General features: G+C 38.3%; 2 protein-coding genes across 2 annotated transcripts; one reads left to right on the forward strand and one right to left on the reverse strand.

Moving 5' to 3' along the window:
• Positions 1–1,395: 1,395 nt before the first annotated feature.
• LOC139741578 (uncharacterized) lies at positions 1,396–35,359 on the forward strand. Its single transcript, XM_071652161.1, has 21 exons — positions 1,396–1,575; positions 1,993–2,231; positions 2,781–2,889; positions 3,728–3,844; positions 10,090–10,151; positions 12,759–12,929; positions 14,856–14,969; positions 15,463–15,540; positions 17,860–17,959; positions 19,057–19,133; positions 20,105–20,169; positions 21,427–21,622; positions 22,298–22,450; positions 25,016–25,081; positions 25,532–25,682; positions 26,505–26,638; positions 28,405–28,416; positions 28,525–28,619; positions 31,346–31,421; positions 33,595–33,706; positions 34,936–35,359. The coding sequence occupies exons 1-21, from the start codon at positions 1,479–1,481 to the stop codon at positions 35,025–35,027; spliced, it is 2,316 nt and encodes a 771-aa protein (XP_071508262.1). The 5' UTR covers positions 1,396–1,478; the 3' UTR covers positions 35,028–35,359.
• Positions 35,360–47,961: 12,602 nt separating this feature from the next.
• LOC139741579 (peptidyl-prolyl cis-trans isomerase FKBP4-like) lies at positions 47,962–58,973 on the reverse strand. Its single transcript, XM_071652162.1, has 9 exons — positions 58,669–58,973; positions 56,663–56,761; positions 55,473–55,634; positions 54,632–54,700; positions 53,584–53,762; positions 52,245–52,328; positions 51,230–51,415; positions 49,478–49,717; positions 47,962–48,327 (listed from the first exon to the last, which is right to left on the reverse strand). The coding sequence occupies exons 1-9, from the start codon at positions 58,937–58,939 to the stop codon at positions 48,130–48,132; spliced, it is 1,488 nt and encodes a 495-aa protein (XP_071508263.1). The 5' UTR covers positions 58,940–58,973; the 3' UTR covers positions 47,962–48,129.
• Between the last annotated feature and the right edge of the window lie 13,116 nt (positions 58,974–72,089).

Below are 72,089 nucleotides of genomic sequence, written 5' to 3' on the forward strand. Positions count from 1 at the left end.
ATAAGACTCCCGACTCCCGATCGGAGGACCCGAGTTCGAATCCCGCCCAGTGCTTACGTCCTTGGACAAGATGTTTTTACCCACTATGTCCCTCTCGACCCAGGTGTATGAATGGGTACCTGGCCACGCTGGGGTAATAATAATGGCAGTGCCCTCTGGTAGAGCAGTGGCAACACTGAAGAGGATACACTGGGTAAATAAGACCTTATTATTATCATTAAAGATCCTTTGTATGCACTATACGTAATATGTATCAATGCTCAAACCAAAGAATCTGATGAGATATCTATTTTCATGTACAGATTCTATGTCTAAAAAACTTTAATTTCCTTCGAAAAATAAATCAATAACTTATGCGTTTTGGCGTTGTAATGGTAATGGTAATGGTTCATTGAATAAAATTCATTTGCAGCCAATAAGAAGGCTGAATTGCAGAATTTTGTACACTGATTTTGCAAGAACATAATCATACAAATATTCTTCGATCAAAATGTAAAACTACACAATCATTATAGGACTGACACCTGATGAACAAAATTTTAGAATTAATCAAATACTCTTGTACATACACGTTAAATAAAAATTCTATTTACAGAAAATTGAACACAACCATCATTAGATTTTCACTATCATTATGTACACACAAACTTATATAAACAGAAACATATTAAATATACAGAAGTCATTATACTTCCCCAGCAAAACTTTCAAATTGTGTTTAGACTGAAAAAAAAAGGAAAAGGGGCCATCAGGCATTGACCACATGGGAGATATTATACACTTGTGTATAGAGACGGAGAGAAAAAGACAGAAGGGACAGGAAGGAGGTAGTAAGAGAGATTGAAAGAGACAGAAGAGAATATGCAAACAGGTGTAACATATCTATTTCTTTACCATCTTATATTTCTATCCTAATAAATCATGTTTTTGATCCATATAATAATTTCACATTATCATCTTTTTTTTTCCACTATTTACCTATATTTATCATTAATAATCATCATTGTGTAAATACCGAAATACATGATTGTATAGGCCTAGGGGGCCTACCCAAGCACATGCAATAACCATACAAACATAACAATATTCATTATATGTCATAAATCACATATCAATTCGTTCGTCTTATGAAAAGGACCAGTGTGGAGGTTGTCCTTGTCAAAAACACAGACAAACAAATTTGTCGATTGCCAGAACCGTCACCGCACAGGAACTGAAATGTACAATGTAAACAAGTAAGGTCACATGTGCAAACAGGTTCATTGGCTATACCGGAAGCGCGCGTACCGGAAGCCCCATTGTCAGCTGAGCTCTGTGATCACCTGTCAAAATATTGTCACGTGCCTATGCGTAGATTGCTAGAAACAGCTAGGTGAAACTGTGTACTGGCGAGTGTATCGACAGTTTGCAGAGGAACCCGAGCTCGCATCAGCGCAAGATACTCATCGTCTATCTTTGTTGAATTCTTTGTTCTTCACATGGATATCACAGTAAAACCAGAGGTAATAGAGAGGGAAGAGAGTTTTCAGGTACCAGGAGATGACAACAGTAGGGCATTAGATGTCGCGCACGACGGTAAGTTGTGGTGGTGTCTAACGACAGAGACCTATCGTAGTAGTCCCATTAATTGTCATTTGTGTTTGGGATGATTGATATAAATGACACTGGTTGAGATAAGAACCTTTTTAACACTGCACTGTAAACAATGTGAACTCTCGCTCTATTTTAAGACTATTTATAAAGAAGGCGTAACCATTGGTAACGGTGACCCTGCGGCTTCCTTGTAATGTTACTGCATTGTTTTCATTTGTGTGTAGAACCTGACCTGTCTAGACTCTGTTCGTATTTAGACTCTACATTGCATTTAAGTTCTCTACTTCAACAACTTAGATTATAGCATTATTTACTTGTATTAAAGTTACAAAGTTGTAGATTCTAAATTCATACTTGATGAGTGATATCTACTCTGTCTGTTGTTGTCGTTCTTCGTAGATGCCACCTTTGTCTGCTCATCCAGCCCACCGGAAATAACCACAGCCCCTCTGACACACAGCCATGGGTCCATCACCTCTCAGAGCCAGGATGAAACGGGGACCACGGTCCGTCATCGCACGCTCCTCAGGACGAGGTCACGCTCCAGGAATGCCATGATTGTCGAGGATGAGGAGTTTGTGATTCTAGATAATCCAGAGAATGAGATCGAAGCGAACAGGATTGAACAGAATTACATGGTGAGGAGTAATTATATTTCATGCCAGATTTACGTAGGCCTGTCTGCGAATAGTCACTTCTAGGCCAAGTTTTGTAACCAACCATATCCATGATGGACAATCAATTTATGAAAAGTTATGACTTTTCCTGTTTGAAAACTGCTTTGTGCTGGTCTGCAATTGCATCAAATTTGGTTTTTAGGAGAAAAAATATTCTCTCTACTAGAAACACAAGAAAAGGTAAGAAGTCCATTGCCAACAAATTTAGATCAGTGATCATGGGAAGTACATCTTGCCAGATATTGTTAAATCATTCCAGTTTGTGAATAGACTGTAGTAAATTCTTGGTGATGATATTCTTTTGGGGTAGGGAGCACTTGTTTCAACCTACCAAAAGTCTGACTGTTTTTTTTTTACTACAGGAATGGTTTGTTTTTTTAGAAGGGGATTTTTTTTTTGTGTGTGTGTGTGTGTGTGTGTGTTTGTTTGTTTGTGTGCCCTTTTGATTTTTTTTGTGTGTGTTATTTTTTCTGCTAATATTCACTTCTATTGTTGTTGTTTCTTGTTTAGTTTGGATTCAAAAAATGGAAGAGTCATCTGACAAAACGACCACTTCAGGAACGGTCATCTGTCGTCCAGGAACTGTACAAGTATCCAAAGGAGATCAAGCCAGTCTCATGTGAGTTTAGAATTCAGTATGTCAGTGGAAGGAGTTTCTATTCCTCTGCTCCAAAGGGTGGTGGAGGCATTATCATTCTTATTTAAACTACTACCAGTAGTTTGTTTTTTATCTGTTTGTTTGTTGGTGTTTTTTGTTGTTTTTTGATTGTGTGTGTGTGTGAGTGTTTTGCAATGATATGTATTGCTATTATAGGATTTGGGTCTTGCTAGATGTTTCTGCTACTTCCACTACTGTTCTTCCTTCAAACAACTGATTTTTGACAAAAACGACTATGACATACAATACATTGTAGCATTTTGTAATGAATATGAGTATTTATTTGGGTTTATGAAATAAAGAGGTAGGAATGGAATCGGGAGGGGGTTTCTTAGAGTCAAAGAAAAACATCCAGACTTTGGAATTTAATGAAAGAAAGATATACAGAATATCAGATTGCAAAATTCCAGAATTTATGGACAAAATTCTATGGACCAAGCAAGATGTTCAATCAAAGTACACTTGTACATTGATGTAGTATTCTCTATTTTTTGTCCAAATAGATTCATATAAATATGTAACTACGCCACTTTTCTTGGAAGCATAATAACTTACAGGCAGAGTCTGAATTTACATGCAATAATGATGATCCAAGTATTGACGAAGATTCTGATAATGACAATAATCGTAATTATATTTCTTGTTGTTTGAAGGTTTGCATGGTGAAGTAAATGAGGAAGAAAGATTTGCGGTGACACCATGTTGTCACCGCAAATCTTTCTTCCTTAATTATATTTCTTTATTTTCACTTTTATATTGTTTTTGTGTGTTTGTTTTTGTTTCTTTTTTCCCCCTTCAGATCCCACCCTGACCGTGTGTAATGTCCTGTACACTCTGTTTGTGGGTTGGCTGATGGCTTTGGTCTACTGCTTAGTTGGTCTTCTGATGTTTCTCACTGTAGTGGCATGGAAGCAGGGTAAGTCCCTGGGAATGTACATTAACCTGTTGAGAACCAGTCCCAAGTATACTCCGGCAATGGTCTTTTGGAAATGCATGCTGTAGCAAAATTGAACCGTCTTCAAGGGGTTAAAGGATTGATATATTAGATTATTATTATATGGATAGAATTATGTATACTGTATTTAAAGCAAGATATTTTCGCAGCGTTGAATTTTGTCAAAGTGGAGCCGACCGCCTTTTCCCCGGCATGACAATTTCGTGAATTGCCTCCCACATTCAATACATAATATTGTAGACAAGAACTTTTGTGTACATTTTAATTTTGTGAATTTTGGCTCTTGTTAAATTTGAGAAATTAAAATGCATACCAACATTTGTGGTTTTACGGTACTATAAGGTGTAGAGTTTTCAATTCAGACTTGTGTACATAGACCTGAAAAGGTCTATTTCATTAAAATGACAGAAGGGTAGAAGAAGCTTCCCCTCTTTCTTCACAGTCAGTTTAAGGGATAGTATAGTATTGGTTAAGGTAAGGATTCGGCTTTTAACTTTTTGGAAGATAATTAGAAACCTCTCATAAAATGTGGATCAAGAGCATATAATTCTAAGAGGAATCCCAAGTTTATTTGATGGGAATTGGTTTTTAAATGGCTGAGATATCCAAAAACAAGGTAAAACGAGGTGATCCTAATTAGAGGTGGGTCCCACCTTTTACCTTTTATTAAGATCGCTTTGTATAGGATAGAATTCGTAAGAAGTGTCTCTGTGTCTAAAAAAAAAAAATCATCATCAAAAAGCATTGGAAATCCAAAGCCCCATCTCAATGGAAACTGTACCATCCTTTAATAGTTACAACATTTCTCAAGAAAGAATAACCTCAAGTCTGTACTGACTACTTCTTCTTCTACCTCTTCTTATCCCCTATCCCCCTACTCTCCCTTTCCTCTACCAAACATACTTTAGCTTCTTCACATCTTCCTCTGCTCCTTCTTTCCACTCCTCTTCTAACTCTGTTCTTCTCTCTCTCTCTTTCCCTCTCTTCTCTCCATGTTTTTATCTCCTTTTACCTTTCTAATTACGGCGCTTCTCTTCTCTACACTCAAGAGATTTTTCAAGTCTGTTCGCATGGTGGCCCATAGATTCTATATCTCCTCTTGAATTGGTTAAGATGTGATCACTGATGGTAGTATGAGACTTGACCCACATCTCCCAACCCTTACCTTTTAATATTTTTTAGTGGCATGGCTTGCTACGTCATTTCCTACTGGTGAGAAGAAACAAGAGGGACAACCAAAGATCTGTCTGTTTTGGCTTTTGAGGAATATCTAGACAACTACAAAAATGAATGCAGTTTAAATCGTATCCGGGCACTTACCCCCTGGGCAACTACCCTCCGGATAACTACCACCCGGATAATTACCCCCCAGGTCTATTCCCCCTTAGGGCAACTACCCCCCGGACAACTACCCTCCCAGGGCAATCACCCTCCAGGGCCATTACCCCCTAGGAAAACTACCACCCGTTCATCTACCCTCCTAGGGCAACTACCCCCAAGGGCAATTACCTCTAGGACATCTACCCCCCGGATAACTACCCCCTGGGTAACTACCCCCTGGATGACTACCCCCCGGATAACTACCCCCCAGATAACTACCACCCGGATAACTACCCCCTGGATAACTACCCCCCGGATAACTACCCCCTGGATAACTACCCCCCGGAGAACTACCCCCTGGGTAACTACCCCCCGGAGAACTACCCCCCGGATAACTACCCCCCGGATAACTACCCCCCGGATAACTACCCCCCGGATAACTACCCCCAGGATAACTACCACCCGGATAATTGCTCCCCGGATAACTACCCCCAGGATAACTACCACCCGGATTACTACCCCCCCATTAACAATACCCCGAACCCCCCCCCCCGCCCCCTCCTGATACTTACCTACTGGACAACCCTCCCTCCCCGCCCCCCGAAAGTTACCACCCGTGGTATATTTTCCATAAGTTCATAACACCATATGAGAAGATGCACCTTTCTCTTACACTGTCATCACTCTTTTGGCTTGTCATTTATTTTCTACCGTTATAACACATGATAGACGATAAACATAAGAAAAGGAGAGTTGATTTCACTGCAATTCATATTCCCTTAACATTAGCGAGGGACTCTTCGATATAAAGCCATAATTTCTGATAGGATCCGGGCACGGTTTTATGAAAGTTATCAGTCCTGACAAGCTGTCAGTTCCACACAATTACCAATCGTTGTAGGTCGATCAAAGCAGGTCCATGGTAACAAGTCAGTGACTCGAGCTTATCAATCAAGCAGAACCCATGGTTTTATTGAAATTATTAGATACTAACAAGATGTCATAACTGGCAACTTTTATCAAAAGGTGCCCTAATCTGTCATGAGATTAAAATTACAGCTTGTTTTACATACAAGTAGAATTGTGCTAGTTTTCAAATTAAATGTTCTCGACACTTTAAGAGGAAATCCAGTTCAAATATAAGTTAGTCTCATTAGAAAGAGTAAAATATTACGAGTTTAACGGTATTTTTTATTTTTTTTTACAAAACACCCCTAGTTGTTAACGAAGTCTTTTGTCCTGCACCCTCTTTTTGAATAGATCTAGGGAGAGTTGTAGTTGACAGAATCCTTTTTACATTATAGGGCTGCTCTGTTTTATCCCGGCCATTTCAAGAGTATTTTTTTTTCTCAAAAAATTGAATCCTTCTTGGAATAACATGCTCTTTAATATTTCGTAAGGGGTTTCTAATTATCTCACCCAAAAGATGTTTAAAACCTGAAGTTAGGTCTCGACCAAAACCAGACGATATGAAAAAATGTTGGGTTTTTTTCAATTCAAATAGCTAATGTGTTCGAAAATAACAATGAGAGACGTAATTTTCTGGGGGAGAGTTATTGTAAGAGGGGTGATTGTTTGGAGCCTAATTTTAATAAGGAGTAATTGTCAAGGGAGGTAATGTTCTGCAGTGATCATACCAAGGAGGTGACAATCTCTTCCCACATCCTTGATATACTAGTTGTTAATATGCCCAATAATGCAGTTGGGCAATTCTGAAATGAGCGTTAACGGTATAACAGTAAAATAGTTACAAAATTGATGAAACAATGCAAAGATAGCAAATTAAGACAGAGATGAAGTACACAAATAAAGATACAGTGCACTCCCGTTACAACGAACACGGTTATAACGAAATTTCGTTATAACGAAGCAAAACTTCTGGTCCCAAAATTATCGCCATTAAAGTCTATGGTACAAAATTCGCTTATAACGAAGACGGTTATAACAAAATTTTCGTTATCACGAAGTCTTTTCTGAGCGCCACTGACAAAGAAAAACAAAAGAAATGCGCTCCGTTATAACGAAATGCGGATCGCATTCGAAAATGCGTAGCGGAACAAGCATTATTAAAGCGTCTCTGCATGAGCGAACGCATCATTAAATGTTCACTCCGTGTATCACGCACAGTTTCCGAGGGGAACTTGCGTTGTTGTAATAAAATAATTTGAATTCAGATAAGGTTTGTTTCATTGTTCCGAAGTCCTTTAATACAAAACACACAGATTCTGATACAACTAAATGTCCGTTAGTTCGGAAATGAAAGAGGGTTTGTTATTAAGCACATTTTGGCGTTATTCCAAAGGTTCGTTAATTCGATAATAAAATATGGTCCTTATTCTTATTCTTATACGGTTCGTTAGTCCGAAAATGATAGGAATTCAAAACGTTCGTTAATCGGAACATTACAAAAAGTATCGTTAATCCATGGTGGAAAAAGGAGAGTACACTAACAAAACTTAAGAATTGCAATCTTTATAATCGCCTTAAGATAAATAAATCTTCGAAATAACTAACCTTTCTCACCAATTTTTTTTCATTAACAAAATTTCTTCGGAATAACGAACCTTATTTCATTTTCGGATGAAAAAGCCTTCGGAACAACGGACTTTCTGACTAGTGAACCTTTTTCTTTTTTTTTTTGATTTATAAACCTTCAGAATGACGAACCTCATTTCATTTTCAGATCAACCTTCGGAAAATGAACAATATATTATTTTGATCTAGATTATGAACTTTCGGAGTGATGATTCTGCGGAAATGCGAACCTTCACATAAACAAACCATCGGAATCCCGGGAATGGCGAAACTTCGGAATAAGGAGTCTTCGGAGTAACGTACTTTAGTAAGAAAAGAACCTTTGGAATAGCGAACTGTAACCAAATCCTACACCGTCATTTTCTACACATGTGTGACAACACAAACAACTTTATGCTCTTTTTAAAATGTAATATTTAAACGAAATTAAAAAGGTATTCTCCCATTTCACATAGCTTTCCAGCGTATGATGAGGATTCAACAAACAAAATTTTTTTATGCGTGGTTTCCTTCTTTTCGTTATACATTGCATATTATATTTGTTCGGTTACAACGAAATTTCGTTAAAACGAAAAAAAAAAAACTGCCGGTCCTGAGCATTTCGTTTTAACGGGAGTGCACTGCACATGAACACACACGAGATAAATCCCTTGTAATGAGAGAAAGAGGAAAGGTGAGTTATGAATGACAGGAATAGACTACCTTCACAGTGGACAGAGAAAAGCGAGAGGGAAGAGGAAGATGATGGGTCAAAACCAGGGCACGTGAGGCATGAGATATAAGCTCCTCAAAATAAAGAAGTGTTACATGGAGTTGTGGTAAACGATAGACAATTGTGGTTAAAAAATATTGCAAAAAGTTTAACTCATTCTGAAGTGTAACATTTCTTCAAAATGTCTTTAGTTCAATGGTAAAGGCATTCAAACTTAAAACTTCTTTTATACTATACTATCAAGAGAAATCCGAAATTTCGGAACAGTAAAAGAAAATACAGATTTAGCGAAAATAGTTTGGTTAAAGGCATTGACATTTACTGGATTACCGGGTAGGATATGAAAGGACAGCTTCGTTTTTTATGAACATAAAGTCAAAATACAGAGGGAGAAATTAAGCTTTTACATAAATTGTCCTAAGTGCAAACGATACAAATCGTAAATCTTTAAGATGTTGTTTTCATAAAATGATGTATCAGTATGGCATCTCCGTGATTCCTGGCAAATAATACAAAGAACTTCGTTTCCTGTAGTAATGATATTCTTTTTATTAAAGGTAAGATGGGGGGGGGGGCAATGACCCGGGAGGTAGTTACCCAGGGGGTAATTGGCGTGGTGCACTGTCCTGGGGTAATTTTCGTCTTGATAGTTATAGGGAAGGGGGAGTTGTAGGCTTGCTTATCCGGGGTAATCATCCTCGGGAAGTTATCGGAGGGTGTAGTTATCGGGTGGAAGTTATCTGGGGTCTAGTTATCGGAGGAGGGGGTAATTAACCTGGGGATAATTATCCTGGTGGTAATTATCGGGGGGGGGGGGGGTAGTTATCCGGAGGGTAATTATCCGGGGGGGGGGGGGGGGGGTGATTATCCGGGGGGTAATTATCCGAGGGGTAATTATCCGGGGGGTAGTTATCCGGGGGTAGTTATCCGGGGGGTAGTTATCCTGGGGGTAGTTACCCAGGGGGTAGTTCTCCGGGGGGTAGTTACCCAGGGGGTAGTTCTCCGGGGGGTAGTTATCCAGGGGGTAGTTCTCCGGGGGGTAGTTATCCAGGGGGTAGTTATCCGGGTGGTAGTTATCCAGGGGGTAGTTATCCGAGGGGGTAGTTATCCAGGGGTAGTTATCCGAGGGGTAGTTATCCAGGGGGTAGTTTTCCTAAGGGGGAATTGCCCTGGGGGGTGATTGCCCTTGGAGGGTAGTTGTCCGGGGGGTAGTTGTCCTAGGGGGTAATTACCCTGGAGGGTAATTGCCCTTGGAGGGTAGTTGTCCGGGGGGTAGTTGCCCTAGGGGGGAATTGTCCTGGGGGGTAATTATCCGGGTGGTAGTTATCCGGAGGGTGGTTTTCCAGGGGGTACTGTTCCTAGAACCAGTTTAAATTGCTCTCACTTTTCCTTACCAAACTGAGATATTTACTGCAATCCCTTTCGGAGAATAGAGACAGAATTAAGTAAAGTTTTTAATTTATTTTACTTGTCCTTTTCTCATTAAAGCTGGTTTAAGGTAATATGTAGAAGTATGACAACAAAAGCAACAATGGAACAACAAATAGGACTACTGCATCATCTGTCTCCATATTTTCAGGATAAATTCCATTTTGGCAAAACTCCTAGGTACTTATGTTTGTCTGCATGCAATCCACAGGTGTGTTCTGTTTGAAGCTGGCTCGGTATTTCTTCTGGCCCTTCGGATACTTTGTGCAAGAGGTGAGATATCTTTACCATGCCATACCTTTAGTCCTGATGTTTAGTATAATCTTAACCCATTGAGGACGAGTCCCGAGTTTTATGTTTTGTGGGATAGTTAGATGCTTATGGATTCATGAGAATAGTGGAAGCGTGACTGCTTGGCTCTGGAGTCAAAATGCAAGTGTTCTTTATTCATTGTTCTCCAGTATATTATCCAACACATTTACATTTGATACATCACTGTACATCATGTTTACAAAACATGTCCCAGTGACTTTCCTTTCTTTTCTTTTCTTTTTTTGAGTCTAATAATAATATGACAATGCACGAATGCAATTTATGTCATACGAGCGATGTAATATGAGTTTCATTTCAACTTACAAGCGTGTAGACAGAGATCTTTATGAGTTGTCCAAACTTATTCTGTGAATACACATCTTAAAGGGTTAAGGGAAGGGATATTGTGTCTGTACGAGAAGTATTATGTCTATCTATGGTGTAGCAGTGAACAGCATGTCTCATTCATCCCATACTCAAACATCTCACCGCCACCCTTCCACAGTCAAGTTCTTATCATTCTCTGGTTTCTTTCTCTCATCAATATTTTCTGATATGCCGACAGCCACTTTGTATTCCCACTTCCTTTCCGCTCCCCCTGTCATATATCTTCACCTCATCTCACGATATCAGCGATGTAAATGTAAACAACACCGGAAAGTCACCAGGACATGTTTTGTAAACATGATGTACAGTGATGTATCAAATGTAAATGTGTTGGATTAATACACTGGAGAACAGTGAATAAAGAACACTTGCATTCTGACTCCAGAGCCAAGCAGTCATGCCTCCGTTATTCTCCTGAGTCCATAAGCATCCAACTTCCTCCCACAAACATAAAACCGAGTATACTAGGGAAGGGGTCTATGGGAAATGCGTATTGTAGCAAAATCAGTCCATCCTCAACGGGTTAAACTGAATATGGCTGCTATGTGATCAAACCTCGGACTACTATAAACTGGATTTTTTTTTTCAATTATAATACAGACTGAGTGATGAAGAATCTACCCCAAAGTGTAGGATGTTATGTAGATATACAATTCTAACAATCAGGACATATTGAGCAGAAGTATAAAAATGCAAGCAGAGTGGAGTATCATAATACTGGTTGGTTCCATGACATTTGCTCCTGTGACATTTTGCTCCCATGAAAGATCTGTATGTTATTAACAACAAACATAAAACCTACCCACAAACATAACCCTAACTCTAACCCTGATCCGCACATCAAACTCAACCTTAAACCCTGTCACAGCACTTAACGTAACCCTAAGTTTCATTGAGAAGATAAGACTAGAGCAATTTTCTCAGGAGCAAATGCTGTGTCACCATGTACACGTAGGTATTTCTAATTCACTCTCTAGGATTAATACATAACTTCCTTTTCTTTTTATTCCAAAGTAAGAACTTAAGTCCATTAATGTCATATTTTCCACAGGAAATATTTTTGTCAGGTTTCAAGATTTATATTCCGAGGCATCTTCAAGATGCAAGCCATTCAATTAATTAAGACTTTATCTGCAAAACTCTTGTTTTTGTTAAAGTCCTACAGAGGCAAACAAGGTCTATGGTGTAAAATGGGTTTTTGTTTTACAATATGTCTATAAACATATTTTCTAGTGTTGCAGTATGCCTGTGATTGGAGTTGTTCACCCATTCAAATGTTCCTTTCTGTGTAGCCTGACCTTTTTGGCAAAGTATATCCATGATTGATTTCTTATTCATCTGTGATGTTCAACTGAGTAGCAGTGAATCAATGTGATATGCCTGTTTGAGGAAATCTTGTCATACCCAATCAAGTTATCTCATTCATTGTGGCATAATGGACAGGGAGGAAAGAAAATTACCTCATTTATTTCTGCCACAAACGCAAGTATTGTGAGTTTGCATTTGATGATCTTCATCTGAGAATAACTGTAACTAGAGAAGCACTCTGAGAGCGCAGACCTCCGCCAAGCATGCAGCTCATTTCCATCACTGATCTTGTTCTTCCATAGAGATATCAGTGATTTCCACCCATACGTATTTATACTTCATGCTGAAAGTGTTTATAATAGTGTGCTGAAAGTCTCCCGATTTCCCAATATAGAAGCCTTTGTTACGTCATAAACCCTCAACGGCACAGCGCGCCTCACCCTACAGGTAGCAGAAACTTGTAGAGCACGCACTTTAGTGCGCGCATGCAAACCTCAAATACGGGCAGCCTGAACTCCCAAGTTCATTGACCCTACCTGCCAAAATATCAAAAATCCTTCATAAATTCCTCAAAAATTCTCAGATCACTACCAAAAGTTAATCGTTTGTTACTTGTGTCATTCTCAACCTTTCCTGCAAGTTTCATCCCTATCCGTTATCTACTTTTTGAGTTATCTTGCGCACAGACGAACGAACGAACCAACCAACCAACCAACCAACCAACCAACGGTAACGAAAACATAACCTCCTCCCTTGGCGGAGGTAAAAATGTAACCAATGAAGAGGATTTGCACTTTCAAGAGGGAGAGTCAACAGTAAATTCTTGTAATCCACAATGTAGCTCGATGCTTCCAATTTCTTTTTCTCCAACAGACAGAGTACCGAACTGATCTGGTCAAGACCGTTGCGCAGAGTTGTGTGGAGAAGGTGATCAACCCCCGTCCCTGTCCCAACGGCAGTCATGATGACATTACTCTACTGTCTACGGAGGAATCTGGCGAAAACCTCCTAACTTTTCAGGGAGTAAAGACAAGCAGTTACTGGGTGAGCTGAAATGATTGTAGAACGTTTTCAGTTCAGAATTTGTAGTTGTAGTTGTAGTTGTAGTTGTGGTTGTAGTTTTAGTTTTAGTTTTAGTTTTAGTTGTACAAATTGCAGTTGTAGTTGCAGTTGCAGTTGCAGTTGCAGTTGTAGGTGTAGTTGTAGTTGTAATGCCTGAAAGTATCACTGAACCTCGATCCTGACTTGAGTTTATTTTCCTTTTTTCCCCCATGTGAATTAACATCCTCATGAAGTCGTTCTGGAAGTTTCAACGTGGGCAGAGTTGACTGTTGTATTGGAGTGTTTGTAAAGTTACATGAAACAAGGAGGTAGCAAGATGCGGAGAACTCATTTGATTTTTTATCAGAAGTATCTCTGCCTACCTAAAAGAGGAAAAAACAACCACACATACACACACACACACACACACACACATACACTTACAAATGCAACCTTATGAAAATTTTCTCTTGAGGCACAATCACAAACAGAGGAGCCAGGAGATCAAACTATTTTATTTTTTAGCCACAAGTCAAAGGTTAGGAATGTTCACGATAAGGATAAAATGATAGAGTCCTAGTCAGGTAGTCAAAACAGTATCTGTGCTATGCCAAACATTTCCACGTACATACTTGATCAGTGATGCTGCAGTGTAGTAAATAGTTTGACTCTACAGAGTTTTATCACCATCTGCACTCAATCTTATAATGATAACAGGGCCCTCTGATAGAACGGTACAACACTGAAGAGGTTACTCTGTATAATAAGGAAGATTCTTCTTCTTCTTCTTCTTCTTCTTCTTCTTCTTCTTCTTCTTCTTCTCATTGTCATCATTTATTATTATTATCTTTGCCAGGGAAGGAAGAAATTATGTGATCATCAGCATTGGCTTGTCTGTTTGCAAAATAACTCAAAAAGTTGTGAACGGATTTAAATTAAACTTGCCAGAAAAGTTGATATTGACACAGGGAACAGATCATTCTAATATGTTGGTTGTGATTCCAGAATTTTTTGTGGATTTTTGAAAATCATTTGATCTTTTGGCAGATACAATGAAGTTTGGGGTTCAACCTGCACAAATTCGAGGCTTGCATACACAATGTGCACTAAAGGGCATGCTCTGCTTGGGTTAGGAGCCACGAAGCTGGAAGCTGATGATGTAAACAATTTTAGCCTTCTACATTTTGTATGGGGAAATAAGAGCCATCTTCAGTATGCATGCGTAATCGGTGGAAATGAGCTGCTTGTTTGAGATCTGCGCTCTACGAGAACTTTTCTAGTTATTATTGTTATCGATGTTATTATCATTATTGTAGTATTGTTGCTATTATTGTTATTATTGGTGTTATTATTGCTGTTGTGGGTATACGTTATCATTATCTTCATCATCATCATCATTACTAATTGTAATATATACCAAATTTCCCCAGTTACTGTGTGTGATCTTTTTTGGGTGAGTTCATGGACACCTCACTCAGACTCACAACGATCACATCACATTACATTATCACGCTGAGACAGCATCAATAATTCATCAAGATGACAATCGAAGTGCATGAGAAGGAGAAACTTTATTACCACACTTGCCAATCCAGAGAGTTTGTCTGCCACTTGCACGGTGTTTAACTGTTATCATCCCATGAACGGCCAATACACACAGCATAAACAAGACTTTAGCATACAATACACTACAAAACACCGAGGAGACACCACGGACACGTCCGCCCCCGACGAGTGTCAGCTCACCACCCCTCGCTCCTACATCCCGAGCGAGAGTATACCCATGTGTGACCTGTGACCCCCACCGAAACTCATACGGCCATAGGGTCGCTGCACGCCCCCATGCCCTAACCAAACATACCAGAGACACCAACTCCAGTGCTCTAAACCCATTTCATTGCACTATTTTTATCTATTCTCTTGTTGCAGAAGAGGCCTTCTACCTACATCTGGCTGGTGTTGGCTGTTCCCATTCTCTTCCTCCTCCACGCCCTGGTTCTCTTTGTTTCTTGGATGTTGGTAGTCTTCTTGCCAGTCGCCAAGGTATTTTCTTTCTGTCCTCTGCAAACTGATTGTTAAGGGAGCATAAATACACCTCCGTTTGGGATATTCACTAACTCAAGTTTCCCCTCTGTTTGTCATTGGAACACCTAGTGTGGCATTTCAAAGAAACATTAGATTGATCGATGTTATTGTTTATAGTCTGATAAGGAAGATGAAAGCCATTGTTTGTGAGATCAGGTAAAACTTAAAGGCTTATATCCGTGAAAAGGGAATAGGATTCCTTAAAATTACTGTATTCATTATATTATGCAGGGTGTTGTATTCTCTTGAATGTCACTAGTAAGCTGATATTTACACAAATCTGCAGAAATACAATTTTGGGGTCTTGATGGGTTTTCAAGAGGGCTGTGAAATCAATGAGGGTACTTTCAATGCATATTGTGAGGGACAAATTGTAACAAATTTTGTATGTCGAGGAATGGAATTCTGGAAAAATCCCCTAATTGTGATGTCATCCCTGTTGCCATGGCAGCTGAACATGATAGCCATCAGGAGGCTCCTCCTACTCCCGCCAGAGAAACTGAAAGTGAGCCGCACAACGGTTGTCAAGGTAAGTTTACACTAAAATCATGGCCCCATGTCAACTGACTGCTGGAAGAACTTCAGAAAAAGGAACATAGCCCAAACCATAATATTTTTCCTTCGCTTTGGAGGCACAGGGGAAATCTTGTTATAACAAACGATTACTATTATGTTGTTTTATCAGGTTTCTCATCATAACAGGGTACAGAAACAGAGAACTAGAAAGAGTTGGGAGAGGCAAAAATCCCTTAGGGTTTTGTTCTGGTTTACTCTTTATGCCAAAGTTCTTTTGTATTACAAAGGTGTGATCTTAGAGCTGTACCATGTAACATGTTGTCTATTAAGCTCAATGACTTATATCCCATTTATACTGCAGCCAAAATTTGGAGCCACCTCGAGCCATTTCAAGAACCTTTTGAAACCTACCTTTAAGAATTGAACGGTTGATTGGTTTGATATACTGCTTTCGCTGCCCACTCAGGTTATTGTTCATGTTTTGTATGACATGTGTTTAATATTAAAGTCACTGCTAGGTTCATACCATTTCATAAATCTCATATCATTCATATGTTTCAAATATTTTTATGTATTCATACATTGTATGTTCCATGTATATGTTTTTTATATTCATATGTTTTGTGTGCGTTCCCTACATTGGGCTGATACCATTTCATACATTCTTTATCATTTACATGTCTCATATATTTTCATGTTTTCATACTTTTCATGTACAGTCAACCTCGCGTAAGTCGACATTATCGGGACTGAGAAAAACACGTCGACTTACGCGAAAGTCGACTTACGCGTAAGTCGACATTTTGTCGACTTATAAATGAAAACTAATTTCCCCTATACAGAGTAAGATGACGATGCGGATCGCTACCCAAATCTTACTCCTTTTGCCGCCAAAGCATACCTACTGAAATTAGCAACAATTATGTTTCAGTTCATGCATAAATCTCGCGCGGATTAGCAACGGCAACGCGCAATTCCCAAATCTCTAGAGATATTTTGAGAGAGCGGGATCGGAAACCTGGTCCCGTTTTTACACACTGTACGTTTTAAATTTGATTCGAAAAATCAAACGCATATTCCCTAAATTTCATGCAGCTTTGCGATTTAAATTCAAGTGCGTTGCTGCGAAGATATGCGTGTGAATTCGTATAGATAGATGTATAAAAATAGATTTTTATGCGTTTAAACGCAGTTTTTAGTTTTGTACAAAAACCGCAAGTCTTTTCTGCAACGCTCTTGCATTTTAAATACAGCGTTGCTTGTGATTTGATGGACTTGCATTGGATCTTTAGAATTGCGTTCAAACGCAACTGAGTTATAGTTTCTTACAATTTTCTAGTTTCGGATGATTATCAAACGCAAGTCTTTTTAGCGTTCCGTGTGATTTGATGGACTGAGAAACTGAAAGTGAGCCGCACAACGGTTGTCAAGGTAAGTTTACACTAAAATCATGGCCCCATGTCAACTGACTGCTGGAAGAACTTCAGAAAAAGGAACATAGCCCAAACCATAATATTTTTCCTTCGCTTTGGAGGCACAGGGGAAATCTTGTTATAACAAACGATTACTATTATGTTGTTTTATCAGGTTTCTCATCATAACAGGGTACAGAAACAGAGAACTAGAAAGAGTTGGGAGAGGCAAAAATCCCTTAGGGTTTTGTTCTGGTTTACTCTTTATGCCGAAGTTCTTTTGTATTACAAAGGTGTGATCTTAGAGCTGTACCATGTAACATGTTGTCTATTAAACTCAATGACTTATATCCCATTTATACTGCAGCCAAAATTTGGAGCCACCTCGAGCCATTTCAAGAACCTTTTGAAACCTACCTTTAAGAATTGAACGGTTGATTGGTTTGATATACTGCTTTCGCTGCCCACTCAGGTTATTGTTCATGTTTTGTATGACATGTGTTTAATATTAAAGTCACTGCTAGGTTCATACCATTTCATAAATCTCATATCATTCATATGTTTCAAATATTTTTATGTATTCATACATTGTATGTTCCATGTATATGTTTTTTATATTCATATGTTTTGTGTGCGTTCCCTACATTGGGCTGATACCATTTCATACATTCTTTATCATTTACATGTCTCATATATTTTCATGTTTTCATACTTTTCATGTATATTATATTTATATGTTCATATGTTTCATGTATGTTCCCTACCTCCTGGTTTGGCTGATGCCATTTCATATGTTCCATATCATTCATATGTTTCATGTATATGTTTATTATATTCATATGTTTCATGTATATGTTTATACATGTATATTCATATGTTTCATGTTTGTTTCCGTCTTCGCAATCTGCCTGTCTGCCCAGCCTGGTGAGCAGGCTCGTGAGGTCATCATGTGTTCCTACCAAGCCGCAAACTTCTACTCCTACAAGTACACCCTGGATGGCATGAATATCTTTTATGTCAGTATCCTTTTTGTAAACAGACCACTGCATCTGAACTCGTGAATATGTCAGATATTTATTTTATATCACCATGCAATATTATACCTATATTGCCCCTCTAGAGGTATAATTTTCACTTTACATCCCCACAAGAGATTACAGGCAAAATAATGTCTGGAGCAGAAAATATAATTTCCAAAGGACTGTCGAGTGTTACAGTAGGTTACAATAGACAAGGCAATGTTTATTGTTTAATAATAAGTCCTCATAGTACACATCATTTCATTTTAGCCCTGTAGTCTACCAGTCAAATTCTAAAATTATGTTACCTGATGTGATATCACGGTAGGCAATATAAGGATTTGATACTCATTACAATAATCGTGTGATTGTATTATGACCAATCACTGACCAATATCTACAAACTTCAAGACCACTTGATATACATGTATGTTTTTATAAGACATATTCAACAAAGTGGATAAACAATTACTAATAATTAGCATAAATCTAAAGTGTAAGAAAATATACATGTATAGCACAAATGTTATGTATATATATCATAAATCTTGTTTCTGTTTGAAGCTGACAAGAGTTCTTACTTTGTAGTGGATAAGATTCTTGGGCCTGTTTTGTAAAGGCATCATTTTGTGATAGCTGCAGTGACAATATTGGCTGTGTTCAGGCTGCTGACGTGGGATCATTAAATTTTACAATGATTACATGATTGCTTGTGACCTTTGTAGAAATAGATGTTTTGGTGGGAATAAATTACAAAGTCAGGGAATACTGTGAGTTCTAACTTTTTCAGCCAAGTGACCATTATTATGCAGTTATCTCACCCTATTATCTGTAGTGTTTTCAGGGTATCTATGCAAATTTTAAAAGTACATCTGTGTGCTGAATGAGACGTGTTGTGACTGATTATAGGCTGGTTTGTTGATGTGTCCCCAAGTGTTATGAAGTGAAGTGAAATGCATTTTTCTGTTGAAGGAGGAAGAAGCTTTTACAATATCAAATTATCAATAAAAAGTTACTCTTTAGTCGCATTTGACGTGAATTTGGTCTGTCCCATTGCTTGAATCAGCAGTTTTCCTGAGCGATTTCATTTCTGTCCAGACATGCTGTTTTTTGTCATCGTTGCTGTGGTGATAGGATTTGCAGATCAGGGCAACAGATTCACCTCTGCCACTGGGGTGAGTCGAAGTGTATCATGTACATTTTTTTTTTAATCTTTTTTTTTTTTTAAAGCTCACAGTGCGGCTTTGTAGGCACAGAAGCGAATGTCCTCTTAAAGATCAAACAAGTAGTGCGCCTCCTATAAGCATGGTAATCTTGTTTCACGCTTGGATATCTTTTACTTTAAAAAAACACAAAAACACACAAAAAGAAAAGATGCATTGGCTCCACAAACTTTCTCAGTATCACAAGTAATTGGTTGGTAGTGGTCACTGCATGCAAGCATCACCAATATTTTTAAGATTATTTCGCCCAACACTTTCTGATTTTGATATCCAAATGAAATGAAGCATTTTTATGCAATAAGTCACAATGTCCACTCACTCTTCTAGACATTGTAGTGAAAATAATCAAATGTTTTTCCTTTGTCCCTTTCCCCCAGTAACAAATCAAGCAGATCAAATGATGGCCTTATTATATTGCCTTCCACAGAGAATTGAGTGTATACGCCACTAATCTCTTATATTGCACTACGACTAGGGAATGAAATTGTATATGCACAATACCACTGAGCTAGAATGCTCATAGATGTTAAGAGATATTTCCAGAATAGGTTTACAATGGTATTTGTTCAACAAAAAATTTATGTGGTGATGTGGTCTTTATTAGTGGTTTTTGTTTTTGTTTTGTTTTGTTTTTGTACCATGATTATAACATTCCTTTTCCAAATGGACAAATGAAATCTCTGGAGCCTTCTCTTATTTTTTTGTGTTTTATAGTTTTCACATCAATTTTGATGATAATGATAAATGCAGTGTGGAAGAATGATGAATTTTCATTTCTTTCAGGCTGTTAAACATTTCTTCTGCATGCCTTCTAACATTCTTTCCTGCATGCTTGATGATTTATTTTTCACCACTTGTCACTGATAATTTTTTGTGTCTGCCTGCAATGGCATTATGCTGCCACCTACGCTTGTTTGCACCAGAGATTCATCATGGGACTGTTAGCTATTATTCCGCTGGCTCACTACATCGGGATGGCAATATCCAGGTGAGTCAGGTCATCTTAACCCGTTGAGGACGAGCTTATTTTGCATTACTATGCATTTTCCTTAGACACCTTCTCAAGTATATTTGGGACTTGGTTGAAACCTTCAGATTCCTAACATTTTTTGGTGAGATAATGAGAAACCTCTTATGAAATATGAAAGAACATGTAATTCCATGAAGAATTCAATGTTTATTTGATGAAAATTGGTTTTGATATGGCTGAGATATCCAAAGCGGAGTGATTCTAATAAAGTGCGGGACCCACCTTTTATTACGATGGCTTTGTTTTACTCTGTTTCTGGACGTTTCGGTCATTCCAAACCCGATTTTCATCAAATAATAAACTTTGAATTCCTCTTTATGTTCTGTACTATTTCATAAGTGTTTTCTTTTGCAAAAAGTTAAAAGCTTAATTCTCATCTCCACCAATACTGTACCATCCCTTTAATATATGATTGATGAAGAGGAAAGTTTCAGTAATAGTAGTCTCTAGTTAAAAGTTCATGAATTCAGTCATATTTGTGATATTGGTGCGTGAGCATGAGATGAATCCAGCAATCCCTTCTGTACCAAGGACTTCAGACAAGTGTGTACAATGCTATTGTTTGTTTGTTTGTTTGTTTGATATTTTTGTCACAGTTGGCACTCAAATCACGCAAAGGGTTAACTTGGCAATATGTGAAAGCTACACAGACATCGCGCATATGTACCATTTGCGACAAACATGCAGGGAAAGCCTTGTAGTAAGATCGGGATTGATGGGAATGCGTTCCACCTGTTCATTGGTAGTTATTTGTACAACTTTCCTGCTAGTCACCAGAAGGAATACATCAATGGATGATGTCAGTTGACCAAAAAATTTGAGGTGACCTGTGGTGATAGTCTTGGTACTGAAACCTGGTAACCAGCAGTTGATGGACTCTGTAAAAGTGGAACTTTTGGCCCAACTAATTCTTCACACTGGGCCGGGTAAGATGAGTTTTGAGCGCTTTTAATTCCGCGGAATGAAGACATCAAATACCGGAACATAAATACAAGCAAAAATATTTGCATGCTTTTATTTTTGCACTAGTTTCTGGTGGCGCGAAATGTGAGAAAATTTCAACACTGCAAAAATTTCCACTTTTACAGTATGGGGTTCAGAGCTCAGGGGTTTTCTTCTGATGTACATTTTTATAGAGATTGATCAAGGGAATCTTACATGGAGAGTTTGAGCAAAACGTGCAATTTTCAGAGGCTTTCCTTTTTGTTTTTCCAGCATCTCGGCTCAGAGCAATCATGTGGTGGGCGCGGTCCTCAACGCGACCTTTGGCTCCATCGTGGAGATCATCCTCTACATCTCCTCCCTCCTCAAGCAGCAGGGACAGGGCAGGGGTGAGGGTGCTGTTTGCTACTCAGAGATCGTCAAGTCGGCCCTGACTGGCACACTCCTCGTCACCATGCTCTTCATTCCTGTGAGTTACCGGAAGATCTTATTCCATTCCATTTCATTCATTCATTTTCTTCCACTACCTAAGAGTGTGACGTAAGGGGCACTCTCGTTCAAAGTTAGGGTGGAGGTTGCCAAGCATCTTTATCAAATTCCACTGAAAACTTTGCTCTGAAATTTGCAAGTCAGAGCACAAAGTTTCTAACTTTGAACAAGACTCTGCAAGGTGTTTTGTAATGAGAATTCACACACCAAAATATCATGAAGCTTCTTGAGTGATTTCCACATCCACTCCCTCTCTTTTTCTGCGCTGAATGAGTTAACTGAGCGTGCGCAGTTCTTCGAGAAACTTTTTGTCGCAGCTAAATTTGCGAATTTTTGGAGTAATGGAAATGTGCAGTGTAAAAATTCTTCAATTTTCTTTTAGCAGTTTTATAATGAACAGATAACTCCCATTTTAACAAATTCTTTGGGACCAGCAGTTTTCTTTCATCATATCAACATTTTATGACCAAACAAATTCAGTATGTAAAAATGTATAAATAATGATTTCAAGACCTGAATTTTTTACTCAGTTGTAACAGAAACTTTTGTTATAATCATGTTCATTATAGTGGGAGTGCGCTGTAATGTACCAAATGTAAACAGCAGAGAAGAAAACTTGCAAAAAATGTGTCAACCGCCGTTTCTTTTCCGACAGGGGATATGTATGATGGTTGGAGGACTGAAGCACAAGGAGCAGACATTCAACGTCCGGTCCATGTCGGTCACCTCAACCCTCCTCTTCATCTCAGTGGCTGGCACGTTCACACCTACCATCTTCACCATCACCCTGGGCGGGTTTGAGTGCTCTGTGAGTGTGAACATGACCGTTGCCCCTCTTGGGAGACTCTGCTTGCCATAATTGTCAACGTTGACTAAAGAGTGCCCTTACAATCCTTTACATTTCCCTTCGTGCCGTTTGCTGATTGCTTGACTTATATTTTAAATCATTACTATCTTCTTTTTTTTCTCTTTAAAAGGGAAATATTTTTTTGTAAAGTTAAAGCTACATTCAGCCCTTTGTGTGCTGAAGCAATTGGCTGACTACCAGTTGAGGACAGTGTGATTCTCCTACAGCACGCATATGCAGCATTTCCCATAGACACCTGCCAGAGTATGCTTAGGACACATCCTCAGCGGGTTTATATGCCGAGATTTTTCGCAAGCAGTTATTGATCCATCCAAACTTACCCTAGTTGTAAAATTAGCCAGCCCACTCAGTCTAACAGAAGGCCATGGTGACACAATGGATATTAACTCGTTGATGACGGGTCCTGAGTATACTCGGGCAAGTGTCTATGGGAAATGCGTGTTGTAGCAAAATCAAACCATCCTCAACGGGTTAATAAGTTAAGTCAATCTGTTCCAATCTGCAAAGAAATTATAGTAAGGGTTTAGAAAAATCAAACCGTCCTCGACGGGTTAATAAGTTAAGTCAATCTGTTCCAATCTACAAAGAAAATATAGTAAGGGTTTAGAAATAATGAGGTTTGGTAGGAATCATTTTTCAGGGAATTTGAGGCAAACTTATGGCTCAATGGGGACCTGGGGGCATTTCATGAAGCGTTTCGTCCGGCAAACTTGTCGGATAGATTTGCTCTCTGCCAGTCAGATGCAAGGATTTCAGTAGCTTATAACCGTTTGTCAGAAAAATTATTTGACAAAATGCTTCATGAAATGCCCTGGTCATTATAGATGAAACAACTGATAGAAGAGAGTGTTAGTAGTATGAGCATAGCTGTTCTTTTCAAATGCTGAAGCATGGAATATTGTGCATTGTTGGAATTCTATGAACATACAAATGTATATTAAAAAAACACTCACCATCAAAATGATTAAAGGAGAAGTCCGGACGATTTTGATTAAATTTCACCATAACCTACATAAATCAAGGACCAAGATGACTAAGTTTCATTAAAAAATACCCTCCCAACTCGTCACAATCGATTTTTTAGCATCACTAATTTTGAATCGTAACTGTTCACTTTCTGTACGCCGGCTAGAAAGATCACGTGACGGCGTGACGTATTAGCCCCACATTGCTCTGTGTTTGGAGCGTCAGCTGGCTCGGGGAGCCCTGCATGAGCATCGGCGATACGGGTCGAGCAAGCGGTAGCGTACCGCGTTGGTTCCGGCCATGCAGCAGATCCGCGGATGCACGCAGCATGATCTATGTCATTGCTTCACTTCGCACGCGAAAATGCCAATGTGTCGAGCGTTTGGCCAGAAGAAGAGTTTCTTTGCCATTCCGAACCCAGAAAATGAGCGGGAAAGGTGCGCCAGATGGCTCTCCAATATTAGAATTGACTAGTTTGATGTCAAAACTTACAAAAACTACTCGATGCAGCCTCATCATACTCCCCACCGGTGGCGGTACTGTGATGAAGCTGGCGGCCTGGCGCTGACGTTTCTTCCGCTGTTCAAAGTTATACGGTCGTAATTAACCACCGTCAGACATACTCAACAGTCTCGGACAACAAGAGAGGCACTCATTCTAAAATTGACAGCCTGAACTCAGATTGTTCACACTCAGAAGTCGAAACGATTGCGGATTGTGATAGCATTTGGCAGCAGCAGACGTACTTCTGTAAATGTATGCCTGATCACTCTGATGGCATAGCCGATGAATGTACATGTAAATGATGGGATGGACACAAATAAGTACGGCAATATTACAATACATATAACATTTCAATAAAATGAAAATGTCATAAGATTTCGACTATTTTACATTAATCTTTGACGGATTTTAAATATATATATATTTAAGATGATTTGAATAAAGGAATACAGTGTTTGGCAACATTACTCCTAAATGGTGTACGGACTCCTGCGGTAGCGCCAACTAGGCAGCCCTTGGCAGGCATGCAGATACCGCGCCGCACTCAGCAGTGCAATGGGAGATCGATGCGTATCTGGGCTGCGCTCGCGGTGCTCTCAGCTGAGGAAACTGAGCCTGATACTTCACGCGCAATGCATCCTGGGACAGATAGTACGAAGGGCTGCTCGCGACGGACTCGAACACGAAGAATTACCTTATTTAAAAAAAAAAATCATAGTAAATGTATCTGATGGTCTTTTCTCATCGGGAAAAAGGTAATGGGTTCATGAAATATTGTTCTTTACATGGGAAACAGCTGATAATCGTCCGGACTTCTCCTTTAATTATAAGGAAGGTCTACTTGAATCTGCCAAGCAAGAAAGAGAAAAATTGCGTGAAAGAATCTTCTTTTAGTGAATAAATCATGAGATGTTTTGAATAAATCCATCTCATAGGGACTTTGGACATGGTGTAGTCTTTCTAAACACTTGTACAACCTCTAAGATCAGATCCATCCACAAAGTTACATCATTTGTATAATTCTTGTCCTTTCAGCAATGCCTGAACAGCACCAACACAAGCACCTTGGAATGCATTGGATGTGCCTATGTCTACAAACTTGTAAGCATAACTCCTTGATGCATGTTTTGCCTTTTTCTTTGCATGAATATCACAAACATGGGTATTGTCAAAATATAGTTCAAACATGTCAAATTGCATCACTATGTAATTTTGTGATTGATCTGTACATTATGATACACAAAATTATCATGCAGCTACTTGCAGAATATATCTTCCCATCATCCTTTTGATGTACCTGTTGTTATTATAATTCTTATTACCAGCATTACATTTTAATTGTTATTTCTGTCATTGTTTCTACCACTCCATCTGTTACTACGATTACTGTTATCACCATTATTTATTTGATCAAGAAAAAGTCTATTTCTACTCTTGCTACTTCTGCTCCTGCTTTTATTATCATATTGTTTGTAGCATTAGTTCTATTAAAGGCATTATTACAAGTTGTAGAATAATTCACCACTCCATTCTCCATTCTCCCGTTGCCAGGGCGATGACTCCAACTTCCTCTACCACCGACTCCGCCCATTGGTCTATGTCTGTGTGTCCCTCCTCTTCCTGGCCTATGTCATTGGTCTAATCTTCTCCCTCAAGACCCACACTCATCTCATCCAAGAATCTGGTGGTCAGGTGCCCCATGGTAAGGCTACTCTACCACGTCTTCTTCTATCGTATGATGCCAGTGAGGTATCACTATTTCCTCTGGACATTAGGGTTAGCTTCTTTTTTTTGGGGGGGGGGGGGCAATCTACCAATGATGAGAAAACCACAAAATGCAAAAATTAACTCTTTATTTGCCATGGTGGAAACCCCCTGTGTGCCACGTTATTCTGGGACACGAAGGTAGTCATGCTTTGAAAAAGAATTCTGTTTTTCAAATCTATATAACTTCTACAAATTTCTGTTAAGCTAGACATAATAGTGAGCAAATTGGAGAGGAATGCCAAGCTTTACCTTGATATAAAGTGTATGACAAATCTATTTCTATTTATTTTTTTAGTGACCAGTTGCTACATTACTGTAAAGGCATGACTTTTGCACATGAAACCGTGAGAGAAACTTTATAGAATTTACACGCAAATTTAGTAGGGGACACCGCTTGATAGTCAATCACCACATAGAATGCAAGCTGTATGTAAAAGGAACAGAAGGGCGAGAAAAGCTTTCATTGTACCACGGAATTAGGCAATTTATCGATCGGTTTAAGCGGATTAGTGGGTTTGAGCAGAATACTAGTATGCGAAGTTGGCACGCCGTCGACTGAGTAGGACGTGCGAACATGGCACATAAAGAGTTAACAACTCAAAAAAGAAATAATGTCTGATCAACTGCATCTTGCATCTCACTCACAAAATGTGCAAAAATGAAAACCTCACAAAATATTTTGAATATGCAATACTTTACAGAAACTGTCTGTTAGTCACAAATCGATGTTTGTTCCTATGCATTCTCCCCCAAGAAGACACGCATAGCAAGCCAGAGGTCCACTGGGGGCGAATCAAGAGCACCATCATTCTCCTATTGGCCGTCGTGTTGATGTCACTGAGTGCTGAGGTCGTCGTCCGGAATATCGACCAGGTCCTGGCTACCTCAACGGTCATCAAACCGGTGAGACGGTCACACAATTTCTTTGGAGGAGAAAAGAAGTATCACCTTTAATGTGGAAACTGTTCTCACAGGTTCTGATCACATTGATTGATGTTTAGATGTTGGGCAGTAATTTCAGAATTATTTTCTGATATGAGAATAGTTGACCGTGAGCAAAACTACCTGATATGACCATTTGCAAATCCAGAGACTCCAACCCCAAGCACCTTCTGATCTGGAGATCTCCCACCTGAAACCCTTAGCAAACGGGAGACTCCAACTCAATGTGCGTGAAGCGCGAAGTTCCTTGTGGCCGGGGTCCAGCTCTAGGGTTCTAGATGTTATCACGTGCTATCTAAGGCTTATTTTTCAACATATGATGACACTAAGTGAGAAATCATGTCAAGCGGGAGAACAGGAGATTTTGCAAAAATGGGCTTTCGGCGGGAGATCTCCCGTCGAAAGCGGGAGAGTTGGAGTCTCTGCAAATCAACCCATCACGAAAGACGATTTCTCAAGTGCCCTAGTTGTGATCACCTGTGTTTATACGCATTTTTGCAAACCCCAAATTGACTGGTTATTGTTCATAATTTTTGTTAGCCTTTCCTTACTCCTTAACCCGATTCCAACTGGGGGGGGGATGTCAAATTGACCCCCCCCCCTCGACATTTCGCGCCACGATTCCGCAACGCGCAAAGCTTTTGCCGCGTCGTTTCATGACTTTTTTCATTGAAGTCTCCCGCATATTTTGAGACCAAATTTGCGACGTCCGGGTACACTGTTCTGAAGTTACGTAATGTTTTGCATATGCATGTCAACCCAAAAACAGCTCATATTCATGACATCGTGTGCAAATTGTGTTTTTTTGTTAAATTGATATAAATTAGATTATTTCAACTTCGAACCATTGAAATTAATCAATTCTAATGTAGATAAGCTTGAAAAAGTGCCTGCATTGAATTTTGGCAAAAAAACAACAGAAAACAAAAGGTCAAAAAAACAGTAAAATACATAAGAAATTAACAAAACAATAAAAATCAAAAGAAATTGATTTTGATTTTGCTATTTTTTACAAGAAAATTGTTCGATGTGTCTTGAGGAACTCTGACACAAAAATTTAGGGATCCTTCAGTCATTTTAATGGAATTATAGATGAAAATATGATTTCATGCATAAATTTGCATAATTAATTTAACTAAAATAGAAAGCCAATATTTTTTTTTTGTATGACCATGTAATCTTGTAGTTGACATCCGGTTCTATCTACAGGCAAAATTTTGCGGCGATCGCGTGATCGGCAGCCGAGATCTGAAGTGGGGGTCAAATTGACCCCCCCCCCCCCCCCCCCAGTAAAAACTTGGTCTCAAATAGCCCAGTTAGAATAGGGTTAAACCTGTAAATTCCTGGACACCATATTGTTGTAGTTTCATGCTGTATCATTTTCTTGTGAGTTGTTAATGAATCAGTGTCAAGTTTCATAAAGGTATAACAAAGTTTTTATTATTTTATCCTTTTGTCCTTCTTTTCATTTGTTGTTTTTGTTGTAGAATCTGTGAAGTCTCGTGATTTGCTAAATGTATGACTGATTCTGAAATCTGTTATGTATTTGGAAGTTTTTAGTCCATCTTTTTTGCTCAAATCGGCAACTTTTTGCAAAATTTCTTTCTGAATTTGTGCAGATTTAATAAAGTGAAACAGTTCAATTACTATATATCTGCATTGTATTACATGCTGTGAAATTTAGAGTCTTCAATTTAATGTTGGCAGTGTAAAAGTTTCTGCCGCATGTTTTTTTTTTTTTGTCAGAACTGTAGGAGTAATGGTTGATGGCTAATACCAATTGGTGTTCCTTTCTCTGCCCTCCCCACCCCCCCCCCCCCCCACCTCCTCCCCAGGTTTTCATGGGTGTCAGTGTCCTGGCAGTAGTTCCAGATCTACCTGAGATCATCAATGGCATCCAATTCGCCCTCAAGAACAACATCAATCTCAGGTAAGGAATTTAACTCAATTCACTCAAGTATGATGTATTAACGAGCAGAAAATTCATTTTGCTTCAACTTGTACTCATTAAGCATTAAACTTATTTCACTGAAAAGATTCTTCTGATTGGAATGTCAACTTGATAATTGCTCATTTTGCCACAATCAGTTGTAATTTACCTGTTTGATGAGACTTTCACCTACTGGATCTGAAGCTTCTTCAGATTGATCACTGCTCAGTTTGAATCACAAAGCATATAACATGCATCATGAATCCAGTTTTGACATCTTACATCACGGTACAACATATTATACAGTGTGTTTAAAGTTCAAATGTGACCCTGCATCACAAAACAAACAGAAAGTTGCCAGACATGAAATTTCAGTTAAGAGCAGATTCTGAAAGAGCAGACTTGAAAAGAGGCTCTGAAGTACAGGGTCTATTCAAGTGCTTAATCTTTACCAAGCCGTGCTAGCTGTGCGATGAAAGGGACAAAACAAAGGATATCAATCACCGGAGCAACAACAATGAAGGGATCATTGGATTAAACTGAAATTGAGCATGTTCTATTAACAACTTCTATCAATGATTAATGCCAACTTTCAAAGCAGTAGCATCATCCCTGCAAAAGTTATTAGACTTGAAAGTGAAGAGTGTGTAAAGGATTTCAAGAAATGAACAGGGGACTTTAACTCTTAATGTGCCAGGCCCAAAACCCCTAACGTGCCAGAGGTTTTTACCTAACGCCAGAACGTTTCGAAACTGGACTGACAATGAAATTTAAAACCGCCATATCTCTGAAACTATTGACTGTTTTGAATTGAGTTCTACACAACATATATTAAGAAATGTTTGCTCTTTCGTGTCATGCAGTCAGTTTGCCACAATATCTATCTGAATCTGAAATATTGCACAAGTATTTGATACATCAAAAAAATCATTAGACATTTTTGTGTAGTATGGAAAAAAAGAGTCAGTCTTGTTTTTTCTTCAATGGAACGCTCCCTTGACTCTGTGAGAAAGTTTTAGAGCAACATTTCCTCTTTCAAATGATAACAAAATTGCCTTCTAGAATTGTATGATTCCAAAGATACTAGCAGTTTATTTTGTCTTAGCAATTTCTCTTTCTGCCTCAGTAATTCATTCCCAAATCTGAGTCCTTTGGTCCCAGATCCTGTATTTGAAACTAAAGTAATTGTCCCGGGCCCTGGAATAGTGTCTTTTGTCCACCTGCGAAGGAAGAACCTGCTAATCCTCCTTTTGTCTACTCGGACCGCGGGCGGGCGTACTCTATTGAAATCGGCAGGCCTTTGTCCACGCGCAATTCCTATGCTAGCGTAGGGACGATTAGTGATGTTCACCAAAACAAAAGGATGAAAGTCTTGACGGACGAACGAAAGCTGACCCTCTCTGAGGGACAAAATCAAAGCAGCTTCCCGCAGGACAGCGTCCAAGCGGAACAATGCAAGTGGAACCGCATAGACAATACACGCAGAGTCAATAGCATACACACGCGTGGTTTACCTATGAGACCTTTGATCCATACACATCTCGCAGAGGGTGCCCCCGCTGCGGATTTTCCCGATGTGAAAAAAATACATCTAGCTGAAAAATCGTGTATTTACTCAAACTTTTCCAATGTAAGCATGCTCATATTTTTAGTGGAAACGATGGCTATGCTAATCAGCTACTAGTACATATCATTGGCAGTTGCTTGGTGTAACACATTACGGTACCACAAGAACTTAAATGATCAATGCTTTTCTCGCTGTTCTTAGTCGCCGATCGGCGACCATGGCACGTCAGGACTAAGGTCGCCGTTCGGCGACCATGGCACGTTAAGAGTTAAGACATACCTGATCTTTCTATTCTCCTCCTGAAAAAAAGGGCTGTAGAAAAATTGCTGAAAACACATTTTTCCATTCATGTTTAGATCCCAAACTAAAGTATTATGTAGAAGAAGGATAGCTCTTTCAGCAAATATTAAAAACTCAAGATTGACTCAGTTGACCCATTTAACTCTTTTTGAGTCCTCACGTAAAATGAAGGGGTGCGACTTTTTGTTCGTTTTGTGATGCATGGTCACATATTGCACATCTCAAAACCACCATGCAACACACTTAAGGTATATTTGCTGAAATAAGTTATGGCATTGTGTGCAAAAATGGAACACACGAGGGCATGCTACCAGCAAAAATTGCAAACAGCTAAATTTTTTAATGATACACTTCCGTTAACATGTGAATAAAATGGAGTCTGAAGGGGCCTGAGCTTTCGATCCTAGCAGTTGCCTCTGACAAAGATTCTGCTAGGATCGAAAGCTCAGGCCCCTTTTGATTTCATTTTACCCCATTGGCTCGCCCTTATTGGATAAGCAGCTTTTCAGCAGCTTTTTTTTTCTTGCTACATGTGAATAAAATACATAAAGAAACGGGGCCTCTAGGCCACACACAAGACAGAAGATATGATCGTTCCCCTGTAAAAGTCATCTTTCTTTGTGCTGCCTTCCAACATGTTTTTTTTTTCTTTTCCGCCATATTTTGTACGAATCACATCACAATGCTATGTATTTGGACCAGAAAAATTTTATTTCTTATGAATATGTATACATTAGCAATGTGTATTTTGCATTATGGTTACATATTAATTCATATATATTTGACTTTCCATTTTTGTTTCTCTGTGTATCTTTCCCTCCTTGTCTGCCTTTGGCAAACTCCAACGGTCACATCTCAGCCTTGAGATAGGATGTTCTGTTGCCGTCCAGGTTTGCCTCCTGCAAATACCAGTCCTAGTCCTAGTCGACGCTATCGTGGTAAGTTTAAAGGGATGGTATAGTCTTGGTTCAGACCTGGCTTCAGGTTTCTGACTTTTTATGGTGAGATAATAGAAAGCCTCTTATGAAATATGAAAGACATGTAATTCCAAGAGGAATTTAACATTTATTTGATGAAAATTGATTTTGAAATGGCTGAGTTATCCAAAACAAGCGATACTAATAAAATGTGGGTCCCACCTTTTATTGAAATATCTTTGTTTTACTCTGCTTTACTCTGTTTGATATCTCAGACATTTCAAAACCGATTTTCATCAAGTAGACTTTAAATTCCTCTTAGAATGATATGCTCTGTAACATTTTGTAAGTGATTTCTCAATATCTTGCAAAGAGTTAAAAGCTCAATTCTCATCCCAACCGATACATGACCAGCCTTTAAAGTTGTTGCTCAACGACCTCACCTTTAAAGAACTCCTCTTTTTCCATCAGTTTTTAACAAAGTAGTTCAGATTTTACTTATGTTGTGGTGGTGCCACTAGCTTGATTTCATTTTTGTGAATTCACAGCTGACTACCAGCATGTCACAATAGGCTGCGCCAGAAATTTTATGCAGTTGCTTCGTAAGAATACCTCAGTATATCAGATGGTTAATTATAGACAGAGTCATGTATAGGGAAAATTATCATGTTCAAAATTTTACATCTTACAAAAAAGAAAAAGAAAAAAATGATATGGGAAATTGTGTGACCACATAACTGACATGTTTTTAGGATGAGTGGCAAGTGCTTTTCTATAAAGGCATTTATTGTAGTTAGGAGGTTAGTAAAAAACAAAAACAAAACAAAACAAAACAAAAAGATATATGTGACCTGCTACAACAAAATGGTCCTAAAGTCGCGCACGGTCGAAGCCGTAAAAATCGAGTTTGAAGTCAGAGCATCAAAATTGGTCAAAACTTACGATTTTCTGAATTTGACGTATTATTGGAGTCTGACATGTCTTCTATCATCTGTCGAAATTTTGAAGCAAAATGATGAAAGGAAATACCAAAAAATAGCATTTTTCTGGGACATGTTTTTTGGCGTTTCAACGAAGCAGACACTGGTTCAAACATTTGGATTGAGCGCCACAGATAGGCTCCGCCCCTAACAACGACCAGAGCGATCTCATTGGTCAGTTTGCTGCTTGTCGCTAACCGAAGCGTGAAGCTCGCACACTCCCCAGTCGACTGGTGCGTGGTGGCGGGGTGCGCTATGCCCAGCCGCTTCTCCTGCCATCCTGGTCACTGATTGGTCGGTGAGGAGACCGCCGACGCTGTGTTTGAATGAGCATTTCGGGGGTTGCTAGGGCTTACCTTCTATTGTCCGGAGGTGAATACTAACTTGCGTGTCCCTTGATCGTGATTGCATCGCAAGGAGAACTTTTAGGGCGCTTTTCTCGAAACAGTGATTTCCCAGACGTCTCGACATGCTCTCTTTTAAACATCGATATCTCCGCAGCCGAATATTTTTATAAGATGTGTTATATATCAATTTAAAGCAGAAAGATTCGGGAATTGCGTCATGCAATTTTCAAATAATCGAGCTCGCCCGACTTTAGGATCATTTTGTTGTAGCGGGTCACATATATATACCAGTACTTATCACAAGGCTGTGAAGCAATGGTATGTGTTTCATCCAAACTCTGAACTTCAGATGTCAGGATTTGTTTTAGGGGGATAATTTTATTCAATTTTTAGAATTAAACCTGTTGCAGCAGAAATGGCCCTCAGATGCCAAAATAAAAATGTGTCCATTCCAGACAGTTAAACTTTGTTGGAGTCTTTGTATGAGACAAAGGAATATTTCCTTCTCTCAAGTATCACCATTGTACACTGTTGCAGGTTTTGCTCCAGAAATCGAGCTAAATGTGTACCCTCTCCGTCTTGAAAATATTGCTTGATAGCTAAATCTGCATGTAGAGTGTCAAGTGTCCTGCAGTGAAGTTATTACTTAATTATACTCTCTTGATGATTCCAAACTTATTCTCAATAATTGAACTGATTTTCTCTATCAGCCAAATTTTCTGCAAAGTTCCTTTAAGTTCAATCAAATCTGTTTGATAGCTGGAATTTGATGTTTCTAAAGTCAGTACTGTGATTTAGCTGGCTGTTTCTGCTTTTTGTTGTTCTTTGTTAAATTTAGTTGTTGTTGTTGTTGAACTCTCTCAGCCAGAGCTGCACTTCAACTTAGTCTTCAACGACCTCCACCTGTGGTCAGTAATCATCAGCGTCATCATCATCAACTACATCTTCGTTGACGAGAAGTCCGATTACTTTCAAGGTAAATCTACCTCTACTCAGTGTACTAATTAGATACAGGGGCAGATCCAGGGAGGACCGCAACCGGCGCACGCCCCCCCCCCCCTTTATTTTTTGTTGAAACAAAAGAAATAAAAAGAAAAAAATGGGGGATGGGGTGCGTGCGCCCCCCTTTAATTTTGTAAACACGCCCCCTCTTTACGGAATTCCTGGATCCGCCCCTGAGATATAATGTACAATCATCAAGCCTTTTTAATTGAATACTGTAACATAATTATGGTTTTCCTCCACAAATATTTGGAGGGAAAATACAAACGTGTAAACCAGTTGAAGTAGGAGAAGTCCTGCTTCTGTTGTGGTCATTTCCATCATAGTCTGTCAGACTTCACATTGTACGGGGATTACAAGACATTCAAAGTCAAAATGATAGTAGCAGTGAAGATGAAAAGATGATGATCATGATAAATGATGGCAGTGAAGGCCTACTAGTCACCACCTAATACACATGGGTCATGAGGCTAAAAAAAGAGGGGGGGGGGGGAAGTCATCTTGTTAATGGAAATTGAGACTTTGCAAAATTCACAGTCAGGATGACTATTTGAAATACCTCGTTTTGACGCATACTTCTTTTTAAATGTATTAAAAAATATACCACCTACATAAATTAATGGAAAATTGGGACCACCGAATTCATCTCGCTATTCTAAAAGCGGTACCTTGTTGTTAATGAGCTCGTTGTAAGGAGGTTGCCATGTACTGCAGATAGATTGCAAGTGTCTGCCGAAAAGAAATCTTATACCAGAGCTAGCATGAATCATATCGTCGCTGGGGCGACAAGACCTCGTATCTACAAAATGTCAAATGTTGAGGAGAGCCAAAAAACATGGCGGCCAAAGCACTGCGGTGAATGGGATAGCCTTTCCTTTGACATGCCATGATGGCTTCATTTTTGGAGTAAGACAGTTGGGATTTGGATAGAACATCACTTAAATGACTATCTGACCATTAATAAAAAAAAGTCACTTTCACCAAAATTGCAGATACAAGGTCTTGTCACCCCAGCGACGATATATGCTTTCATTCCATAGTGTATGCTACTCATTGATGTTACTGTGCCTTTCAAGACCTTCATGTCACATTTTTCAGCAGCTTTGATGCAGACTAACTCAAAAATATTGAAATTTTTTTGTATATGGTCAGGATAGCTTTTTTATTGAAACTCGTTGTGCATTCTCTTTTCATTCCCTGCAGGCTGTATGCTGCTGATCGTGTATTTCATTCTCCTTGCAATGTTTTTCTTTGCCGGTGATTCAACCAAGACAGACTGCAGTATTCTTCAATAATGACATCACGTGATGCAAATTAAAACTGAAATATGTTGGTTTTTTTTGTCTTGTGAGTATCTTAATTTAGAGCTATATGTTGCGACAAAGTCAGCATGTGTGATTAATTATTATTTATAATGTTAAGCAAGAAGGGGTGTATTTGACTCTCAATAATGATAATAATGATAATAAAAATGGTCTCATATAAAGCGCCCAAGTCTGTCAAAATTGATGCTCATGGCGCTGTTACATAACCAATGAGAACTTTACATTGTACAGCCAATAAGAAGATTAGATTCAATATTGGAACAAATGAAAATACAAAAATACATCAAATACTTATACATTGAAAAAAAGAAATCATTTCAGAACTTCAGAAATTGTATCATTTAGTAATAAAACAATAATGGGTACAAAACAAATTCAATTAAAAATGGTAATCAAATTTTGTTTTACTGTTAGAAATTGAACAGATATGTTTTATAAGGAGTTGCTTAAAGTGTGTGATGTTTGTCAATTCTAGAGAGCTCAGCTCTTAAGAGTGTTGTTATAGTTTTATGTTTTAATACAAAATTTGAAATATATTATAGTTGATTCACGATAGTCAGTTTGTATACATGTATGTCGTGTTCAAATTGACTTCAGTAGAAGAGTAGGTCAAACAAAAAGAGTGTTACAATTTTATTACAATGGCACTGAAAATGAGAGGGATATGGTATCTTTAAATATCATATCATTCTTCTGTAAATATAAATATGAATTTATTTGAGTGACAATTGGCATATGCAAATCAGATGTTGCCATGATGTCATGGCTTCACAAGTGCCATATTTGTTTTATAATAAATGTTACAAGAAATGACAATCTCTTATTTATTATTCAGCAAATACCAAATTTCCTTTCCTGGAAGAGCTTATCATTGCCAAGTGCTGACATCTTGAGATTTATTTGGTGGAGAAGTTTTCATGTTTTGCTGTTCTTGTTTCTTTGTGGTAAACTCCTCTCAAAATGGGGCATTCAACGAAAAATTGGGGAGTAACTCAGTGGTAGAATCATAAAGTCATAAGCGCCTCATCAGATTTGTATGTGTGACTGTGATCAAAACTCAGGATTTTGTGAAGACAGGAATCTCGGAAACACTTCATGGTTATGATTCTTTGTGTGGTGGTTTGGGTTTTGCTTTTGTTATTTTTGAGGGATGGGCTGACTTAAAGGAGAATTCTACCATTTTGTTTCTTTGATTTGACTTTATCATGGCCAACTTCCACTAGGAATCTGGATTAGCTGCTGTTTAAATGTGTGACAAGCCTCGACAATTATATGTAACATCATTATTTCCTGAAAAAAGGACTGCTTGCATTCTTATACTCCTTTTATACTGGGGGTTAGCTCGCTTCAGGTTCGGACCTGAAGCGAGCTAACCCCCAGTATAAAGGGTCAAAAAATAGTTAGTCCAGATAGCTAAAGTGAGTCCACTCTCAGGAGGTAGATCAGGTCCACTTCAGGTCCGAGCTAACGTCAGTATGAATGGTACCTCGATCTTAGCTCAGGCTAAATTCATTGACTCTTGACTGGAAAGCATGCACCAGTATGGTACTTTTGGATTTTTAACACGTACGTGGCACTGTACTGTTGCTACTGGCACGCTGTATTTTCCATACCACATGCACTGTATACTCTCACAATATTTTATGCTGTCATTGTTCACTGATAGTGCATCGTTCACTGCTAGGTAAAACTATCAGTGAACACTTTGAGCATGGCAAACGACATGATTACATTGTGAAAAGTAAAGACTGGCGCTGTATGTACATACTGATGGCTGGTTGAATTTCGCAGGTAACATGCAACAACAGAACTGAATTTGAACTCCTTTTATGATGGATTTAAGTAAAACATGCACAGTGCCACTGAATTTTCCTGTTTATGGGAAATCAAGAGGGGGGGGGGGGGGGTGACAGGTCTCGGGGTGCATTTCATGAAGCATTTTGTCTGGCAAAGTTATCGGACCAATTTGCTATCAGCCAGTGAGATGCAAGGATTTCAGTAGCTTGTAACAATTTGTCAGAAAAAATATCTGACCAAATCGCTTCGTGAAATGCCCCCAGCTGGTCTCGCACGTAACCTTATGTGGTCGAGAATTGCAGTATAAAAACACTTTGCTTCAGAAGCAAACTTAAATCGTGCACAATATAAAAGGGGTATTGTTGATGAAGTTGTATATATATTTCTCTCTCTCCCTCTCTCTCTCTCTCTCTCTCTGTCTTCCTCAGTGCCAATGAATGTAAGAGCTCTTTGTATACTGTGTATACATCTGTATATGAGCATTTCATTAATTTGGCAATATAATTGCACCTGCTATTATTACATGTAATATTATGTAGTGATCTTTTGCTGTTGTTCGTATCGACACATAATAATTCCTCCACCCACAGACAGTGATGTGGAAGGAATACGGAAGAAGATATTTTTGTGGCTATGTTTATATCTGTGACAAGCTTTATTTGCAAGTTTTAATCATTAACATATTTCCAGAAAAGCATGCGGCAGAAGTAGAACTCTAATCAGCATGATGATTTGAAAAAGGTCGATGATTCTTGAAGACGATACAAATTGCTGTATATCATACAGCTGTCAAGAGGAGCAATAGTACTGTATACCAAGAGTACTGTATACGCCATATATTTCATGAGGCTTTTATTTTTGCGAATTTCATGAGTCAGTAGCTATTTGCATATTGAGCATTACACAAAATTATGAACTCTGATTCTACCGTGAGTGCAACATCCATACATACACTTCTGCATACATTACTGTAGGCCTACTACATGATTAAGAATTCACCACTCACAAAATTGCAGGGAAGTTCTGATTAAGAAAAAAAAAGAAGAAAACAATAATAGTAATGAATAATGATGATAAGATTTGCTAAATATATGGCGTACACAGCATGATGAAATTTACAGAACTGTAAATCAGTCACCAAGAAAAATAGTGTGTTGTAACAGTAGCCGTCTCCGACAGTAAATCATTATGTGTGTCAAATGAATTTCACTATCATGCTTTCATAGACATTTTCATTCAATGATTGTATCCTGAGGCCAAAGATGTACATACAGGCACTGCACCAATTCTATATCACATGCAGTAGTGTAAATAATGTGTATTCATCACTGTCACAGTGTCCACAGATTTACACAGGCAGTACTTTTGTCGCTTTTCATACATTTTATTCACGAGAAGCTCTTTCCAATGTACAAGCTTGTACCTCTATACACTGAATGCATACCTGTACCAAGACTCCGTTTACAATAACTGAAAGTATTTTACCCTTTCATACCAGTAAAGGTGACTGTCTGCACAATTTAAAGCCTCCAATCCGAGGGTTTGACAGCTAGAAGAATGTGGCCATTATACTACTAGTATCTGTTGGGTCTCTCTTATAGTCTGTCTGGTATTGAATTTTGCTATACTGGTGGTTGAAAGCCTCCAAGTCGCCATGTCGATATCTTTAAAGGAGAATCCCAAACCGGTTAAATATTCGGAAAAGAAAAGGTACAATTTCATGGCCACAACAGTGAAACTTTGATCGAGATTTGATAGGGGAAGTTATAAAATTGTGACATGTTGTTGATATTTACAAAACTGTTTGCAAACAGTTGATATAAAGAATGAGTTAGCTGATGTCTCAATGTAACCTCACAGTTTTCCACTGATCATGAAAAAAAGAATGACAACAATGCAATTTCTGTGCTATAAAAGGGTAAAACATGATATTATTGCTGGATGAAAGACTTCAAAATTATGATAATGATTATGATTATGTGACAGTGGTATAATCATGTTCAAACGAACTGACAAAAAATGGAAATTTTAAAGTTCTGTGTACAAACTATTTTTCAAAAGTTTTTCTGATTTATTCACATTTGTAGGTCAGACTCTGCATTGTTTGCTCAGACGTCAAGTCTTGAGTAGAAAAATTCAAATGCACACAGGTGTTTGAGACAAGACCTCAGGAGATTTGCCTAAAAGTGAAGCAAATACTTTATGTGCCATATATTCCTGGAGTATATTATTTCCCTGAAATGTCACTTGTCAGACACTTTTGCAAGTGCATTTTAAAGTGATTTATTTTCAATTGAGAGCCACATTAAACATAATTAGATAAAGGAAGAATCACTTTTTCAATTTAAAATATGAGAATTTTCTCACCTTAGAGACAGGTTACTGTAGAACGAGGAATGTTCGTGTGCATTTTAATTTTGCAAATTTTGCGAGAGCCCAAATTCAAATGCATGTTAAAGTTCTTGTCTATTCTATATGCATTGAATGCCGTGAAAAAGGCCGCTGGCTCCAATTCTCGAAATATCTTGCCTCGAAGTTATCTTGCTTTACAGCAAATGGTTGTAATACGGGAGGCAACATTTTCTCAAGTTGTTCACTTCTTGAATACAGAGTTAACTCGCTAGATTCACAAGAATTATTAAAACACTGCCAATTATGTCACTTAATCGGTGACAGATACTTTTTATGCGTTCACAGGATGTGGTGCATTTCTGTCATTTTCTTGTTAAAGGTAGTAGGTGAACGGGGTGACATTCTTTGTAATCAGACAGTTACCAGATAGATAGCTCAACTCAGCTAGGTTACTTCACTTTTGTCCAGCATTCCCATAATGCACTGCATGATTCATCCTTTTTCTTTCTGTTATATCTTTCTACCTCTTGCTTCTATTGCACAGAGTTTTAGTCCATTGAGTTTTTACATTGTGAAAATGATTATATTTTTTTTTTTGTTCTATAATCATCATTAACAACAACTCATACTAGCCTTTGTACAATATGTACAATGTATTTCTTGACTTGTTTTCAAAAATATATGCTGTATATATCCTAGCAAGAGCTGAGAGATATATTTGTCAATGGCTTGATTGAGTAGTATAGATATTGTACACATTTGTTCAGACACTATCATGCTTTATGGAGTACAGCCGTAATGGCGAAAATACAGCTCTATTATGATAAATATCATCATTAATAATAATGGCAATAATCTGATTAATTTGAAGATGATTATGATAACAATGACAATGATACAAATATAGTATAGATATCATCAATAGTATTGTTTTCATTCTTGTTATTGATAAGTATTATTAAAGGACTATGTACACCCTCCATAGCTACTTAAGTAACTGAAATGTTTTCACTATTTCATTCCAAATAGAATATAGCATATCATTGTTCGTGTATTTGTTTGTGGTTGTTTATGATGGAAAAATTGGCAGCCTGTCAACATCAATTGAAAATATTTTCTTATTTTCCTTCGTATGATTGTCTTTGAATTCATGTTATTCAGTTTGTCTCTACTTGCCTGCATCTCAGAATCTTATGTGCAATTATAATTTATTATGTGAGTTCGCATGACTATGTTGAATACCTCATTCAATGTGATACTCAGTTCTGATTTGTTGAAATTGGGGGCATGAATTCAGCAATTGCTTCAGCCCCATACATGTAGTTCCCAAACTACTGTAGCAAATTGCTCCATTGAACAAACCTGCACTTTTTGGGGTGGGGCACCATCCTACAATGTAAATCTGTCAGTACCAGTTGTAACTTGTTTGCTCAGTTAAAGTCGATCTTGAATTTTAAGACTGGATTAGCTTTCTTTTTTTTTCGTGAAACACCCCTCTGATGTAACAAAGTAATTTTTACGGTTTTAGGTCATCATTACAAGGTTTCCAACAATGGCAGTTTAGTTGCTGGTCCTCAATGAATTTTAATAAGAAGTTGGTTGACGTGTATCTCTTTTTCTCCCTCTCTCTCTCTCTCTCTCTCTCACCTCCTGTCTTCCTCTCTCTCTCTCTCTCTTTCTCTCTTCCTCCCCTAGTATGATGGACTCTCATTAATGATTTCATCATGTTCCTAGACACTTTAAAGGGATGAGATAGTTTTGGTTGAGATGCGGCTTCAGGTTTACATCTTGTTTTATGAGATAATGAGAAATCTCATGATATCAAATATGAAATACTGTATACGCTGTTATTTTCCCGTACAGATATTTTTGCGGATGACGAAGTCATAGACATTTTCGCGAGATGTTTTTGCGAATCAACGCCGACCTATAACTTACAATGCTCTATGAACAAAAGCGTATGAGCGTATGGGGACATTTTCGTTTGTTGTTAAAGTTGTGATCCAACTGTGATTCGCGAAATTTGCGAAAATTAAACCCTCACAAAAATAACAGCTTATACAGTAGCAATGAGCATACAATTCTAAGAGGAATTGAAAGTTTATTTTATAAAAATTGGTTTTCAAATGGCCGAGATATTCAAAACAAAGCAAACCTAATGAAAGGTGGTACCCACATTTTATTATGATCGCTTTGTTATACTTTGTTTTGGACATCTCAGCTACTTCAACAGGAATTTTTACTCGCTCCCATACATCACTGTTAATGGAAAAAATACAAACACATGATTGAATAAAGCCTCTTTCTGAAGAAAAACAAGAGTTCCTAATAAATGGAAATAGTTGGCAGGTATGCTATTGTAAAGGCTCTGGATATTCAAAGATGTAATAGACTATGATATGACTGATATCTACATAATTTATGATTTTTTAAAAGATTATCTTTAAATGAGAGTACATTGTACTACACTTTCATGACTACATACAATGGTACATTGATTTGTTCTTTCTGTGTGTGAAAACAAAGTACACTGTATTTCCAATGAGACCATACCAGGTACCTCTTTTGTGGCAGTGATCAATATGATTATACATTGTACATGCACATGTAATTTTTGCAATAGATATTGTTTTATATTGTTTTTTCTTAATTATGTGCAAATTAAAACATTCTGTATAAAAAAAGCATTGTGAAAAAAATGTCAATTACTATTTAGAATAAATATTTCTTTCAAAATCTCACTTGTTTCAGTCTTCACTGTGTCAGTGTGTGGTGGAAGGAATATGACATTCATTTGAAAGTGGTGAAGATAAGAGTAGATCGACAGAAATCTTGAGAGAAATTTTTAAAAATGGTTAGTAATTGAATTGATAGCACCATTCTGCTCACTTGGCTGTGGTCATGATACACCCTGATTAAAAGCTGGGTTAGAAATGGGCATTTTGTAGGTACATTTGTACATGGGATCAAGTGTGTGTGTATAGATGTAAGCATTATGTACAATTGTACTAGTGATCCTTGGTACAATGAAATGTAAGTAGTTGGGACTGCAAGAATTTTCTTGTTACAATGAAATCTGTTGGAACAGACACTAAATTCCGGAAATAATGGCAATTCTACAGGATAATATTCTCTTGTATACATGTAATAACAAATTCTTGTTTTCTGTGTTCATTTTAACAGGGTCCATCTGCTATATGTTAACACCTTCAAACATACTGAATTCTGCAGTTGTACGCAGAGACGAAAGGATGAAATGTTCATATTTCTGTACACACAGTACATGGGACTTGTTATCACCACAGATAAATGTTCATCATAACAAAATGATTTCATGCTCACAGATTAATGTTTCTTTAATACTAATTTACCTTTTTTCACACCCTGATACAACAACACCGAAATTGACATAACCATGAAATGTCACTGCTCTTCAGAAATTTGTTAAGTCAAGGAAATATCATGGCGATACCTCCTAGGTAACATTGAGTCCATTATACCTACACACAAATCTCACAAACTAGTCAGGGTTTAGTGAAAATTCATTTATTGACAACACACATATCACAACTTGAATGCACAAGTAATAATAGTCTGTAATATTACACATAACATCAAGGACAGGAGTAAAGTGATTGTGAATCCTAAATTGGTGTGAATACGAAATACATTAATTTCCCCCTTTGGGAGAAATGCTGCCCTATCTGACTACAACACAACATCAAGAAAAGGTGCATTTAATGCTGTTTGAAATTTATCCATCAAACACAATTGTGCCCCTTTAATACAGATACATACATTTATACCAAAGTTTACTTTGGCTTTTATACGAGGAAACCTTGTTGGTAAAAGCTTGCTTGTGTTATTACAAGGTATAAATGCACCCAATTCAACAGTTAAGTTGTTTTTTTTGTTTTTTGTTTTTTGTTTTGTTTTGTTTTGTTTTTTTTTTTTTTGGGGGGGGGGTATGTTTCCAACAAGGTAAAAATAGGTGATTCTGGCAACCTCATTAAAGGTTACTCAGTACATGTGCATTATAATTTAATTATTCACAACTGTGCTAGGCCTTATACTGTAAGAAAAAACTAGAAATGTCGCTATGGCGACTGATGCCTCCGCCATAATGCATGATTCTCCCAATAGGTGTATAGTGCAATGTTTTCACAATGTGTGATGACAGTTTCACATAACTAGCAAAATATTGAAATGACAGGTTTGTCAGAAATATCTTGAATGTTCACTTTCCTTGAACTGGGTTTGCTATAATTGTCTATTAAGAGTGCAGGTAAACATACCTGTATTTGGGGAATTGAAAATTTTTACTTGACTTCTGACCGACCCTTTTATAAGTTTAAGCATTGAGTAATTTCCAAGGTATGAAGAAAGAGTGTAATTACAGTACAAAATAGATTTTTGGGGGGCATTGAAACCTGGCCTTTGACCCTTAACCTTTGACCTTTGACCTTCTGGCTGGAAATTTCCCAGAGAATCTCCATTAGGTATTATGCATGTATATATTATGTTTTAAAACTAATAATGCAAGCATTGCATATACTAGTATATGAGGGAAATAGTAAAATTTTGAGGAGTTGACCTTGACCTTTGACTCCCTGACTATTGACCCATGACCCCTAAATTCCCTAGATAATCCCTGCCAGTCAGTACATGCGTATGTACCAAGTTCCATGAAGATACATCGAGCCATTTGCGAGAAAAGTGATATTGCAACATTTTCACCTAACCTTTGACCTTTTGACCTTGACCTTATGACATGAAACTCTCTCTGGAGAATCTTTACGCAGTAGTACATGTCTACACTAAGTTTCAAGAAAATACCTTCGGGCATTGCATAGATATGAGGAAATAGCAACATTTTTAGCATTTGACCTTGACCTTTTGACCTTTGACCTCTTGCCAATGTCACTAAAATCTACTCAACTAATTGCCTCATCACACATCATCCTTGGACCAAGTTTGGTGAAAGCTGCTTCATCCAGTTTTGAGTTATCACCTAAACAGATAAATTTCAGGATTTGACCTTGATCTTTGACCTTTGACCTCTTGTCTGATTTCACTAAAAAACTAAACAAGTAATTGTCCCATCATACATCATCCTCCAACAAAGTTTGGTGAAATTTGCTCGATCCAGTCTTGAGTTATCGCGTAAACAGATACAATTTCATGATTTGACCTTAACCTATGACCTTTGGCCTTTGGCCGATTTCACCCAAAATCTAATCAAGTAATTGCCCCATCATACTTTATACTTGGACCAAGTTTGGTAAAATTCCAGTCAATATTACTCAAGTTATCGCGTAAACGAAAGCGGACGGACGCACGTACGGACAGATAACCCGAAAACATAATGCCTCCGGCACCACTTCGTGGCGGAGGCATAAAAAGGTTTTGTCTAAAAATGTCACGGTTGCACACTCTGAAATAGCTTGAATGTGTATACACTGTAGAATAATTGGTGTGCCACTGGACAAGATTTTCCGGCATTTCAGGCCAAAGAGGCCACACATAGCACAGGGCATAATGTATTCTATTGCTTTCCAAAACTTCCCATACTATTTCAATTCAACAAAGTACATTTTAATAACACTGATCTTCAGTAATTTGTTACACAGTGTAAACGTAACAATGAGGTCCGCTTTGTATGTACATAGTACACATTGGTGCCTTATGGTGATGATGTAAAGTATTATGACATGAGGGAATTTGGAATTTCAATGACATATTAAGAGCACCTCTAGAGTACACTGAAACAGCAAAGGGGAATCTCACTATGACTAGCTGCTTGGGATTACCCAAAATTTCTTCAATGGATGAGTTCAAGTTCGGTGCTAGTGTTATCTCCCAAACCGCCATAAATAGAACCCCAAATCCAACGCTCAAGATTAACACAAGCGATACCTATACAGTGCACTCCCGTTATAATGAAATGCTCGGGACCGGCAGTTTTCTTTCGGTATAACGAAATTTCGTTATAACTGAACAAGTACAATATATAACGAAAACAAGGAAGCCACACACACGGCGCGAACACAGAGTGATGGGACGCGTTCGCCCATGCAGAGACGCTATAAATGCTTTTTCCCGCTACGTATTTTCGGAAGCCATCCACATTTCGTTATAACGAAGCACATTTCTTTTGTTTTTCTTTGTCAGTGGTGCTCGGAAAAGATTTCGTTATAACGAAAATTTCGCTATAACCGTGTTCGCTATAACCAAATTTTGTACCATAGACTTTAATGGTGATAACTTAGGGACCAGAAGTTTTACTTCGTTATAACGAAATTTCGTTGTAACCGTGTTTGTTGTAACAGGAGTGCACTGTATCACAATTATCAATCCCCAACACTAGTGCAGGCCTGCACACTAATCCGTTTTTTTTCTACTGGTCTGACTTGCCTATCGGACCAGCAGGTTCCTAGTTTTTCCATTTTTTACTGGTCCATTCCTGAAAACGTTACTGGTCCGACAGCGATTTTTACTGGTCCTGGACTGTCAGACCAGTGCCAGTGGGCAGAGTTGACTGCTGTTATCTTTACACAACCACATTTGATTGTAGTGGCGGTAATAGTGACGACGGTGGTAATGGTAATAGAAGACGTGGTAGTGGTGATAGTGGTAGTGGTAATAGAGGTACAGCAGAGGGTGGTGGCATGGCGGTGTGGTGGTAAATGGTGGTTGATTTGGTGGCAATGGTGGAGGTGGTGGTGATGGTAGTGGGGGTAAAGGTGACAGTAAGTGGAGGTGGTGAGGGCGGGGCTGGTGGTGAGAGTGGTGGAGGTGGTGATAATAGAGGTGGTGGCAGTGTGGTGGTGGAGGTGGTGTTTGTGGTGATAGGGGTGGTGGTAGTGGTAGTGGTAGTGGTACTGGTAGTGTTAGTGGTAGTGGTAGTAGTAGTGGTAGTGATAGTGATAGTGATAGTGATAGTGGTAGTAGTAGTGGTTGTGATAGTGATAGTGGTAGTAGCAGCGATAGCGATAGTGATAGTGATAGTGATAGTGATAGCGAAAGTGAAAGTGATAGTGATAGTGATAGTGGTAGTAGTAGTGGTTGTGATAGTGATAGTGGTAGTAGTAGCGATAGTGATAGTGATAGTGATAGTGATAGTGATAGCAAAAGTGAAAGTGATAGTGATAGTGATAGTGATAGTGGTAGTGGTAGTGGTAGTGATAGTGATAGTGATAGTGATAGTGATAGTGATAGTGATAGTGATAGTGATAGTGATAGTGATAGTGATAGTGATAGTGATAGTGATAGTGATAGTGATAGTGATAGTGATAGTGATAGTGATAGTGATAGTGATAGTGATAGTGGTAGTGGTAGTGGTAGTGGTAGAGGTAGTGGTAGTGATGGTGGTGGTGGTAAAGGTGATGGTGATAGTGTTGTTAGTGGAGGTGGCAATGGTAGTGATAGTTACGCAGGTGATAAGGTTCTTGTTTCTGTCATAGGACTAACTCACTGCCAATGAAAACCTGGAGGGCATTGTACAAGGCTTCAGTGAGATTCCAAAGTCTTATTTTTTGACATATCATTCAACTGCAATTTTTGCAAAGGGTTTAATTTTTTAGCATTTCACAAATCATCACAATGGACAGCATTAGTGCACTTACCATATCCTTGTGTCAAATCACAAAAACATCTCAAACAAATTTCTGGGACCTTATTCGTGAAAATAGCTGCATGTGAAAGCAACAGCTTTTACGGTATCTCAAGCCATCAATAGCAGTCTGCTAATGGACATGACTTTCCCTGATTCTTTGCCTACACATGTGGCAAAATACCTACTTTTTGGCACTATTTTAAACAAGAAACCAAAAAAAAAAAAAATAGAGCATCTGAGAAAGTTAATATCTGCAAACACTGGAGAACGATCTCTACTTGTCTACTTGCAGGTATGTTGAGTTGTGGTAGAGTACAAAATTCAGCCAGAATGCTAATTTCATGCAGAAATACAAAGAGAAAAAGGGTGTTGGACACCCCAACTTGTTAACTACTATTGCAACCTTGCAAGTCAGAAATTGTCCACAAAAAAAAAAAGGTCCAACTAACATCAGAGGTTCCTCCTAGCAAAGGTACCTATGGAATTCACAATCCCATTGTGCATATTAATACTTAAATATACAAAATATTTCTTCCTGCATGGTCAACAACACTAGCTTTACAAAATTATACAATTTCTCTTGAACATGATTGCAATTTACTACTGAAGAACAACTTCATTCACTGCAGTGGACAATTGGCATTTCTGACTATGACATGTGGGTCTATGAGTGTGCAAGTCGTAAAGTATCTTACAAGCATAAAGTTTGATCTGCATGTTTTATATGCCTGATACATGCAGCTATGATAACGTAGGCAGACTTTGGCTGAAACTCACTGATACGAAAATAACAAACTACAGCAGTGAGACGTATTCTCAGACTAAATTCACTCAGGGAATGACGTGTGTGTGAATGGAAACGTGGCAATAATACAAATTCTTACTCCGACATCATGTATTACATAATGCCTTTGGCGAAAGCAGGATTAACCTCATAGAAGCCACATCCATCAGACCTAGACGAAAGACTGTGATCACAAAACATTAGAACAGGTGACGTACTGACATTAACATTCACCGAGCTTCATGTGTAGCTGAGTACCCGACTCAGAAACTTGACTTGTTCCAAGCTCACAACACTCTTGTACCATATCCAAAATTATTCAAATTGAATTTAAGGGGAAAAAGGGGGATAGAAAATGATAAACATCGAGAGGGAACCACTTCATGTCAAAGTTCTTCCATCAGCAGTGAAACATGAAGACGAAGATCTGTCTTGATCAACAATGGCTACTTGAAGCAGAAGAGCAGTATTGGCCCGACTGGAAATGCTTCAGCAGCTCTTTGCAAGTTCATCCAGCGGCTTCGCTATGCCTCCATTGTTTCACTCTCCTGTTGCGTGTTGCCTAGCAACGCCTCCTCCCCACCCCCTTCCTCCATCTTGGCCTCCTCTCCTTCGTTCGTCTCCTCGTCGCCTCCACTTCCTTCCGCCAAGCTCTTCTTCCCGTTCTCGTCAAACACACCGACTTCGATGTCACCCAAAGCCCTTTCTCTCGCTAACTTTGCCTGCATTGTCACAGAAACAACACAAAAATAACCATCACCCACTGCAACACTAATATGTTCTGCAAAAACTTATTTTCAAGTGACACAAACACAAATTCATCAAGAGAAACCCTGTTGTACTGAGCTCTCTTACAACAAGGTATCCTGAATTCAGTGCTCCCAATCTTCCATTATCATATTTATGTAGCTAGTATCTTTTTCAAAAGTTTGCAACAAAGCACCACCGGTCATAACGTGGTGAATTTAACGTTCCCATAGCAATCTCATTATAAAGCGATTTCCCTGTATCTTCAAATCAATCACTTGAATGATTATACAATCTAAGATAACTAGCACAATCATACATAAAGCCAATGTTGCTTCAACTAACCATGGCATAACAAGTTCTCTTTCTTCTTGCCTTTAAACTTTAAGTAAGAGTACAAATATTCAAGAGTCACCTAGTGAAGAGTGGCTGACCAGGCAAATTTACAATAGAAAAGCTTCTAAATAAAAATTCCATCCTGATACTAAGCTGCTTTGTTGCTAATTTGTCTTACTCTCTGAACTTTGACAACTACTTTGAATTAATAACTCTGTTTGTGTACCTAATTTTTCCTCATTTTTTTTTTCTATGATTCCCTTCTCCAATTTTCCTGTTTTCAGAGGGACATTATTCGAATTTAAGAATTCTTGTGTCCATCTATTTTATTGTGACTGATTACTAATTCATTAACTTGAATAAACATGAAGTATCTGCTGCATGCTATACGGATTAGAACCAGCACTGGATAGCAGCCGGAAGCTTGGTGGTCGAATGGATACAACACCTGTCAGCTAATCAAGAGATTGTTGCTTCAAATCTAACCCAAGTATGTATGCCCTGTCCAGGACCTTTCTTTTTCATCATGGCTACTACAAAAACACTGAATAATAGGTATTTTTGTTGATGAATGGGCAACTCGTCAATAAGTTGTGATAAAGGAGCATTATATCAACATGCTGACTGATTCCTCCATAATTAAACATGTGTAGAACTTCAATTGATACAATCACAAAGTAGTCCACTGGGTAACTGATAAATGAAAAGAAGTCCTTAGTTGGCTCCGCCTTCCCTAGCTGCTGGTCCAAAAGACCTGTAGGTGGCAAACCAGTTGCCATGGTCACTCACCCTGAGGTCCTGCTCTGCAAAGCGCTGAAACATGTTGCCATAGATTCTCTTCTCCTTCTGGTGATGCTGCTTGAGTTTGTGGTTGCTAAGAGTCAGTTGGTTCTTGGCCGCCTTGTTACTGGGTTCCAGGTCCAGGACCTTTTGAAAGTCCTGCTTGGCCAGCTCAAACTCGCTCATCCCGAATAGGGCCTGTCCCCGCCTGAAATGACCTTTGACATTTGATGCATCGAGCTCCAGAGCCTGTCCAAGAAACAAGAAGGCATGCAAGTGAGGCAGCACTTGGCATTTTGTAGGTACAAGTGTATGCAGACCCTACAATTCACTCAGCTCAAATTGTTTCAAAATCTGTCAGAGAGCTGGTGCAGATGAGGGTTTAAAGGACAAGTTCACCTTCATAAACATAAGGATTGAGAGAATGTAGCAATATTAGTAGAACACATTATTGAAAGTTTGAGGAAAATCGGACAATCCGTTCAAAAGTTATGAATTTTTGAAGTTTTTGTGCAGTAACCGCTGGATGAGAAGACTACTGCAGTGTATGAAAAACTTAGATGTCACATGCGTACAACAATATAAGGAAAATATAAAGAGATTTTCACAAAATTTCTTCTTTTGAAAAAAGTACACATTCCCTTGACTCGTTACCGACATATGTTATGGGTAATATTATTCCCCCTGCCCTTTAGAAAAGGGCAAGTCAAGTGCTCTTTTATTATGCGAAAAAAGTGAAAATATGTTAAATTTTCTTTACATTTTCTTTATACTGTTGTACGCATATGACTCATAAGCTATAGTAGTCTCCTCATACAGCGGTTCCAACACAAAAATTTGAAAAATTCCTACCTTTTGCATCGATTGTCCAATTTTCCTCAAACTTTCACTGATGTGTTCTACTAATATTGCTGCATTCTCTCAATCCTTATGTTTATAATGGTGAACTTGTCCTTTAATGAGTTTGTGTGTTAACTTATGTATGAGTCTTGCATGTTTTTCACTTTCTTTTCACTAAGTTTGCCACTATCAACCAGGAACACTCTAAAAAGCAAACACAGGACATATAATATAGAAAAAAAAACAGCGAAAACGGAGCATGAGCCAACAGCACAATTGTCTTCAAAAAGTCATGTCACTATATTGACAGCTATTGGCGAGAAGTTTCTGTAACCGTGGCAACCTGCATCCAACTGTATCCATCACAAAGAGCACAGACATTAGAGGCAATTTCGTCAGGTGAGAAGGGCATTAAGTTGTCTAAACTCGTAGTGTTCACGGCAACTTAACACCATTCTCATTCTCAACCGACGATTTGTAAGAGGCAGGAGCAAAGAAGACTTTTGACAGTAACAGATCTGATAAACATTAGAGACATTAATGTAATATGAATACTGGTCAAACATTTTGATCACAATAAAATGCTGATCAATAACAATCTCTTTTCTGGTTATCAAATCAAGCTCATTACAGCAATAGCTGAACATAATCAGCATACATAAAGTAAAACATACAAATGCTCGCATTAAATTCAGCACTAAACAGAAAAAACATCGACCAATAAAATCTATAGAATAAACTATTGTTGGATCTTCATACATGAACAATTGTTTCATCAATAAGACACAATGTCATTCCCTTTGTGTTTGGTGTCATTTCTCTTTGATTTTGTTCTAATTGATCCTTTAAATTTGTGATCGCTCAAGGACTTCTATGGGTGGGGCATAGTGCCCCGCCCTACACCAGAAGACCAGCACTCACTCTATTGCAATGGTTCCTAGCCTCCACAAAGTCCTCCATCTTGATGGCTGCCATGGCAACGTTGAGGTTGGCTGCCAGCTGCATCGCTTCAGACTTCTCCTTCTCCTCCCCGGCAGCACTGGTCTCCGTCTCCAGGTAGTTGATGATTTTCTTCCAGTGTTTGATGGCGTCCTTATACTTCCCTTGCTATCAATGAGATCATCACAACAAAGACCTGGCATCAATACACAATCCCTGAAGAGACACATCCTCTTTCAAAATTCACCATCTTTCATAGCATGCTGTCGCTTCCAACCAAGATATTATGTATCTATTAGTATTAACCCATTCTGCATAGGAACCTGGTGACCTGCGTACCATAAGTCTGTGGGTATTTCAGAATTCAGTATGAAATGGGTCAAATCGATACAAGGGATTGATTTCAACTGCAAGATGACGCCACAAAACCACACCTTTTTTTTGTGATTTGACACTGTTGGAGGTAAAAGGTAAATGGAGGATATATGACTGATGAATGAAATACACAAACTAGAGAAGCACTCTGAGAGCACAGACCTCTGCCAAGCAGCTCATTTCCACCACTGATCAGTGAGATCACAGAGATCAGTGATTTCCACTCGCATGTATGCATGCTGAAAGTCGCCCGATTCCTCAATACAGAAGCCTTTTGTTTATTACATCATCAACTTCCAGCTGCACGGCGCGCTTTAGCCTATTTAGCAGAAACTAGAGCACGCACTTTAGTGCGCATCTATGAAAACCTCAAAAATGCGCAGCTTCACCTCCCAGCTAACCGACCCTACTTGCCAAAATATCAAAAATCCTTCATAAAATCCACAAAAAATTCCAGGATCACTACCAAAATTTAATCATTTGACACTTGTGCCATTCTCGACCTTTCCTGTAAGTTTCATCCAAATCCGTTTACTACTTTTTGAGTTATTTTGCACACGGACAAACAAACAGTACTGAAAAATTAACTTCCTCCCTTGGTGCAGGTGACAAAGAATCTTACCTTAAAATAATCTGTGCCTTTTGCCTTGATGATTTCAGACTGCTGTAGTTTTTCTTCAACATCCATCTCCCATGCCTCCTTGGCCTGATAGGAAGAAAGGATAATAAGCTGGTATTCTACAGACTACACTGACAATTCAAAGAACTCCCTTAAAGGGATCGTACAGTTCTGGTTGAGACCTAATTTCAGGTTTCTAACATTTTTAGGTGAGATAATGAGAAATCTCATATGAAATATGAAAGAGCATGCAATTTTATGAGGAATTCAATGTTTATTTGATAAAAATTGGTTTTGAAATGGCTGAGACATCCAAAAAAGAATGATTCTAATAAAGTGTGGGACCCACACTTTGTAACGATGGCTTTGTTTTACTTTGTTTTTGGATGTTTCAGTTATTCCAAACCCGATTTTCATCAAATAAACTTTGAATTCCTCTTAAAATGGTATCCTCTGTGCTATATCATAAGTGTTTTCTTGGTATCTTGCAAAAATTCGAAAGCCTATTTCTCGTCTCAACCAAAACTATACCATCCCTTTAAAATCACACAAAAGTATTCAAGCAATTCACTGAATGCCACCCCACTGTTGTTTAGTCCTTTCTGTGCCAGGGAATTTGGACAATGTACAATGCTATGGGGTTTTCTGGGCCAATCAGCACTTAAAGCACACAATGGGTCAAGGGAAGTCGCTGGAGTGGTCATGTGATTGTAGCTATGGTAGACACAAAAAGTGATGTTTTCAAGCATCTCAGATCTGCATATTTTTCTTTTTCAAGGAAAATTTTGGAAAGAAAGCATGTTGTTGAATGGACAGTGTCAATATGATGCACAATTTTTCTATACTGTGAACTGTTTCTTTACTGTGAACTGGAATGATGTACAGTTGCGTGTAAATTCTGAGTCAGTGTCGGACACTCTGTCATTGGACTGATAAGGCCTGCAACGACTCCAACCACCTCAAGCACCTCTTAAACAAAAGATTCTCCTGCCTGGACCCCCTAGCAAACCGGAGAATCGCTGATCTCGCCAAGCATGGGCACATTACGTAAACATACAGCAAAAAATCACGAGGGTAAAGCCAGGCAAGGGGGGGAGAAGGGATTTGCTCCAGGGTCCTTTTAAAGGGTGTAACTGTAGGTTTATATGTACTCTGGTCCTATCTTAGCCATAACTATTTCAACATGTGGGGGGGGGGGGGAAGGGCAGGAGATTGTCAGAGATGGCATCAAAGCGGGAGATCTGCTAAAAACAGGAGAGGTGGAGTATTAAACCTTATGATAGCAGAAAGAAATCTGACAAGCGCTTCGCAATACACAAGGTACAACCTTGAGGAGTCTCACCTTCTTAAAATCCTTCAAGGTCACCTCAAAGCTGACCTCAGCATCCGCTGGAATGTTATACTCTGCCTTGCCCTCCGACCCATAGGCGTACTTGGGTTTCAACTTTAACCTCGCCGTTTCGCCTTTCTTCATCTTCTTGAGTGCCAGCTCCACACCGTCCACCACCCCATGATCTGATCCTGTGAGGAGGAGTGAAGAGTATGATCACAAAATGACTTAATAGTGTCATTTCAATACCACTGACAGAAGAAACAAAAGCCCAGTATTAGTGCTTTGAAATAGTTCTAAAATGTGAGTTAGGGATAGAAAAAAAACACACTGTAAAAATTTGAATCTGTATAATCATGTTAAGTATTGGTAAATACACAAAATGTGAACAATAGATATAATAAAAATGTTTCCTAGACTAAACCGTCTACAGTTACGGTTTAAAGAGAACAATATCGATATCTCCTTATGTTTTAGGCTTTTTTGCAAAAATTGTATATGGTAGGATGTTTTGTGATACAACAGACCTACACATATGCATAAAATATGATATCTTGAACATAAAACAAATAGTCTATGGTCTTTACTTGTGCAATGGAACAAGATCTGGCACTTGGTGATAGACAAGGCGCACCATTTAATTCGGCTCTGCCTTGCTGAATAAAGCGCCTCCATCTTTCACCTCATGCAAAGTCTTGCGCCATCGCACTCGTGACCATCACTATTTGTATATGAGCAGGTGTTGCATCATTATAACTGTGGACAGCTAGAAACATATATCTTTGGAACAAGAAACAGCATGGGGGGGGGGGGCATTTTGGTCCCCCCCCCCCCCCCCCCCCCCGACATTTCGCATGATTATTCCGCAATGCATGATGCTCTCGCCGCGACATTTTATGACATTTTTCTTTCAAGTATCTGAAGTATTTCAAGATCTGAAGGGGGGTCACAAAGCCCCCCCCCCCCCCCCTCGGTGGTTTCAAGTCCCTCAAAAAACCTGGTGGGATTAGGGTTAAAGGAATATGTTCATATGCTATCGACGTAAGTCTATCATACAAACCTTCTGTGATGACAAAGCTGACATCCCGGTTTTCAAATTCCTTCCCTTGATATTGACCCACAAGGTGAACTGAAGAGAGGGAAGAGAAGACAAACGGAAAGCAATAAATCTTTTACGCATAAACTCACACTAATAGCAAAGAGTTCAAGCATGCAGGCAGAAACTTCAATCTGCAGCAAATACACCAGCTGGTGTGCTTTCCAATGGATGTCTCTTGAAAATTGCCCTTTCCAAGACTTCAGTGATTGGATCAAACAATCTAATATAATCAACTCTCATAGCGACCATCTGCTGTATACAGCCATTGAGAAATCCCCCAAGCCAAAAGCCATGTTAAAGCCCCTGTGCATAGTGGTCCACCAAATTTGTATCATGTGGCAGATATATACCGTGTATGGCGGCCACAGAGCACAGAGGAGTTGCAGCCTAGTTGATATTTCAGTATGTGTTCTATCCATGGCCATGACACAAACTTTACACAGAGGACATAAATCCTTACATTACGTACTTCAGAGAAGTAACAGTTAAATTCAACTCAAACTTTGTCATCTCTGCGATAAGTCTTATTAATTTGCTTTGGCTTTCGCATTATGTGCTTTCTAGTAATTAATGCTGTTGAAAACACAAAACTTTAAACTAGGATGATAAAGTTGAACTGAAGCATATTCGTTATTTCTTTTTAAACTAAACTACCGAATAATTTTTTTCAATTTTTCCTTTTAGTATCTGTTCAGAATATAACTTTCCAACCACGCATGATCAATAACAAAAGCCAAACCAGGACAGCAAACTTTCTGAAAATATGTATTCCACAGACTAAAAAATGTAGGAGGTGGCGTACTTTCTACAGATGCCTCGTCGTTCGGGTTCTCGTAGCCCTCGCCTGGATTTAGGATTCGCCGAATGACGCCCTCGTCGTGGTCATCAGTCAAGTCTTCGCCCTTCCAGTCAAACAGCTCCACTTCAAACACAAGAGTGGAGTTTGGAGGAATCTTACCCTGTCCTGTGGAAAAGAGAAATGTGGTTGGTTGCCCAGTAAGACTGCTGAGTGGAGACTGCCTTCCATTTGTTTCTCTTTCATTTTTATTTTTTGCACTTAATACCCTCTCTGAATCTTGAACCTTGAAGAAGTAATCCCTGTTGCAGCTTTTCATGGAAAGCTATACATTGTACTGGGATTAACCATTCATTAGAAGACTTGGGGTTTGATGGGAGTGTCTTTAATAAATTAATAAATGACCAACTTTCTTAGACAAGCAAAAGAGAAAAGAATAAATGACTTGATTAATAACTGCATGACAATGATGTGCATAACTACACAGCTGGTAAACTTCATCAAATGCAAGGCACATCGTACATCAATTTGCCAGCAAAGCAAGCATACAAATATACATATCTATGAAGAGAAATTAATTCCCAATGTTGCCATACACAACTAGAGAAGCACTCTGAGAGTGCAGACCTCCACCAAGCAGCCCATTTCCACCACTGATCTTGTTCCCAAAATGAGATAATGATCAGTGATTTCCATCTTTATAGATGTATGCATTCTGAAAATTGCTAAATTTCCCAATATAGAAGCTTTTTGTTGCATCATCAACTTCCAGCTGCGCAGCGCCTCACCCTAGCAGAAACTAGAGCACGCACTTTAGTGCGCGTATGCAAACCTAAAAACAAAGCGCAGCTTGAACTCCCAAGTTCATTGACTCAACCTGCCAAAATATCTATTAAAAATCCTTCATAAAATCCATAAAAATTCCTGGATCACTGCTAAAATTAAATCATCTGTTTCTTGTGTCATTCTCAACATTTTCTGTAAGTTTCATCCAAATCCTTTCACAACTTTTAGAGTTACTTTGCACATGGATCAACACTGATGAAAACATAACCTCCTCCCTTGGTGGAGGTAAACTGATACATTTGTGTTTCGATGAATTAAAAGTCTGGAACACCAGCAAATCATTCAGGGTCAAAAAGCGAGGGATTCAAGAGCCTTGTTTAATGACCATGGGTCTAAAAGGCAATTCTTACCCTTCTTCCCGTAGGCATACTCCGGTTTGCAGGTGAAGACGGCAATCTCTCCTCTTCTCATTGTAGCCACACCCAAATCCCATGCTTTGATCACCTGACCTGTTTGGGGGCGGAGCACACAAGATGGAAACTTGACATAAATATGGATGAACCAGGAATTAAAAGTGCTCTCTACTGGTGTTGCTACTGCACAAACACCACAATTGTGACCGTGCACCTCAAAACGAACATAGAGTCGCACACTCTGATGTTGCGTGAGGACTGAAAATAAGTGAAATGGGTCAACCTAGCCAAACTTGACTTTTTCATATTTTCTGAAAGAGCGGGTCTTCTTTTACATTATGCTAAAATTTGGTATCATTAAACGGGCAGGAAAGTGTGTTTTTTTAGCAGTTAATCTTGAACATTTTTGGTAGAATTGTGTGATTAGGTGTGTCTTTAGAATCCCTTTTTCATTTCTGAAAAACCTTGTCCACACTCTTCACTTTCAACTCTAATAACTTTCGAAAGGATAGTGCTACTGCTTTGAAAGTTGGCATTAATTATGGACAGAATGTGTTAATGAGGCACGCTTAATTTCAGTTTAATCTGATAATCTCTTCATTGTTGTTACTCTGGTGGTTTACTTCCTGTTTTTTGTCCCATTCATCGCACAGCCAGCACGGTTTGGTAAAGATTAAGCGCTTGAATAGACACTGTACTTCAGAGCCTCTTTTCTCAGTTCACACTTTTCCTGAGTTTGTGCTTTCTTTCCAACATTTAGATAGGTTAGGAGAGTCCATTTGATTTGAGTTAAAAAATACATCATTTTAAAGCTTAAAGTCTGCTCTTTCAGAATATGGTCTGAACTAAAAATTCATGTCTTCATTTTGTTTGTTTTGAGGTGCAGGGTCACAATTGTTCAGTAATCGACTGAAGAATACAAATAAAAGATCAGATGATACAAAGTATCAGATGTTGACAAAACCTGAATTACCTGGTACTTGTACATGTGCATTGGAGCCTAAAACTAAATATTCTTATCAGAGCAAAAATGTATCCCTTTCCCACTCTCTCGTATACTGTACAGCTGTATGTGAGCCTAATGAGGGCCATCACATATTTGTGGTCACTACACATGAGGGATAATGAAGTGCTTAGGATTTGATTTTCACATGGGTCCTGTAGTAATAATGTATTTGAACGAGAATTACTGCTATGTACATCATCTTCTTTTACAGTATATGTATAAAAAAAAGTCAAGCAAAATAAAACAAATCAAATCGAAACATTTTGGTAAAATTTGTGAGACCGCAGTTTTACATAATTATCTAGTACATGTACATTATTTGTAAGTGCAAGTTTTACAAATAATTTCTGAAACAATTGATTATAATTCCTGGTATTTTTTTTTTCATATCTATGGGTAGTCATGCCAACAAATGGGTTTCATTATACATGTAGCAAGAAATAACAGTTAATGTAGTACACAAAATGCAAATGTCTGGAGACTCCACAGATTTTGGGAGTGGAATAAGGAATCCCTTGACCATAAAGACAGAGTCTAAAATGTCATACAGTGTACTTCAATTGCTATAAACTTATAGGACTATTTGTGAAGAATCAAAGATCATCCTTTGTTTTTGGAGGTAAAATACCAAAACACTATTCAGAGTCACGACTAAAAGTGGCTGCAATCCAAATAAGCTGCCAGGGAAAGAAAAATATTAAATGATACATTGTGCTTGTTCCCCTATTCAGCAAGAAAGAAGCATACTTTTCACAAACACAGGGGCGGATTCATTCTGTAAAAGGGGGGGGGGGGGAATGCAACTACAACTGTAATATTTCTGGTGCCACTTCTGGGTTTCATTTCATTTTTTTTTACTTTTGTTTTGTAATAAAAATGTAAAGGGGGCGTGCACTGGTCCCTCCCCCCCCCCCTTCCGATCCGCCACTGCAAACCACATCAGGAATGGACTTTAAAAGCAAAGTTCTCCAAAAAAATTTGACAAACTTCACCCCACCTTGCCCCAGTGTGAACGAGAATCTCTCATTCCTTGACCGGCTGGAGTCAAAGAGCGTTCCATCAGTCAAGGTGCCAACGTAGTGGACGAAGACCTTGTCCCCCTTCATGGGGCGGTCCTCCTCCGAGGTATCCCCTTCTCTGCGGACGGCCTTGAGCACCCCTCCATCGAGGTTTGGCGTGACGTCTTCACCCGTGCCCATGAGAGGGTCTGGGAATGGCTTGTACTCCTCCTCTGTAGTCGACGACGGTTTGTTATCCTCAATCGTCATCTTGCTTGATAGCCTAGATCCAGTCAATTTCTAAATGGAGCTGGTAAAGGGCAGAGTGAATTTTGCAATATAGATTATATTGGATAAAGACTGGCAAAGAAAATTGTATCTATCCTACAAACTTATCGACAAATACCACTATTTATCTGCAGATAATGTATATTTCAAAGATGAAATTTACTTGTGTACACTGTGCAGCAAATTATAGCATTTGACTTTTTCTGAAATGGATATCTGATTTCTGTTTATTCTCATCTTTGATTCTTGCAAAGATCATATTCAGTGCTGCACATTGTTTGATAAATAAACAAATAAAAACTCAATTTTACTTGGAACAAAAAGAAAACGTACCGGCAAGTCTACAAAACCTGAACCAAGTTTCAACTGCCCACACAAAATTTCACATGTACATGCAAAAGCATAGATTTAGTTTACACATAGATAGCTGGCCATACTTTGGATGGCGTATTAATGCTAATGGTGCAATTATGGGCGGCTTGCGTCTTATCAACAAGCAGTCCCTGTCAGTAAGGAACAAATTGACTACCTTGTACAACACCAAATGGAGGCCTAGATGTGTAATTCCACTGCAGACATCTCAAGATCTAGATCACCACTATCAACACAGACCAGCAACATTGCTTGGCCTTCGCTACTTAATACAGCGACTGGGCTGTGTATAGTTTAACAATCGAGTAAAGTTAGCACGCACGTCAGAGGCAGATAAAGGAATTTCGTAAAGAAGGCTACGGTAAATTTATTTACTTTAAATACAGGGGGGCACGTACCCCCCCCCCCCCATTTTTTTTTTTTTTTTTCACAAGTAGAGAAAGTCTGAAACTGATAGCACAAGATGTGGCCGACTTACGACGGTGGAGAGCGGGGTGTCCCGACTGCTACAAACGCCAATGCAATGGTCGATGGTCTGGAGTTTGCTACCTGAACTGTAGCGACGATAAATAAAGCTGCTGCTCGGCTGTCTACGGACCGCGGCTGCCCGTTCTCAGCGTTGGATTACGAGCGTCTTCGAACGTCGTGCACACTTTTATATGAAGGAGTTCAAAATTAGCAACAGGAGTATGGAATCGAACACGACGCACATGCAATGATCGTATGGAAGTGAGTCTGGGTGTCAAAGATGCAATATGATTCAGGACCAAAGAGAAAAGATGGAATCAATACTGACACAGGCCTATTCTACTGTGCAGTCCACACGCACGTTGTATTGTTATGAATTGCAGTCTGCACGGCCAAGCAAATCATGCATGACGACCGAGCTGGTAGCACAGACCATTATCAACACGGCCGCTTCCGCAACGGCCGCGAACAACAATTAAAAAAATTCTGTAAAATAGCTGGGAGAAATGAGGTGTTTCAGCTTCACTAATCTGGATAAGTGAGAAATACCCTTTCATCCATCAAATTTTCAGGGTGGATTCTTCAGTCCAAATTCTGTCCAGGGGTCCGCAAAGCCAGACTACGAGTTCTTGTCACTCAAAAACTCACCTATTTTCCGTACACGTACCCAATGAAATATAGTTCCCTCAAATTCCATCAGAAAAGCTTTGATCTTCCAACCAAAATGCAGCTTGTAGAGGAATTCATACTCAATATATCTACAGCTATTCAGTTTTTTGCCAAACTACATCATTGATTTTTAATTAATTTTTTTCTTCATTTATTTTGGTATTTTTTTGGTATCTTTCACGAATTTGTGAAGGGGTCTGGGACATTCCATTGTATTTACGGGTGTGAGCCCTAGTACCTAGTCGATCCGTTATCCGACGTAGACCCTTTGTTTTTTGAAGGTGAGGCCGAGTACTACACAGGCCGAGCTGTCATAGTAGCGCCGCAGAGGACATTGTTTGCAATGAGCTGCACGCATGCATGGGACTAGAGAAAGTTCCTCGTTTTCCATACATTATATCTCTTGACATCAAGGATACAAGGAATGGTGCCTACAAAATTATACAGTACCTTGATATTAAGGCAGGTATTTTTACTATGTTCATCCATTCCAACCACGTTTAGTGATGAAAAGAATTACAATTACTCAGTGTTTAGTTCAATGTACTTTTATAGTACCGGTACAGTTACTTTAAAAGAGTAGACCTTGCAATAAGCATGTAGCTTAGAACCATTCTCGACTAGCACTTGTGCAAACTTTTGGTTCCCCCTTTAACAACATTATATCTTCAGTTTTTCTGTTTTTTACCTTTTTTTTCTATTTTTCTTCCTATTTTTTTTCAGAACCTTTGTCTATGCGTATGTCTACATTACATACTTATTCATGCTCTTTGCCTTTTCAGTGATAAATGTATCACAACGAAACTAAATCTATTATACCACATGTATTCTTATGTAAGATAAATACAGATATTGTATAGGTATGTAAAATATATGCTTGCATAGCTGTAAGAACCTTGTACATAATCACTGTATTCTCATAAAACATTTTCATGTTATTGTATTTTTCCCTATGGAATTTCATGTTATCATGTTATCATTATATATATTCACATGTATATTCCAATAAACTCAACTCAACTTGCTATATATCGAGATTTCACTATAAAATGCACATCAAAATACAGGCTTGTATCAACAGTAAAGAAAAGTGATTGATTTGTACAGGGATGTTTTGACAGAAGAAAGAAGATTTTGAAAAGAAGATTTCATTATAAACATTATGTAGCTCCTATAGGCCCCCTAATGTAAACAGAAGCGGTGTATGTGTATTCATTTCTATGTGTAATGTTTTACGAGTATGACATTCTCACCCTTCCTTGGTCAGGGAGAAAACTTATGGTATCGATGGCCAAGTATGTTAAAATGACATCCATATTTCTTTTATTTTTCAATTACGTTTTAGTGTTCAAAGATTAAGGCCACATGTAGGCTCTACAGATATTAGTTTATACCAATAACTTAAAGGAAGCTAAAACAGATTGAGTGATAGAAGTAAATGTACTTTACATCAGTGAAATTTTGAGAAAAATCTGAAAATCAATTCAAAAGTTATGAATTTGGCTGTCATCGCTGGATCATAGGAGACTATTAGGCCTACACTTCATAATGTCATTATGGACAACAATTATAAACTAGAATTGTCGCTAAGGCGACTGGTATGCCTCCGCTATAATGCATGATTCTCCTATGAAATAGGTCTATAGTAGGCATCTACATGTGGACAATGTGTGGTTACATTTTCACAAAATTGGCAAAATATTATAGATGACAAGTTTGTCACGAATGCATGTGTTGAATGTTCACCTTCCTTGACCTAGGTTTAATTGGATGAATATAGGAGAGCATGTATTTGGGGATTTAAGGACTTTAACTTGACTTTGACCCATTCATAAGTTTATGCATTGAGTAATTTTCAAGGTATGGAGAAAAAGTGCATTTTCTGTATTGAAAAGTACATTGTTACCATTTCCATCTGGCCTTTGACCCTAAAATTCATAGGATAATCACTGTCAGGCAGAACATGCATAAATATGTAATAAGTTTCAAGATAACTTGAGCCACTTCCAAGATATGGAGGAAAAAGTTAGTTCAGCACTTTCCCTTGATCTTTGACCTTTTGACCTTTGAGGCAAAAAAAAACAAGAACGTTTCCAGAGAATCTCTATCAGGTTACACATGCATACACCAAGTGTAAAAAAAAAAAAATAATGATCCTGCTGGCATTGCATAAATATGAGGGAAATAGTAAAATTCTGAAGTGTTGCCCTTGACCTTTGACCCCTGACCTTTAACCCATGAATCCTAAATTCTCTAGATAATCACTGGCTGTCAGTACATGTATACTATGTTCCATGAATATACCTTGAACAATTTCCAAGGTACGGAGAAAAAAGTGAAGTTTAAATATTTGTACTTGACCTTTTGACCTTTGACCTCATGACCCCAAACTTTTACCAGAGAATTTTAATTGGGTAATATATGTATACACTAAGTTTCAAGAAAATATCTTCAGACATTGCGTTGATATGATGGAAATAGTGAAATTTTAGGTATTTGACCTAGGAGTTAGAGATCCGAGACAATACAAGATCAACATAAACCAGCAGAGCTTGTATGGGATGAATACTTCCCATAGACTTGCATGCATTGTGTGCATTCTCTAAATAGGGCTCACACGGGTAAATAATTCCCCATACAGACGTGTGTTAAAATTCAAATTTCTCAAAATTCTGTAAAATAGCTGAGAGAAATGAGGTGTTCCATCTTCACTAACCTGGATAAGTGAGATATAACCTTTCTGCTCAAATTCTGTCCAAGGGTCCGCAAAGCCAGACTGCGAGTTCTTGTCACTCAAAAACTCACCTATTTTCCGTACACGTACCCAATGAAATATAGTCCCCTCAAATTCCATCAGAAAGGTTTTCATCTTCCAACCAAAGTGCAGTTTGTAGAGGAATTCATACTCAATTTCTACAGCTTTCAGTTTTTTGCCAAACTACATCACTGATTTTCAATCAATTTTTTTCTTCATTTATTTTGGTATCTCTGGTACGCATTTGTGAAGGGGTCTGGGACATTCCATTTTATTTACAGGAGTGAGCCCTCAATGTAATAACAGCGCTTAATGTATACCATCGACCCTAAATGTAATAACAACCCTAAATGCAATACGCATGTCAACCCGTAAAGTGTGATAACGAGCCTAAATGAAATAATCTCTAACCCTTAATGTAATATCCACCTTGAATGTAATACCTCTTAACCCTAAATGTAATAACAACTCTAAATGTAATGTATTCTTTAACGCTAAATGTATATTATTATAACGACCCTAAATGTACTGAAATTAACCCTATACATGGGGTTCACACATATAGCCCTAAACTTTAAGTTTCAGTCGTGGTTTCGGAACTGTGAGTTAACTTTAAGTTTAGAGTGCGAGTGAACAACTCGTGGTTTTGTAACTTCAAGTTTTTTTGTTTTTTATTTTTTTAATCATTCATTTCAACATTTTGACAGGATAACAAGATTAGCGAGTAAATGCTCGGCTGTTTTACATCAAGGTCTTGTAAAATCAAACTATATACATAAATAAAATTATGAAAACCACTACAAACAAGCAATCAAAGTTAGAAGGAGCAATAACGTTTAGTTAAAATCGGTAATAACCAGATCAATCTACCAACCTAACAAAACTATACTATACAAAATTAATTATATTAAAACAGCGAGTTATGATACATGATTATATACAATCAAGCCATTGGTGTACAAAATGAGTTTAATAATTCTTCCAGTAGGACCTTTATTTCGCAAGCCCACAATCATAAACAGCAGAAAAAATGCCTATGTAAACATCTACTATAGATAAATTACATGCAATCTGACAGTCGTGTCCATTAAACCCAAATATAAAATGTTGGTATATCCATATCACACATTCAAGCGCTCACGCGCACAGACGTCGCACAAGGCAAGTTTTGGTTATACAGTGTGACAAAAAGAAGGTGAAATACATAATATATATTATGTAAAAACAGGGCGTTGAATAAAATCATTAAAAGTATACATTTTCTTATAATCTATAATGATTTAAAAGCTCATAACGGCTTTGATGTCTTTAAGACATTTGATAGCGAGATCCATACCTTTCCTCCTGCATATCTAAAGCATGGCAGCTTTAGAAACGCTCTGCATTCGATTTAGGTGGTACCACATTCAAAGAATTTGCTGCTCTTGTATTAAACCCGTAAAAATGTTCAAATTGTTGGAGCACCATGGAATTCCTGACATTACCTTGGTATTATCTTAAGTTAATACAAAATGTGTTTATCTTATACCATCTATTATATTGAGTTCAATCATTTTGCAACATTCATGTAACTTTATCAGTATCCTCATGGGAACAATAAATGACTATATCTGCAAAGACTACATTACAGGAACGTGAATATAAAGATTCAGAAATATCATTAACAAAATATGTGAGGAAAAGTGTATAGGCCCACGTACACTTCCTTATGATATCCCTGTCGTGATACTTTTGGAATATTTGAGAGATGGTCATGGCAAAAAGAAAAGCCAAACAAACACATTTTGACTCCTACCAGTTAAATAACCGGAAAAAAAAAACATTTCGATTTATGGCCCTTTATGCCGTAGCATGCCAGTTTATGCAATAATAACGTATGATCAATTGAATCAAAACACCTGGAAAAATCAGGAAAACATGCAGCAACTACTTCTCGTTTGATAAAAGACTCCGACCAATCACCAACAGCTCGATGGAGACAAGTGTTTTGTTCGTTTGTTTGTTTGTTTTCCGTCGTAAACATACATATCAATATAAAAGACAACATAAATAGTACAAGGAAAATGATACATCATGCCTTTAAAAAATGAAACATACATACATAGCAAATGAACAGTGTGACACATCGATATACAAGAAGAATAGAATGTAGGATTGTAGAAAGATAACGGCTGGATAGCCCATTACAGCTGCACTTTTGTGGTGCCGCTGGTCTTCCATGGGGACCAGTTATAAAGAGATATAAAAAAGAAAGAAAAAGAAGAAGATTACATATCATATAAATACAAAATTATAATATTATCATGAAACATTAATTTATACTGCTGTTTGTTGAGTGATGGGGCAAGAATGCTGCTTGATCTATGTTAATCAAATCATTTTGCCGAAAATATGGCAATAACTGATCTTTAATACATTAGAGTTATGATACATTACAAGCGACAGAAATTTGTTTATAATTTGAAGGATAATTTTTACTTCCTTTACTCTGATATAATATAGGCGTCGTTTAAGCCCTTTTCCAATCAGTGGGAATAATTCCATCAGTCAAACTCTTATTATGCATAATTTGAAGTCTTTCAGAAATAACAGAAGCAGCTATTCATGATAACTTATAATCAAAATTTAAAATATCAAGGTTGCTATATTTACCAAGATTTATGCGAGAATAACGAATGCTATCAAAGAGACAAAATAAAAACTAAACACATAAATACATTCAGAATGATTCCATTGAAAAATACTCTTACCACCTTCTACTACTTCTTTCTGACATTAAAGACGGCATTCCAGACGGTTTTCATAATTCTACATCATATAGTACATAAATCAGCAGCTCCATGTATAGACTTGTGGTATTTATTTTGCTGCCAAGGAAAATGTTACCAGACAAACTTAATCATGTTGTAATTGTGTATGTGATTTTAGGCAGAATTAGTGAATATGACTATAGTTTCATCTGATAATTTTCCAGTGAAAGATAGGCAATGAAATGCAGATATGACAATTATGGCAGGATGAGAAAAAATGTGTAATGAATGATGACCACGTATATAATATGTCAACCTTGCATGCGATATTCAGTTCATTTTATTTCAATCGAGTTATACAGTCAAGTGACAGTAAATTCCGATTCAACGCGGATTTTTTTTTTTTTTTTTTTTTTTTTTTTTTTTTGGTTATTGAAGGAACTGACATGAAGTACGAAAATATTCTGGTAAACCATACATAATATATTCCTCATCTTGTAATAATGGACACACCTGATAATCATGCGTGTGTATGTGTGTGTGTGTGTGTGTGTGTGTGTGTAGCACAATTTCATTGTTAACAGGGGCCTGATATCGAATGAAATTCAAAAAAAAAATGCAATCGTAAATCGAGAAGAGTGTGTATCTTTGTAAAGTCATATGTCTATAGCTGGCTGTAGTGGTCATGCTTGTCCCACCTTCCCGCACAGTCGTTGATGACCCGCAAGTAACCGTCGTTTTCTAGCGACTGCCACACATTGAACTCCGTGTTGAATGAGTGAGGACTCTTCGCATAGTTCTTGGGTGTGTTGTCGTAATAGTGATAGCGAAGGGTTCGGTTTGTGGGGTCGACGTAGTGAGGATAGAATCCGAACAACGTGATGTGTCTGCAAAATTTGGAAGCTCCGAGATATATTACCGCACCAGTCGTTGCAATTCGTACTCTCAGCCATCTAAGAACGAAGAGAAGAGATAGAAGAATAATAACTTTTTAGTAGTCATGTTATCATCATTAGCAGTAATATTGCGAATGTCCTTACCACATCATGTAAGATATTTTGGGGTCATCCCACTAGACCGACACCCAGGGCGCGTCATGTACAGCCGACGAGTTCGACATTGAAAACGGGTTCACGAGTCATCTAGCTCACGAGTCACATAGCCCATGAGTTCGACACTGGGCAAATAAAGCCAATGAGTTCGACGCTATTAAAGCAAAAACAGCCCACGAGCTCGACAGATATTGCACGGGGCTTAAAGGGGTTGTATAATTTTTGTTGAGATCTAATTTCAGGTTTCTGAGATTTTGTGGTGAGAAAATGTGAAACCTCTTATGAAACATGAAAGAGCATGTAATTCCATGAGGAATCTAACGTTTATTATTGATGAAAATTGGTTTTGAAATGACTGAGATATCCAAAATAGAGCGATTCTAATAAAGTGTGGGACCCATCTTTTATTACGATCGGTTTCTTTTACTCTGTTTTTGGATGTTTCAGTCATTCCAAACCCGATTTTCATCAAATAAACTTTGAATTACTCTTAAAATGGTATGCTCTGGACTATTTCATAAGTGTTTTATTTGTATCTCGCAAAGAGTTAAAAGCCCAATTCTCATCTCCACCAATACTTTCGGTCTCGTGGGCATTGTTCGCTTTCAACAGTGTCGAACCAATGGGCTGTATGACTCATGGGCTGTATGACCTGTGAGCTGTATGACTTGTGGGTTGTAGATGACTCGTTGGTGTCGGTCTCATGACGTGCACCCATAATTCTCTCGACAACAAAAAAAAAAGAACAAAACAAAAACAAAGCAAAGGAAAGCAAAGCAACACAAAAGAAAACAAAACAAGTGAGGCGCTAACTATGTTCATTGGAACCAAAGAAAAAGAGTTAGTTTTACCAGTTCTTTCGGTATATCCCGTTATTTCGTTATATCTTTGCACACAAGTTCTTCAGCTTAGAATATCTCCGTGTACATCAATATACCAAAAAACTAACAAACACAACAAAATAAAAATTAAAAAAAAAAACTTTCATCGCAACTGTATATGGGGAACTTTTGTGCCTTTCCAAAATTGTACTTCACTTATTATATAATTTCACTACTACAGCTACAGAATACCGTTACATTAATATTTGCAAAATGTAATTTTTCCTTGTCATGAGGGTCATTGTATCTGACGTAGGCACAATAAAGCATTTCACTAAAAATTTTACGCCACCCTCCAAGTCGTCTACACAATTGCCTTGTAGAGTTTACTCACAGCCATAGATTTCAAAATTAAGCAAGAAATGAATATTCAAATACACGTACAAAGTTAACGGTATATAATGAGCAAAATAATGAAACATGCCTTTGTGTTGTTTGTAATAGACCTGCAGGACTGTAAGCAAATACAATTTGCAGGTTATAATACTTCTTGTAAAAATCCAGTCCCTTCTTGATGAGGCCTATCACCGAATGTCCCTTGAAATACCAAATGACAGTGTTATTAAGACGAAGCATGAGTTTCATCAAACTTTGGCATTTGTCCGGTATGTCTTCAAGTGACTTGTTGGTGTACTCTGCCTTGGCGCACGACGACATCGTTTTACTCAGCTCAAAGTTGATCGTAGTTAGATTCGTCTTCGATCCAACGTCACGTGAATATTTCCCGCCCGCAGGAGCGAGGTTCATCCGTACGACTAGATCCCCTGGTCGATGACGTCGCCACAGTTGCTTTTTAGCAGAACGCCGCTATTTCCGACGATGGAGCAGGAGTCCATCAGCGGCATAGATCGAGTTTGATTGCTCTTAGCCACGTCATTTGCAGACGAGAAGATCTTCCAATCCTCTGGCGGTATTCCAGGTCGAAATATCTGGATGGTTTCTTCACGAGTGATGCCTGATGCAACACTATCCCTTTAAAAAAGAACCAAAAAAAAAGACTAATTAAGGCATAAGTGATTTGCAAACATTACACCATCAAAATAATTAGACCGAAAGTGAGCCTAAAGCGGTTTCGTCATCAACATCACCTTCAAAATCTGTTTTTGTTTATTAAAATAATTCCTAAACCGTACCTGATATTATACAATATTATGTTGTAATTCTGCTGCAATTTACGAAATTCCTCCGTTACTTGAAGCAGTCACTTTGTCAATCGAGCTGGACTGCATTGATCACAAACACAGACACACGCCAGGGCCGGCGCAGCCGTGGGGGCCGTGGGTGCTCGGGTCCCCACACTTTGTGCGCACCATACAAAGGAGTACATAAGGTGTCATCACTTTGGGCCCCCACACTTTTTTCAACCCGGAAGTACGTAAGTGGCACTAAAAAAGAAATAGATAGAGATCTTGAAGTATGGCGGCGGTAAGGTTATGTGTTTTGTTTTGTGTTTTTGCTTGTCAGCTCAAGAAACCCGGAAGTGGACGGGGAGAGATGAGCTGAGGACCTTTTTTTTTTTTTTTTTTTTTTTGCTTGTTAGCTCAACTTTTGAAAACACTGCGCCGGCCCTGCACGGCATCTCACCACATAATTTCTGTAATGCCATCGGCACCGTGCTTCATAACGCCAGAAGGGATCCTTGTTATCTGATTGGTCGTTGACATTGATCATTTGGCCCATTTCATATGACGTCATCATCCGTGGCTCCATTTTGCAATTTTGGATCCATACGATTTGCTCCATTGCACGCTCGCCAATAGCCCGGCACACTACGCGTGTTAAACGCGCTTGCGTTTGCAGTGTGTGTATGCGACAGCGCGCCCATAGCGTAAAGCGAGCACTCTCACGATCTCATATCCTCTCTTGTTTCTAAATTAGTAAAACATCAAATGACAAGGATCTATTTTAGGCGTTATATGAAACAATCAATCTTTTTCATTCGTGCAACGTACAAAATATTTCATTCGGTGAAAGATGAAATACTTGATCCCCGTTGAATTGATCATTTCACCTTTCACCTCATAAAAATATTCAGTCAATTGCACTCATAAACATTCATTATTATTTGTATAATATACTACGCGCACTGCGTACATTCTATTGTGAGAAATTTATATGTCGATCACACGATCACGATTGCGTGCAGATCGTGGATTCCCAAAAGTACTATATCACGCTGGCTAGTAACTCTTTGCACCGCATCCAGCTGCTCGCAGCAAGAAAACTACACCATGTTCGTGCTCTGCACAGTCATATCACAAGAAACTTTACATGAGGGATGTAATAAGTTATATACGTGTTTAGTAGAACACATCAGTGATAATAATGATAATAATAATAATAATAATAATAATAATAATAATAATAATAAATAAGGGCTTATTTACCCAGGATAGCCTCCTAAGTGTTACCACTGCTCTACCAGAGGGCCCTGCTATTATTATTACCGTTAGGTACCCATTTATACACCTGGGTCGAGAGGGACATTGTGGGTAAAAACATCTTGTCCAAGGACGTAAGCACCAACTGGGAGGGATTCGAACTCGCAGTCCTCCGTTCGGGAGTCGGGAGTCTTATCCACAATGCCACAGCGCCCCAAAAGTTTGAAGAAAAAAAAAATCGGACAATTGGTTCCAAAGTCATACAGAGAGAGTACTGCATTTCATGAAGTCATTGTGGGCAATGATATTTCAATTCAGTTCAATTCTAATTCAGTTTTAATTTATTATCACAAAACATTCAACATGCAACACGAACCCCTAGCGGGGACATGTGCATTGTTTTGTATATACAAATTGAACCTCGTTGATGTTGTGTTGGACCTCGAAAAACCATTTCCCAAAAAATTATATACGATGTATGGCAAACTGAAGGGTTGACATGAAAAGCAGAAAACAATAAGGAAGTCGGGATGGAGGAGAAGAAAAAAAATTGGAGGGAGTTGTGACATACGACGCATTTAGGCATAAATAGACACACTGGTTAATAATTAAAGGATTGTCTGATTTTCCTCAAACTGTCGGTGATGTGTTCTACTTATTGCCGCTTCAATCAACATTTATATTTGGGCCTTTGTTTCCTGAATTTTTAAGATTGCTTTCTCTGCGATGACGTACTATTTCTGCATAATTTGGTTATTTTAATTCCTTTGGGTTGTCATCATGAATCTTGATGGGTTAATTGTCACTCCATCAATCTGAAAGAATCTCCTTTCTCTCTTCTATCTCTCTCCTTTTTTTTGGGGGGGGGGGAGGGGGCGAGGGGTTAGTTGTGATGCAAGGTACAGTTGACATCAATAAATTGCGTGGAAGATTATTTACCTTTCTGCTATGAACTTATTTAGCTTAGATGATTTGTTTGTCTTCGGGACTTGCGCTGACGCATTGTGACCGACATCTGTCGCATTGTGACGAACATCTGACGCATTGTGACGAACATCTGGGTCAATAAACGACAGGAAACGCTGGTTAATAAGAAAACAACAATGCAGTTTATACTAGGTATTTCAAAAAACATTTCCCACTTTTGATCCTTAATAGTTCAAAAACTATTTATCCGATGAAAATGTCATTGATATGAGTAATAGCTGGATAGTGAACAATTTGGTTGGAGGTAATTTGCACGTAAAAGCATAAATCAATTTCATTAAATCTAAGATTGATTTTGAAGTAAGATTTCAGATTTTGGTCAAATGTTAACCCTCTGTACAAAAACTGAACTTCGCACAGGAACCAATGATGTGTATGTGAGTGTGTGCTGACAATGGCCCTGAACAATGGACATGCCTGAACCACCTGTTGACTAGGCGTCAGTCTCGCGCTCCCTGACACATGAATGCTTAATCAATAATTCATGTGGATTGCCCTGATGGGCACTGCTAGTCTGAATTCATGCACGGTGGAAAGTGCTTGCAAACACCACATTTCATTCCAGCTGGCAATCATTTTCAAATTTTGCTTCACATATTACTAAATTTGGGATATAGATAAGCATAATGATCTAAAGTTCCTCATTTTGATATAACTGTCTACTAATTAAATTGTCTGACAAAATTTTTCGCTTTTTCGATAAAAAGCGATCATCTTTGGTAAAGAGTTCAGCAGCATTTACCATAAGGGCGATTTGTTTCACAGTAGATTTATTTAAGGCTCCATATACACAAAATATTATATACTGTAATTTCTT

Source organism: Diadema antillarum, unplaced genomic scaffold (genome assembly GCF_040938485.1).
Source record: "Diadema antillarum isolate AM-2024a unplaced genomic scaffold, OU_Dant_1.0 seq00000936_RagTag, whole genome shotgun sequence".
NCBI classification, from domain to species: domain Eukaryota; kingdom Metazoa; phylum Echinodermata; class Echinoidea; order Diadematoida; family Diadematidae; genus Diadema; species Diadema antillarum.

Bases quoted from the DNA above. Each gene is read 5' to 3' on its own strand.
- LOC139741578 (XM_071652161.1), top strand. From the start codon at position 1,479: ATGGATATCACAGTAAAACCAGAGGTAATAGAGAGGGAAGAGAGTTTT. The intron at 28,620-31,345 runs GTAAGGAATTTA...GTCACATCTCAG, and splicing joins AAGAACAACATCAATCTCAG to CCTTGAGATAGGATGTTCTG. The intron at 33,707-34,935 runs GTAAATCTACCT...CATTCCCTGCAG, and splicing joins GAAGTCCGATTACTTTCAAG to GCTGTATGCTGCTGATCGTG.
- LOC139741579 (XM_071652162.1), bottom strand. From the start codon at position 58,939: ATGACGATTGAGGATAACAAACCGTCGTCGACTACAGAGGAGGAGTAC. The intron at 55,635-56,662 runs GTAAGAATTGCC...TCTTTTCCACAG, and splicing joins GTATGCCTACGGGAAGAAGG to GACAGGGTAAGATTCCTCCA. The intron at 54,701-55,472 runs GTACGCCACCTC...CCCTCTCTTCAG, and splicing joins CGACGAGGCATCTGTAGAAA to TTCACCTTGTGGGTCAATAT.